General features: G+C 39.3%; 2 protein-coding genes across 2 annotated transcripts; both read right to left on the bottom strand.

The window, feature by feature from the left end:
- Positions 1-27,193: 27,193 nt before the first annotated feature.
- Positions 27,194-30,674, bottom strand: LOC131968712 (keratin, type II cytoskeletal 8-like). The gene is made up of 9 exons (XM_059329710.1): positions 30,258-30,674; positions 29,123-29,331; positions 28,958-29,018; positions 28,768-28,863; positions 28,469-28,633; positions 28,239-28,364; positions 27,931-28,151; positions 27,794-27,846; positions 27,194-27,683 (listed from the first exon to the last, which is right to left on the bottom strand). The coding sequence occupies exons 1-9, from the start codon at positions 30,630-30,632 to the stop codon at positions 27,556-27,558; spliced, it is 1,434 nt and encodes a 477-aa protein (XP_059185693.1). The 5' UTR covers positions 30,633-30,674; the 3' UTR covers positions 27,194-27,555.
- A 5,620-nt stretch (positions 30,675-36,294) lies between these two features.
- On the bottom strand, positions 36,295-40,925 carry LOC131968711 (intermediate filament protein ON3-like). The gene is made up of 10 exons (XM_059329709.1): positions 40,471-40,925; positions 38,690-38,898; positions 38,525-38,585; positions 38,335-38,430; positions 38,036-38,200; positions 37,806-37,931; positions 37,498-37,718; positions 37,361-37,413; positions 37,227-37,250; positions 36,295-37,122 (listed from the first exon to the last, which is right to left on the bottom strand). Exons 1-10 carry the CDS (start codon positions 40,852-40,854, stop codon positions 36,998-37,000), a joined length of 1,464 nt encoding a protein of 487 aa, XP_059185692.1. The 5' UTR covers positions 40,855-40,925; the 3' UTR covers positions 36,295-36,997.
- Between the last annotated feature and the right edge of the window lie 21,183 nt (positions 40,926-62,108).

Here is a 62,108-nt window from a genome sequence, read left to right as displayed (position 1 = left end):
AGCTCTCGATTTACCGGTCCATCTACGTTCCAACCCTCACCTATGGTCATGAACTTCGGGTAGTGACCGAAAGAGCAAGATCGCGGATACAATCGGCTGAAATGAGCTTCCTCCGTAGGGTGGCTGGGCTCAGCCTTAGAGATAGGGTGAGGAGCTCAGACATCCGGAGGGAGCTCCGAGTAGAGCTGCTGCTCCTTCACGTCAAAAGGAGCCCGCTGATGTGGTTTGGGCATCTGGTAAGGATCCTCCTGGACGCCTCCCGTTAGAGGTGTTCCGGGCACATCCAACAGGTAGGAGGCCCCGGGGAAGACCCAGAACACGGTGGAGGGATTATATCTCTCACCTGGCCTGGGAACGCCTCGGGGTCCCCCAGGAGGAGCTGGAAGTTGTGGCTGGGGAGAGGGACGTCTGGAATGCCCTGCTTAGCCTGCTGCCCCCGCAACCCGGCCCCGGATAGTCGGAGAAAAAATTAATGGATGGATGAATACTCGAGGGTGGTACCACAATGTCTAAGGAGCAGGAGAGAAAAATAATAAAAAAGGGCTCAAGCTGCATGCAGTGGGGCACCAGCATCCAGAAAGATTTGTAGAGGGCACTGCATCATGTTTTCTCAAACAACCAACAACTTTCATTCACTTCGATTCCATATCGAGAAAGTCATTTAGGGTTAAAATTGAGTTATTACCACGTTATTTTAAAAATCTACACTTTAATACTCTGAAATAGGCAGAATCAGGCAAATATATATATACAGTACAGGCCAAAAGTTTGGACACACCTTCTCATTCAATGCATTTCCTTTATTTTCATGACTATTGACATTGTAAATTCATCAAAACTATTAATGAACACATGTGGAATTATGTACTTAACAAAAAAGTGTGAAATAACTGAAAACATGTCTTATATTCTAGTAAGCAAAGGGTGGCTACTTTGAGGAATCTAAAATACAAGACATGTTTTCAGTTATTTCACACTTTTTTGTTAAGTACATAATTCCATATGTGTTCATTCATAGTTTTGATGCGTTCAGTGAGAATCTACAATGTAAATAGTCATGAAAATAAAGAAAAACACATTGAATGAGAAGGTGTGTCCAAACTTTTGGCCTGTACTGTATATATATATTTTTTTTTAAATAAGCACAAGCTAAATGTGCTTATTTGCAGTGATGGGGGGTTAAGGTTAGGCTTGGGTTAAAAGAAGATGTCTGAATTACAAAATAGATTATTGCTGCATTTGGTCTTTTACAAATTGAGGACACAACCTGATGATTGCAGTCACATTTTTATTAATTGTAAATGTAAATTTAATGACGTAACATCAACTAGCCATTAAAGGAACCATCTCTTTCCCTGGAACACAAGGAATCTGCTCTTTGTTTTCAGATAAACTTGTGCCTGCTTCCAGCTAAGGTGGGAACGTTTTCAAGGTGCATCATTCAAATTACACCTAATTGGCAGGCCGGTCAAGTCCTCTGTGGAAATCCAATACCAAATCTCATTCAGCTGCACTCTTGTACATCTCCGTTTCAATCAGCAAATGAAGTAGCCTAAATAAGATGTGATAAAACTCATACATTTTAACAAGTCCACTCAGGCTACCTCTCTCCTAAACTGGCCCTGTTTTCAGACCTTCCCCTGTCCGGCCCCATCAAGCGGTGAGCAGCCAGACACCGTGGGGTTAATCAGTGTCACTAATGGAGGCTGGGCTGCCTGGAGACATGGCCATTACCACTAGAAGAAGGGATCACGGGGATCATGGGATTGTACAGTCAGGAGGAATTTAAATCGGGTATCCTTCATGCTTGAAGGAAGTGGGAACACCAAGAGAATGAAGTTACAAACTGAACAACTTTCACTGGAGTGGCTGATCTAAAAGATATGTTAACACATTCAGCATGTGCTGATTTAATAATAATTTGTTATATATTTGCCTTAATATATACAAAGTGTAGACAAAGATAGTGATGTGATTAAAACAGAGCTTTAATCTTCAAAAAAAGAGCTTCAGTGAAAAAAGAATCATAACAACGCACTAATGATAACATAGCACATACTATTTGTATTCAAGAACACACCTGTCAGTAAGGACACCAATCCTCCTGCAATTAAAATGTTGTCTTTTTCAGTTAAGGGTTATTCATAAGTCATACTGTATGCTCTGGGCGTTCTGTATTGCGCCTATTAATAAGCCACTGAGGTGAGTCCCCACGAGCTGTAGCAATCGGATAATACTGAATGAGCTCTCCAGCTGTCATTGAGATGCAAAATGGCAGTGAGTGGAACCAGTAACGCAGCGGTCCACTGTGTGCAGCTGTTGTGCAGAGAGCGCAGCGTTAATCTAAATCAGTCAAGGTCAATTTACCTTTACCAAGGCTTGCTGGGATAATAAGGTTAGACAGAGGACAGTGATTTGGTAAAAAAAAAAGTGTACCTGCATTTGGATTCATGATGGAGTTCAAACAATACCTATTACCCCATCTACTTTAAGAGTAAAATGAAACCACTGATATCATTATGAATTTCATATTGAGCCTACCTGATCTGAGCCTTGTATGTAAGCAAACTTCAGTTCGGCCTGAGAGGGTGTGAGTGAGCTTAGAGTTCGATCAGGATTCCTCCAAGCTGTCAGATACAACTGTGGTATAAGCATGAGGGCTAATTAAAATGAATTGACCAATAAAAGACATCTCCTTCATCAGCCAGTGGCAAGAAAGATCAAGCGGAGAGGGAGAGAAGGAGATTGATCTATTGACTTAACTGGAAATCAATTATTTTGTGGTTAATTTGTCATTATACGTCAGCATGTTGTGTTGTGACTGATAAATACATGGCTATCCTTTATCATCTGTGTGCCTATAAGAACAATGATGGTTCCCTGAAGAGACGAAACAAAACACTGAATTTATCTGCAATAACTGTTATCTGTGCACTAAAAACTTAATATATAATTAGATCTCTGCGACTGCATGTTTTATCTCTGCAGAAGCTTTTATGTGTTTACTTGCAATAAATTCATTGGTTAGTTCTTCATGGGAATTGTTGATGGTAAAAGATAGAATAAGGATGATTTAAACTCAAGAGGCAAGTGTTCACACAGTGTGGAGCAGCATCCCAGGGAAGATTTAATGAAAACAAATGTGATATATGGATAAGATATGTATTTGAGAGGTGCTTTCCCCCTGCTAGTATTACATTAGGCTACCATTCACCCAGCTGCTCCCTTTCAGTTGAGGTTAATTTTGTCGCCGTACATCAATTTCTGTTCTCTATTTTCTAACACAACTCATGGCTAAAGTCAAGCGTACTCACACACTCATGGTACACGTGGAGAGAAAGTGCAATTACTTTTACACCTTTCATGACGTGAGAGACCTCAGTGAAAGTTGTCCAGAGGCTGGTGAACTCCTGGTGGACTGGGACTGTCTGTATAACTGATGTTCTGTGGTTGGAGGGGAACAAATGATTTTCTATATTTGAAGCTGATCATAAAGCAGCCTTCAGTCCCCTAAGGCACAGCAGTGTACAGCAGCTCGGTGAGCAAATTGTGTTGAGGAACAGCGTGTTGACGGAGAGGCTGTGCATCTAAATGACCTTTAAATCCGTCCCGTTTTCTTTTATTGCATGTGTTTCTTAATATAGAGCAGCTAGCAATGAGCTTTTAACTGCTTGTATTATGGGCTTGTTACAGAGAAAGGGTCAGTTTAACAGACAGCTTGGATTAGATTAAATCATAATAGTGTGGCAGTATTCTTTGGGCATTACACCACATTATCTGTGTCTACCGAGCAGTTAAAGACCAGTGATGGATGGTGCAGCTGTGTAGCAATCATAAGTAACTGACAACACCTCAGATGGTGAGAGCAAAAGATGTCTCATTTTACTAAATATGTGTTCACGCAGTGGCTACTTTCTTCAATCTGTTCCTTGTGTCTTAAGGAGTTTCTTGTAGTGAGGTCGTATGACATATTTATCCATAAGCCTTGTATTACTGCAGTAGACTGGCATACTGCCAGTTTAGAGAAGCTGGTGGAGCTACTGAGACATAATCCAGGCAATGTACTGCTGTGGACAGGGCTGCAGCAAAACTAATTTCAGCCACGTTAAGGCCTACCAAAATAAAAAAATATCAATATAAGTTTAAGTGTACACTATATTTAGATACATATACTCACTGGCCACTTTATTAGCTAGCAAGGTGTATCTAATAAAGTGTCATAAAAGTGGTGGTGTGGTCTTCTGCTGCTGAAGCCCATTTGCGTTCTTCTGTTGGTTATTTAAGTAACTGTTGCCTTTCTATCATCTCCAACCAGTCTGGCCATTCTCCTCTGACTTTAAGCATTAACAAGGCATTTTGTCCCAGAGAACTGCCCTCACTGGATATTTTCTTTCTCTGTAAACCCTAGAGATTATTGCATGTGAAAATCCTAGTAGATCAGCACTTTGCCCTTGTGGCACCAACAACAATGCCAGTTGGTGTACAGGTGTACATAATAAAGTAGCTGATGTGTGTGTGTGTGTGTGTGTATATATATATATATATATATATATATATATATACACACACACATATATATATTGCCGACTGCCAACAACTAAAAGGAAAAGGGAAGACATTTAGCAAACTGTAACCTACTGTGCCCCAATTTCATATTTCTCAGCAGGTTTTGAATATGTAATGTTTTTACACTGGAAAAAGAAAAAAATAAAGCATGCAGAGAAAATGTATTTGGTAGTAGTATTATATAAGACGCCGTTACTTTAACAGATATGATACTGTGTGCAGTTTTTATGTAATATTAAGATTAAGATTCCCTTATTAGTCCTATAATGGGGAAATTCAACCTCTGCATTTAAACCTATCCTTTTTTTTTAACACTACTTAGGAGCAGTGAGCAGTGTAATTGGGACATTAATCTCCATGTTTGGTTGTACCACACCTGTCCACTAGGTGTCCTCTGTGCTTTTCTTGACTGTCTAGATCACCTGAGTGTCCTTGTGATCCTCCTGCCTCTTCAAAGCTGCTGCAGCTGATTTTGTCCCTGCCTCTTATTGACTGACCAATGACCAATCAATCACCTTCTAGCCTGTATAATGTGTCTAATTCTGGGTCTAAATGTTCCATACTATGATGATGAATTGCATGATGAGTTGTATTTGTAACAGGAAAGAAAGTTGCTGGTCTTAATTTTAGACTTAATTTTAGAAACTGTGCCTGTACTTTATCTCAAAAGGTGGATCAGCATGAATAGCCAAGTTTTAAGCTGTGTGTGTTAATCTGCCCTCCCATCCCCTCCCTTCTGTTTTCTCTTAACCGAGGTAATCATTTCTCCCAACACATTGGCCTGTCGCTGCCTCTTTACGGTCCCCTCGCTGCTGGAACCTCCCAGCCTGTGACACACTATCATTTTCCCCTCCAGCAGTTTTCAATTTAGATTGTTAAAACCAGCATGTTCTTTATAGACAGCGGGGAAGCTGCTGCGAAAGCACAGTGACAGTTTTTCCTGTAAAGCTTTTTGGGTCGACCCAGGGTCATGAGCCAGGCTGATCTGATAGAAGTCCACATCCCATTAGTCTTGCATATAGCTTTTTTGTGCCATGCTATCCTCAAACACTGCAAAGTTTTGGTCGGACCATACATGTATCTGAATTCACTTATTGAATATTCTATGAAACAGTCATGAGGATTGTGAGACAATGGGCGCTGCTGGAAGAGGAGTTTAGGAGAGTGCGTCAAGTTCTACTGATGTCGACCCCTACTAACGCAAAGCCTGCAACAAAAAAAATCGATTGGACGAAAAATCGTCCAATCAGCGAGAAGGCAATTTCTGGGCTTTCAAAAAGACCCAGCCTCAGACCAGTACTTAACTCTCCCAGATAAATCGCCATAGGGGTGGATTCTGGGCGTGTCCTCTCTCCCTAACCACACCCAATCAGATGAATTACCCGGGTAATGGGTGAAATGGAAACGGGGCTTATGTAATTGTTTTGGTCTTATTGCAGCTCTACTCTATCTTTGGTCATTTTGAATTTTGTGTGTCTTAATTGACAATCAATCAATCAATCAATCAATCAATCAATCAAATTTTATTCAAGACTCAGGGTCCATAGGAGACAGATATTAAAAACAGGAACAATACAAATAAATAAATAACACAGCAGACAAAAATATGACAGAAACCAAAAAATACAAAAAGATGATCTTCAGACCGACCAAAATAAACTGTTACGCCAGTGTCTCCAATATACTGAGGAGAGGCGGGTGGAGCTAACCTGAGGATTAGTAAGAGCAACGATCACACTATTTTCGGACAGTACAAGGCGACTCAGAAATTTATACATCAGATTACGTAAAAGCGCTTCACAAGTGGGCACACCCAGGCTAACAAATAGCTGGCTTGCACTGTGCCATCTTGGCATATTTAACAGTAATCGCAAAGCATCATTATAAGCCACCTTCAGTTTGTGCATGCTCTTCACCTTTTAGTTGCACCACAAATGTGCAGTATGCATGGGTGTGCAAAATGCTTTGAACAGTGTAACTTTGACTTTGTAAGAGCAGTGATGGAATTTACGAATCAAAGTATTAGCCTGTGCATATAACTTGCGTCGTTGTCTAAAAATATCGTGATCATCAGTGAGATCCTCTGTAACAACATGACCAAGATATTTAATCTCACTGCTCACGTTCAATGTGTTGTCACACAGTGTAAACTTGGGAAAAACTGACTTCCTGTCATCCTTGCTACGCACAATCATGATGGCACTCTTCTTGGCATTATACTGAAAATCAAAATCAACACCATACTGGGAGCAAATCATAAATAGCTCTTGCAGACCAGCACTGTAAGGAGACAGGATGACTAAGTCATCTGCATACATGAGGTGATTGACAAGAGTGTCACCGAGTACACAACCAGTCTTACATTGGTTCAATTGTCTGCTCAGATCATCCATATAAACATTAAATAAAAATGGGGATAAAATTACACCTTGTTTAACTCCATTACTGGCGTGAAAATTAGCAGAAATACTGTTTCCCCACTTTACCTTCATTGTCTGTTCAGTGTACCAAAATAATAAAATCCTGAGAATGTACCTAGGCACACCCCTTTGGCTTAATTTATTAAATAATTTATAGTGATTTATACGGTCGAAGGCTTTAGAGCCATCAATAAAACACTAAAACACAGTGGACCCTCTACTTCTATAGCTTGACACCATTTCCTTTAAAGCAAATATACACATATCTGTGCCATGCTTTTGCTTAAAGCCAAACTGGTTATCAGCAGACTGTATATACATTTCCAGTCTGTTTAAGAGGATCCTCTCTAGCAGCTTAGACATTGCACTCGCCAGTGCTATGGGTCTATAGTTATCCTTGCTGCTAATTTTTCCTGCTTTATCTTTAATAACAGGTACTAAAAGGATAGACAGCATGGACGCAGGCAATATTCCGTGGGAAAAACACCCAGTAAGGCATACTGAAAGAAGAGGAGCAATCCTAGGGCTGGCATATTTTAAATGTTCAGCTGTAATGTGATCCAGACCACATGTTTTGTTGTTCTCCAGACCCATGACTGTACTGTGAATCTCCGCAGGAGTGATGAAATTATCCTCCGAGAATTCAACTCCATCTACTTGAAAAGTGTCACTTTTTATACAGTTAAATAGATCATGGTAATGTTGCCACCAAAGTTCAGCAATGTCGTCCGAGCCACACACTCCGTCAATTGAAGACGGTAATGGGGCTTTACTGTTGTTCATTACTTTGATCTCCTGCCAGAAGTCAGTACTACTGTATTCATACAACTTCCTAGCAAGTGCATCAGCCCTCATTGTGTCTTCGTTCTTTTTAATAAAACGGACAGCATATTTAAATTTCGCATTGGAAGCCATTTTCTGTGCAAAAAGTGGCCCATGTTTCGGCCTTCCAGCTTGTGACCACATTTTAAAGGCGTCTCTAGCAGCCATGTGAAGCTCTGACACATGCTTGTTCCAGCCCGGTTTAAGATTATGCACCTTATTTTTGTTGGAGTAAAAAAACTTACTAGATTCATTTAGCACTTCAATAATAAAATCATACATGCCGCATAGAGCTGACCTGTGCTGCTCGTTTCTACAGTTAGGATCCCTGCATAGCAGGGAGTCCATTGGTAATTTGATTATCTGAAGTAATTCATCTGTACGCGATGAATATTGCTGTACATTTTCTTCAGTGAGCTTTGACCAGTCCAGTTTGGCAGTGAATGAATTGGAAACATTGTCAGATTGTGCTGGAATATTCTCTAGATTTAAAACCAGTTGAAATGGAATATGGTCAGAAGTGGCCATTTCATAACGTATTCTTATGTTGCTCACAGACCCATGTGCGTCTGCAGTGCATATACAGTGGTCCAGCCATGATGTGGTATGCCATGCTTCACTGATATAAGTATAGCTGTTCTCAGGTAGCAGGCATTTGGTGGATAACACAAAATGATTGTCGTCACAAAAAGTAGTAAGACATTTGGCAAACAGTGATCTTTCATCAGAAATATCTGCATTAAAATCACCCACTACAAATACACTTGTTGTGGCATTGTCCCTAATGAAGGCATTAATAAAAGATAATCTATTGCAGTAGACTTCTTCATTCTGATAAGATTCATAGGGAGTGTAAATATTCAGTATGATAAAGGACCTATTGTCACACTTGATCTTTATACCAATTGCCCAGTCAACATCTAGACGTACCACTGAAATACAATTATCATATTTATTGTTCCATATGATAGCCACACCTCCCGGTATTCTACCACGATGTAATTTATCGCAGTAGTCAGTCGTAGATTCACCAGCACCCAAGAAGTTGGTATGAATTGAGTTCAGATGCATCAACTCCTGCTTGGGTAACCAAGTCTCTTGTAGGCACAAAATGTCACATTCTTCCAATAGTTTGTCAACAACAAATCTCCGCGCCTCGTCCCCAGCACTGTGCCCTACACGCAGGCCACGCGAGTTGTACGACACGACACGGATCATGTTGGTGTTTATGATGCGACGGCATTACCCTCGGCATGAGGATGTTTGGGCTGCCTGGGCTCATAGTATCGCCGATCATATATCCCGGCTGGCCACAGTTCGGGTAGGTACATTTCAGTCACTTCCTTACATTCAGCAGTTATTTGGAATGAGCTGAATCTATTGTGCGCGCTCTGAATCTTGCGACATGTGACCTCTCAGCAAAGTTTGTCACGTAAATATTCGGTTAGTGTGTTTTCTTCCATGTCCGGGGCAAAGCGTGTGGCAAAAACACTCACCAACACAACACTTCGTGTTGATAACTTGAATGGAGCTTGTGCTGCCAGTTCCAACTATGACACTTTGCAGTAGAAGGTCAGTAGGTCCCCTGACACTTGTGTCCGGTAGGCCCCTTCAGTAATCTATCCAAAGGAACATTATCAGAATCTGGCAGGAATGTATTACAAGTAAATACATATTATTGATATGAGTTAATATGATTATTTAATTTTAACATAAAAGGCAAGTTTTCAAAAGGTAAAAAGAATATTGAGCTACCTGTTGTGTCATGCACTCTAAATGAAAACAACACAAGGGTCTACACTGGTAGTGTTGCCTTGTCTCGGGTTATGGTGAAATGATGAAATACAATCCAGAAGGTCCAGTGTTAAAGGTGTTTCAGGGGCCAAAACACTACACAATGGGATTTAAAAAAGATGAAACAATAAGGCAAAATATGTTGAAACTATAAAAAGTTATGGCAGCGACAATCATTTTGTCTTTCCTTTCTTTCCTTCTGGATGATGTTGCATTGTGTTGTGACAAAACCCACCCATTCAGCCTGATCTTCTCCCTATGCAGTCTGTGGAGCTCTATAATAACACCACCTGACGTCCTCCTTTACTCCTGTGATGATTACACCAGCCACTAGAAGGTTTTGTGAATTGATCGTAATCACATAGCGTTTTGGTGCACTGGCTGGAAGGACAGTCTCGTCCTTCATGCACTGTTGAGTTTGTCTGAAAATGGCTTACTGCTTTTTTCTTCTCCAGGAAGTATAACAGGGAGCTTCACCAAGTCTCTTTGGGATTACCGCATATACAATCTATAGGACACAAATTTGTCTCTTTCAAATCAAAGAGAAGCCTGGTGAAATTCCCTCCTTGTTTGTCCCTAGTGGGCGTATATGAAGTGATGACCAGTGGGGATTTTTTTCCCCTCTGTTGCCATTAAAAAGCTCTACAGGAAAGAGGGCAAAATGAAAACCCAGAACAATTACCCATTCTTCCACTACGGGACATCTATTACCTGATAAGGTCAGTGCCCATTCGTCTCCTTAAACACCCGTCAGCTGTTGGTCGAGCAGGCGAGCAGGGAGGTTGTGCTGTGGTGATCAGACACAGAGAGTCACTGGACAGAATGCGATCACAGGGGCGCCTTAATGAACAGTGGGACTGTTTTTTATCAGCACATGCCAGGAAAAATCCTCCATCACCACGACAGACTGGACTCACCTGGGGCTTGATGGTGAAACATTTTCTTCCAATCGAGCTAGCAAGCACACTGAGGAGACTCTTCTTGTTTTGTTGTTCAGAATTGTTGTTGGTTCGTATTACCTGGAAGGATAATTCATTATTTGAATTTAGGCCAAGGCTGTGAAATTCATCTCTACTAACAGACCTGTATCCAGGAAAGTTTCACTGCAGTAGCTTAGCAGTTCCTATATGATTGAGAGGAGTTACTTATCATTCATACATATACGTTAGGGTGACCATATTTTGATTTCCAAAAAAGAGGACAATCGGCACGGCCTTGAGACACAAATTCAGACAGGCTTCTCGGAGGTTGATGAACATGCTTTATTATGCTTAAATGGTGCAAAATTAACTTCTATAATAAAATAATATGAAATCTGTAAAAACTTGTAACAAAATAATAGCTCTCGTAGACTCTTTTCAAATAAATGAATAAATAATATGAAATAATTTTCTAAATATGAACTCTTCTGTTAGAAAATCTAGCTTCAATAATATATCTCTTAATAACTGCAATAAGATAAATAATAGAAGAGTCTCACAAAGATACTAACTTAACAAACAAAAAGGATCTATACTTTTCATCTTTAGTTGTCTTTGAGCTTTGAGATCTCCAGCACCTTTATTAGACACTGAGACATATGTGCCAGCATTGCACACGGTGCACTCCGCCTCCCACCTGTCCCGACCGGGACGGTACGTCGGAAAATTTTTTTGCAGTTCATCTGTGAAGCTGCATTTACGCTTCGGCATTTCCCGTGCAATGCTGCTCCGCTGTTCGATCTGCCCTCTGTCTGCCCTGCTCTCTGTCTCTCTGTGTGTGTGCGCGGCGCTGACCCGCCCACAAGGCAGCCTCTTGGTAATTACGTCTCGCAAAATTGTGTGCAAAGCGCCGGTCAATTTACGTGCACGTGTACTGGTCCTATGAAAAACAGTGAACACCGGACATTTTCGTGAATTTATAAAACCCGGCCGGACGCCCCGGACAGGACGTAAAAAGTGGACATGTCCAGGCAAAAGAGGACGCTTAGTCGCCCTAATATACGTATAGCTATAAATGGTTGAGAGATGCGATACACCCTGGACAGGTCGCCAGACTATCGCAGGGCAGCTACATAGAGATGGACAATCACACTCTCATTCACACCTACGGGCAATTCAGAGTCACCAATTAAACCTAAGTGCATGTTTTTGGACTGTGGGAGGAAGCCGGAGTAGCCAGTGAGAACCTGCGATCCTCTTGCTGTGAGGCCAGAATGCTAACCACAAACCGCTGTAGACCGAGTTACTTATCGATCATCAAAATAAATATACACATGTGAGCTACATTTGTTGCTGAGCCAAAATGCATGGGGCCCTAGCACAAGTAGCCTTGTATAGATATGGTGTAAAAATAAAAATAAAAAGTATTCAGATCTCTTTCTTAAGTAAAAGTACTAATACCACAATGTGAAATTACTCCACTACAAGAACAATTCTGCATCCAAAACCTACTTCAGTAAAAGTACAAAAGTATCAGTATCAAAATGTACTTAAAGTATCAAAAGTAAAAGCACTCATTATGCAGAATGAATCCACTCAGATTCTTCTTAATATATTCTTAATATATTATTAGTTTATTTGTATTGATTCATTTATACAAGCAGCATTTTAATTCTGTAAAGTAAATATAATAGTGTTATGAGATAAAATATAAAAAACAAATGTGTAATCACTTTAAATTACTCATGTTTTATGTTTAATCTGGACCTGAAAAGTACCTGAAGCTGGCAGCTAAATGTAGTGGACTAACAGGTATCAATTACACCAATTGAGGCACTTTAATTACTTTAAAATTGGTTTGCTGATTATACTTACATGCTGATGGCATTAGAAGCTAAACACATAGTCCTTGCTCAGTGAATGCTCAAGCAACGTATGTAGTTTGTATTGTTTCGTCGCATGGGTGTCCTGGTCCTTCCCTTACTAGGTCACAGACATAAGTACACTGCAAAAAAGCCAACTTGTATTTTTTGGCCTAAAACAGTGATTTAATTTGGTTTAACTTGGAAATATAAATTACTGACATTTAGGGCAATAATGTCAGTTAGCACAACAAAGGAAGCCAGTTGTCTGCTCAAAAACAAGTTGGTGAGTTGTTGTTACTTATATCTTTAAGTTGGGGTTCACAACAAGGGACAATAGTTCTGCTAACTCTTATTTCTTTGTTGTGAAATTAGGTCATTAGCGAAAGCTAGCGGCTAACTGATGCTAGCGGCTAACTGATGCTAGCGGCTAACTGATGCTAGCGACACTGCTTGTTACAGCTACAAGAGTAGCCATTAGCGTATCAATGCTAACTCAAAATTGTGGTCACAACATTAGCTGACATTTCATAGCGGCGTTACAATCGTGCCAGAGAAATTCAGAGTTGAGCAAACTCAAAAACAAAACTTAAAATATTTAGTTTAATTGTCCAACTTAAAATTTTATCGAAGTTTGTTGCCTTGAAATTTTGAGTTCATCCAACTTTTCTTTTTTTGCAGTGCAGTAAGTGACCGGCTGATGTGGATCTTCATCCTCCAAACACCCAGCGGTCACTCGGGCAAAGTTGTTCGTCAGCTCTGCTGCTCTGTGTCACTGGAGAGAGCAGGGCTGTCCGTTGCTGTTGATAGTTTGCGCTTTAACGCGAGGAACTTCTCCATTTTCAAGCTGCTAATGTTAATTGTTTTGTGTTGGTTAGCTTGCTACATTAGCAGAGTTCATGAACCCTGATCCTGACCTGTTCTCGCGAGACTCCCAAATTAGTTTGAGAAAATATATTTATTTTTATTACAGCAAACGTAAAATCTATCTTTAAAAGTGTAAAAAAGAGTTGTATATTTTAAGTGTGTATTTAATATACAGTCATGGAAAAAATCATGAGACCACCAATTTTTTGTTAAATTTATTGTTCATTTTATTGCCTGATATAACTAAAAGGTACATTTGTTACGACAAATATAATGATAACATACAACAAATAGCTCATAAGAGTTTAATTTAAGAGCTGATATCTAGGCATTTTCCATAGTTTTCTTGATAATGATTTTGGTTATTATCAAGAAAACCATGGAAAATGGCTAGATACTAGCTCTTAAATTAAACTTGTATGAGCTATTTTTGTTGTTATCATTATCATTATATTTGTCGAAACAAATGTAACTTTAATTGTACTAGGCATTAAAATGAACAAGAAATTGAAGAAAACAAATGGTCTCAATTTTTCCATGACTGTATAGTATTTGTCCTGTTGATGGATTTAAAATGTCGAATTAAATTAAAGGATTGATGTCATCTTTTTTTTCTCTCAAGCTGGCTGTAGCTAATGGATTTTTGTTGTTTTTGTTTTAAAAGATAAAGCATAATTAACCCAATTTTAGGTCTCAAACTGGAAGGAATACACACATGCCAAATTGACACAAAAGTCACATACACTGTTACCTTTATACATTTTTGTCCAGTAATCACGAGGTCAGTGGTCGATCCCTGTGGCCACAGTCGTCTGCATGTGGAAGTATCCTTGGGCAAGATACTGAACCCCAAATCGCTCCCGATGCTGTGCCATCGGTGAATAAATGTGTGTGAGTGGCTATTACTGATGCACAGGTGGCACCTTGTAGATCTGTCGTGTGAAAGCGTTCTGAGTGGTCTCTGTGACTGGAAAAGTGCAAAATAAGTGCAGCCCATTTACCATTTATACTTTTACACTTCAAAGAGTGTTTTCATGTGTTTTGCAGGATTTAACAAAAGGGATTTGGTGCTTTGTCCTGTGTCTCTGAGTTCTTAAACCTTCACCAAAAAAGAAACAAGAAAAGCAAAACAAAGGCCTCATTAAAAGTTAACATATAGAATATGCTTTACTATTGTTGTCTGCCCACTCAGATTGCCATGCACGGTCTGTTACCGCTGTTGCTCCAGGTGTCAATAGATGTTTTCATGCAATAGATTGCAAAGTCAAAGACACCAATCAACATCAGCAAGACCATTGATTTGTCTGATAATGAGTCCAGATAGCCACTTTCCACAGGGTCCCAAGGCATAATACATCAATACACACAGCATTTTAAAAAACTTTTTTTTAATGCAAACTTCTATTAGGGAAATCCTTGATGGCAGTCAAATCTAATGCTGATGGCAATACACACAATTTAAAGGCTCAAACTTTATCAGTTCCTTAAAATAAAATTTAATTTTGTGCTTTTCAAACTGAACATGATACAATATACAGTAAGTTCACAAATGTCTAATATTTAAAATTGTATCCATTTGTTACATCTTTAATGAAAGATCTGCTGATGTTGCTGAGATGATGCAATAGTTAAAAAAGTCTCTTTTCAAGCTAACAGCTAGTGATCAAGACTTTTGATGATTTGAAGGGTACACACTGAGAGAAAATTAACCTGTTAATCACAGTTGTAAATTAATTCAATGAGCTTAAACGTTAAGCCAAGTAACTTTACAATTATGAAAACAAAACAAGAAAGAAGAATATTACGAAATTGTTTTACACCACAATAAACATGTAGTGGGCTGTTGGTGTGCATGATACTCTGCAGCTTCATTAGTAAGAAGATAAGGTGTAAGGGTGCAGGCCAGAGCCAAATACAGTGTCAGCACTATAAAATGCAATTGGCTGATGTCCACTATAGTGGCCGCAGCAGTAAAGCAGCTTTATCCCTCCCGAACATCTTTGCTTGCGTGTGATCCAATTAAATGAATTTGTCTTGGTAGGAGGTTCTTGAACAAAGAGTTGCAGTGCAGTGTGCTGAGGTGTTACACTGTCGGGGTGCAGTCAGAGAGTCAAAGGTAAAGGCCAGACTGTGGCACCACTCGGACTCAGATAACAAGAGTCTCTTTCACAAACTTTAAAGCTGCACTATCCAACAGTTTTATTAAATAGTTTTATTAAATAGTTTTATCCAACCACCTTATTGATTTGTTTAAACACTTTGGGCAGAGTTAATCCTTTCTAGTGAAAGCCATTAGATTTGTTCAAAATAAATTCCTGATGACACAAAGAGAAGACTTTCTGGTTAACATTGTTCAACAAAAATTGCTCAACGAAAAAGTTATTATACTGGTTATTTTTTCTCCTGTTTAACAAAACACAATTTCCTGACATCCTACAGTCAAACTTGCAGCTCTGTGAGATTGAACTTAATGCTAATGCCAACATGTTCCCAATGATAATGTTAGCAGGTATAATGTTTACAATGTTCACCATCATTTGATGCTGCCTGGCTATGCTGGTTCCCCCCTTCCCATGTGGCATGTCAAAAGCCTGTTCATGTTGTTGTGAAAATGTATTATTATGCTCATGTGCTGAGGTTTTTTTCATGCTTTTTTCCTCCTTTCCTCTCCTCACGTGTGCTGTATTTCTCTCTCTTCTCACCCTGTCGTCCTGTCCTGTTTACCTTCTTCATATTGATTGTTTGTGTGTGTTGTATACGTTTTGGATAGGATGATGGCCAATTTCGTTGTAATGGTACTTGTTACTTGATCAATGACAATAAAGGGACTACTACTATTTTTCTTTCCATCAACACAGGCTGTTTTGTTGTGCCTCGTACCGGACATACACTAAAGGGAGCATTGTGCGTCAGTTTCACACGCTGAGGGTCGTTGGGAGTGAGAACGGCCTGTGTGTCATCTCTCTCTCTCTCATCAGGGCCAACCTGTACTCGCCACTGTCTCACTGAGAGGAGGATGCTGAGGAAACTGCTCAGCATCATTGACAACACAAGAGCACCCTCAGCCGTAGTCTTTTCTACCTGTGGCCATCAAACTGTATAAGTCCTCTCCTTTCTGCAGGGAGGAAAGCTAATGCATCGGACTGATTAATTAACATCATGTGCAAGACCAATTTCAACACCACAGACTATATTATCATCATTATCATGTGCAATTTATCTGTATTTATTACATGTCATCTGCACTCTACCCACTTTACTCCTCTGACACTTCAATTTTTGTTTTTATATTCATATTTATATTATATATTGTTATTGTTACCTATTTTGTTCATTGTTTTTCTTATATTATCCTATGTTGTGTTTGTTTTTGTAATTGTTTTTTTTAACTTGGAGCAATCTGGAACCAGAATTTACTTCAGGATTAATAAAGTTCTGTCTGATCTGATCTGATCTTGTCTTATCTTACTTGCCTTATTTGAAAAATGTAACACTATACAATTCCTGCCCTGTCAGCTGCTAATATAGTTTACCTTATTCTAAAATATTTGATTGATAGAAACACCTATACAAAACCAGTAAACCCAAGAATGCATTTGCTGTTATTATTTATTATTTCTGCGATATTCACTCGGCCTAATAGACAAGCAGCTGTTTCGACCATGTGACTTTGAAGAGTGTGGAAGCTAACCAAACCAAATTAACTAATGCAAAAGTGTTGTAACTGCATCCCCAAACACAACAGAAACTGCCGAACTATAGGTGTAAAAACGTCCTGAGTAACGTCACTATAAAATGTTTCTGAAAAATCACCCTCCTACACACACAACACCCCTCCTCCGCTCCCTCCACTGGCTACCTGTGGCTGCGCGGATACGCTTCAAGACTCTAGCTCTGGCGTACTCTGCTGCTAACGGTTCAGGTCCTACTTACATCCAGGACCTTGTCAAACTCTACACCCCTGCCCGTCCTCTACGCTCTGCATCAGCCAAACAGCTGGCGACTCCCACCCTGCGTGGGTCAACTCGCCTCAAAACCACTTCCAGACTTTTCTCTGTCTTGGCTCCCAAATGGTGGAACGAGCTCCCTACCGACATCAGGACCTCAGACAGCCTGTACATCTTCCGCCGCAGGCTGAAGACCTTCCTCTTCCAACAATACCTCGGTTAAGTCATGGTCACCTAACAGATATATATAAAAAAAAAAAAATTCTTCTTCTTTTCTCTTCTTTTTCTTCTTTAACATATAGCGCTCCTTTAGCGATGACAGTTAGCTCGTAAAGTTATGTACTTACTTGATTCCTGTGGTCTATGTCTAGTACCACCAGGTTGAATGCACTTATTGTAAGTCGCTTTGGACAAAAGCGTCTGCTAAATGACATGTAATGTAATGTAATGTAAAAAATAAATAAAACAAAGTTTGTGTGAAATCGCTTGGTGTAGTCTCATTTAATATTACTTGTGCTATCCTGCTGCTGGACATAACATCTGTCCCTCCTTTAAGTAATCTGTACTGCCACCCAACCACAACATCACAAGCACCTATACCCCCAGCACCTCTTCAGTCCCATCAATCATTAGCACCCTGTCGTTATTAAACATTTAGCAGCATGGGGAAGTTGAAAGGCCAGGGAAGGAGTGGAGACACAGGTGAGTGTAGGTCTTATCTAGACCCTCCAGCTGTGCCCCAGTTACCCATCACTGCCTCTGGTAACAGGAATTTAGTTCACAGAGTTTAAAATTAGCCCGGGCATTTATCATTTCCCACCGGCTGAATAGGTTGGTGTCGGAGCCCTGGCATAGGCAATCTGTCTCCTCACGTCTGTCTGTCCCGCCTCGGAGCACCATCACTCAAACACAACGCCTTGTCACTGAGGACAGAGCGAGTGCCTGCAGAGCAGAGAAATATTGCTGTAGGACACATAAGCAAACATAAAGAGTTCGTTTAACGCACGCTCTCTGGAGAGCGTCGACAATGGCAAAGGAAGTATCAATCTGCATGCAACAAAACTGAATTGAAAAGGCAAGGAGAATGCTTTTAATGTCACTTTTTTAGATGTGGACAAAATATTACTACCAAAATCAAGACATACTTTACATATTTTAAAATAATTCCGGAAAATATAACTCTGCTGAACTTAAATCTACGTTGAAAAGTCTCCTGTGGAGGATCAAATATTACATTTACACAAAAGAATGAATCTGAAAATTTTCTTCCACTGAGGCCAAAGCTGCAAGAGCACGGCTGACATTGCGATAAATCTCCCCCTTTTTAAGAGCTGGAGTGTCTGAACACTGGACAAGAACTACAACACATCAGCTGGAGGGCACACAGCGGCAGCGTGAACACAAGGCAGCCTATCACTCAGCTGCCATCTATGTGGGTTAATATACTGTGACATTACACACTTTGCAGTGCCAGTAGACAATAAAATAAAAGCATGTCTAAGATTTGTAAATGCAGCCCAAAAGCATTTCTTTTGAAATCACATATCTGCCAAAGTGGCTTTTGTTATATGAGGGTTTACTAAATGTGCACATTTGAAGGTTCTTGCTGTTTTTTCCTTTGAATAGCTTACCCAAACCTATTCATTTATATCACAATGTAGAATATCTTGAGAAACCTTTTTCGTTTTTACTGACTGCACTTCGACAGATTTGGATTTTATATTTAATTCTGTGCCTAATAATTAACCTTTACAGCAAAGATTATGCAGCAAAATGACAAAAAGATCATTGATTTAATTATATAACACTGATCAAATGTCAAGACTGGAGAATGACCTTGATTACCACAAGCAAGCAAATTCAGATTTACATGCGCACTCTTATTTGCATAGTGAAGGTCATAATGAACACTCACAGAAACACTAATACTAATACTAATATACTGTGTTGCACATGCACATAAAACAAAACTCTGTCATTATGTGTTTGCTTTTAACATCACACTGGATTTCCAGCTCAGGACACAAAATGCACATATAAACACATGCATGTACAATTTGTTGCATGTAAACTGGAAGAATGGAAACATGTCTGTGAGCTGTGCTGGGATTCACTTGACCAAACTTTGTGAAAGAAAGTTTAGTCCAGTAACAATGCTGCTGATATAAGAGCGAGATTTTAGACAGAAATCAATTCATTTCAAAAGAAAGATTTCAATTTGTGCAAATGAATGTCTTTGTTCCACTTGAATGACTGAGCATTATAATAAGTTGTTCCACCCTAATGGGAGAGATGATAATCAAGCTCAGACTGTTCCAGCCTGCACAGAGAAGAGGTCTAATCAGTGGGCACAGTACGTGAAAGCACCTGTGTGGGTGTGCAGGAGTGTATAGGAAGGTGTGTGTCAAGTCCCCTCTGTAAGTTGACATGATTTAATTTATTTTATTTCAAACTTTTTACATTTAAAGGAGATATAATCAATATTTTATAATAAAATGATTAACAGTCACCTGTAGTGATGACCCTAAACTGTAAAAAATGTTTGTAGAAATAACAGTAAAACACTGTCAAATACATCAGAAATGGGGCGTAATATTAAAAATTGTACATCACCGTATTAGACACCATTAATTACCATAAATCAAAGAATAGCACAAACCTTTTACTTTTTCTGTCATAAACTGGAAGAAACACACAGTTTTGCTGTAAAAATATAACATTTTCACACAAATTTATGGAGAAACACCATGATGTGTGAAAAAATGACACAATTACCCTAAAAATAATAATCATTATTCAGTCTAAATTCGTTTTTGCTGATATTTACATTTAAATTTAGAATAGACAATCCACTCACTGTATTTTTTACGGTGAAATTCTGACAACCACAGCTGCCGGTATTTTTCCGTAAATTAAACAGATTTTGTTTTACAGTGTACACAGACTTGTCATCTTTACACTGGATTGTTTACATGTCATCTTTACACTGGACTCTCGCTGCTCTAAACGTGTTGTTGTCGGCCACAGCATGAAACTCTTTTAAGCGAAAAAGCTCTTATAACCCACTCTACATAATCTGCTTAGCACCAAATAACTAACGGCTATGACGAACTTAGCAAATAGCTTGTGAACATATTGTAGCATTACATCGCTAGAGAGCCAGATATTTCCCTTAGGGTTCGGCAGAGACCAAAAAAGAGCTAAAAGAGAGTAAATATTGGACTTACATTTCCCAGGGGGTGTTTTAACAGGACTTGAAATGCAGGACAACCATTCGGAATTGTGGACATTGGCCAAAATTGACCAAATTTGGCCCCTCATCCACATCAATTCCAGCACCACCACCCGGCAATTTCAAATAAACTCTTTCCCTATCAAGGCCATGCTCTTTGCATACTAATACTCAATATGATTTTAAACCACAGAAGGTTGTGTCAGTTATTTCAAAAGTCTTTCAAATTTGACTGTGACAGTTGCATAATTATTTTACCTTAAAACAAAACGAGGGGAGAAAAAATGCCCTCCAATGAATAATTAGAAAAAATAGTAAAAATCAAACATTGAAGAAATTAGCTTGTCAGAATGCTGTTTGCTTTACATCTCTTGATTTGCAGCACGTGGGGTTTCCACATGATAACAACATGTTTATTAATCATGTAAACACAGTCATGGAAAATATTATTGGACCACCCTTGTTTTCTTCAATGTATTGTTCATTTTAATGGCTGGTACCACTAAAGGTGCATTTGTTTGGGCAAATTTAATGATAACAACAAATGTAGCTTTTTTTATATAGCATTTTCCATTGTTTTCTTGATAATGATTTTGGTTATTATCAAAAAAAAAACATGGAAAATGGATATCAGCTCTCAAATTAAACTCTTATGAGCTATTTTTGTTATCAATATATTTATCCAAACAAATGTACCTTTAGTTTTTCATTAAAATGAACAAGAAATTGAAGAAAAAGCGTTTAAAAATTTTTTTCCATGACTGTACATAGAACTTCCATTGCCAGTGATACAAGTCACCCCCCAATCAGTACTCTTTGACTCGACTCATCCTGACAGCGAGTGTGCCTAATGATGCCTGTTTCTGCTGGAAGAGAAGCTAAACAAGCAACTGTTTGCTGACATAGTCACCATATCAACTTAAAAGGTATATGCTCACATTTTTCACAACTTGTTTCTGCTGTCCCCAAGTGGTAAAAACAGTTATTGCAGCTTTAAGGTCACAGTATTACATTCCGTTTGCAATTGTTGTTTGATTAATAATTATAAAGAAGCTCAGTCAGGGTAAGAGTGCCTCACGTTAACACCACAGTTAAAGTACATCCCTCCCTATCTGACATTCAATGTTGGGATTATGCATACTCACTCAGCACAGGATAACTTGATGTTTACAGGTAGCCTAATAAAGTAATTCTAGGATTACCAAGTCATGGGGTGAGCTGGATAATCATCTCATGTTTACAGTAGCAGCAGGGGTGTCCTGTAGAAAGAACAATAGCAAACATTTGTTTTCTTTGCCAAAAGTTTGCTCATGGCGGGGTGTTTTTTTTTTACGACACGAAAAAGCCATATGTTTTGAAAGTATGTAAACAGAGCTCTATCTTGTGAGTACTTTTCTTGGGATTGAGTTTTTCTTCAATGTGACAGTTACCATCACATGAGGGCCAGCGACTCTCACTTTTAGAAGTTATGATTTGTCACACACACACACACGCACGCACGCACACACACACACACACACACACCATTGCTACCTGAAGAAGACACTAAGTGGTTTGACCCTTACCCACTCCACATTCAGTACACCCCTCATCAGTGTTCCCAATCGTGGCTGCAAATATTCACCAGTATTGATTGCGGTGTCGGGGTTTGTGGAAGGTGTAATGTTTATTGATCTTTGTGCTGGGCTCTGGTTAAGGGTAAGGTCAATCTTTTCAATCACTCCTGAGGATTCTTCCAGTCCTGTAGAAGAGCCCCTCTTCAATCAATAGCTCATTATTGTGCTTCTTCACGCAGCAGTAAGGGCAAAGAAAACAAAGGTCATTTTTGACGGAAGCAATAGCCTCCTAATGAACTTTGCTCCGCTGTGCAGTGTTTTACATCACATGTTCACAGCTGTATTTTCTTAAAACCCGATTCATAATGGAAAAAAAAAGAAGACAGGTGTTTTTTAAAGTGCCAGGATAAGTAGTCTTGACACTTAAAGATGGAGTGCAACACTTGTACATACAAATGAACGGCATTGAAGTGCATTAAAGTCCTTGACAAATGAGTTCACTCAATTCTGATTAAGCCTATTGATGTCAGGGAAAACTCTCTGTACCACCAGCATTGTGGTGTCTGCCATCCACACTTTCCTACACTGGCACACACCTACTACTCTTGAATTTGTAAAATACTAGTGCAGTACCTGTTCAAAACATGCATGTATAGAATTACTTGCACAGACGAAACCTGAAGAGAATAATCCTGGGGGCAGGGGGAGATGAGGCAAACTCACCTGCAGGTATTTGTTATAAGCACACGTCAACAGTGTTTGTGTAATTATCCTAATTGACAGAAAGGAGAGACAAAATTGTCTTACCGCAGGTTTAATTTAAATAACATTTCATCATTTAACTGATCATCCTCCTCTTAGATTACATTGTATGTACAGCCTTAAAGAAGTATGCAGAGAGATGTATAGGTGGATAAAAAGATTTGTTAAAAAAATGCTGGATACCTTGTAGTACAAATTTAATTTTACTTTAAAGTACTTTAACTTTGATACTGAGTATACTGTGTTCTTTTTGAAAGTGAAAATCATCATCATATCAACTTATAACTGTGATCAGTTGTTGTTGTTTTACCTCGACTTATTTTTGCATAAAGTAGCTGCCTTTCATCCTCAATATTATATTCACACTGAACATGGAAATAGTTTGTAATATATAGAATTATATGTAAATTGTCCTTTTTACACTGAAGTTTTATCATATGATGTTTTATTTTAAAACTAAATCCTGCTTTAGTTTTAGTATTTCGGCCATTTTATGGACTTTGTGCTGCAACAGCTGGACACGTTATTGCTAATTCATGTGGAATGTATACAGTAATGTCAAGTTACCAGTTCAGAGGCAGCAGCTAGTCCCTCTACTTAGAAAAACATAATGCATAATGCAACTTTCTTGAGCTGCATGTCATTAAGAAATTAAAGTATTATATGAAAAATGTAAAATTACATTATAAACATAAAACCAGATGTCTCGGAATAAAACAGAACATATTAAAGTTACAGAGATGCAGCACTTTGCATGTGGTAGCACGATAAGAAAAACAAACCATATATATTTAAGTATACAAGTGACTGAATTGAATGCAAAGAAAAATTGCACAAACGTGGCTTCTGTTCCCTCCAATAAGTGTCTATTTGTCCACTTTTATGGTTTATTTGTTTTGTACTTGACACTACACACACATCAAACCATTGTTTATGAGCGCTCGTAAAATTCAATATGTGTTTTTGTGGCATTGTTGGTACTTTTGCACAGACCATTTCCTTTGTTTCCCACTACATCTTTCAGATTATCCCCTAAATCACAAACTGCAGGTTTGTGTCCAGCTGGAACATGTTGGAGGAATGGCCTTTAGGGGAGCAAGCAGCACCACACGTGCAATTGACAGCCTGTCTTGCTTGTTCCTTCTTTGTGTCTTTGCTTGAAAGGAATCCAAATATTCTTGATCATCAGGAAACAACAAGTCACCAAAGATGAAATTGAATAAACCAGTCCATCAACTTTTCTGACTGGGAGCTGAAGCTCCACTTCCTATGTGTTAATACTGTCCTGTTCTCTGAGATATATGATCTGGTCTCTGCTGACACAGAGAAATGGTTAAATGTTTCACAATAAGACCAGCGATCCTTCTCAAGGACAACCTGCTTATAGAGCATACAATCAGGGTGGTATGTAATGGTCAGTGCTTCTGCTACTTGCTTTATGCTTTAACGCATGTTACAGATGTTGCCATCCTCACTTACAGACACATATTAATTACTGCTTCTTAATCGGTTTTAATTGTCTTGATTGTTACAATCATCAAAGGTTACTGACAGCAATACTCAACATGTCTTTTCCAAGTGATAAAAGCTTGGAGTTTGAGACTGCTGGTTTATCGGTGAGGATTAATGGTGGATTTGTAACAACAGGAAGAGTAATTTCCTCTCTCAGGGAGAAAATGCATCACCCGTAATTGCTCTAATGGTGATGTAACTGCTTTTGTGGAAACATGAATGGTTACAACTTCAGAATTTGACGTGAGCCTTCTATCAACATTATGACTCAACTTTAATTTCCCTTGGAACAAGTTCAACAATTAAATGCCATCACTGCCAGCTCTCTCAGCCTTATGAGAAAGGATATTTTATAGAGACTTTAAGTGCACAGGGGAAATTTAAAAATATGCCGTTGTGTTTGCAGAAAATAATGTGGTTCAATCAAGACAGTAGCCCACATTTTTTTTTCCACTAAGCACAGAGCAGGGTGGTGTAGCAGGTTACACAGCATTTACATGTTATGCAATACAAACACTGGGTTAAAAGCAACAGAATGAAGGTAAAGTTGAACTGCAACTGTGACTGACAGAAACAGTTCATTTTCAGGCAAAAGCAAAGCTAATTTATTTCTTGTCTTATTGTTATCTATTTGCAGGGCAAGCAATTTCATTTTTTGTTTGTAAATGTGTATTTGTACTGGTCACTAATAAGTGAGTAACATGCCTAAAAACCAAAACGAATGCAGGTGATGCATCGTTCATAATGGATCGTTGTATGTGTGTGTGGGTTAATAATGCGTTGATCTGTTGGTAATGCCTCAGGCTTGCATTAACGGCTCGCGCTCAGGAGGCAAAACGCCAGTTTGGGGTCTTCGTCCCTCTTCCTTACTCTACCACCTGTTTAAGGTAATTCGCCACTTTCCACAATGCACTATAAACTCGCAAACACATGTTATTTATGCTTTTTTTGTTCTTTGTGAGAGAATGGTGCGCTTTTTGTACTTTTTTGTACTACTAACTTTCAGCATTTAAGCTAGCTGCAGAAACGTCACAGTCCTGATCAGTGGTGGAATGTAACTAAGTACATAGTTACTTAATGACTTAGTTACATACGGTACTTAAGTACAAAGTTGTCGGCTTCTTGTACATTATTTGAGTATTTTATTTTTTATTTTATACAATACGCGGTATTTCCACGTATATAACTTTATACTTCTACTTCACTACATTTTTGGGGCTAATGTTGTACTTTTTACTCCACTCCATTAAGATGACAGCTTCAGTTACTTTTCAGGTCAAAATTTAACATGAGAAAATATTTAAATTTAAAAAGATTATGCATGTTAACAGTATATTAAGTGGTAAAAAGTAGCCCTACACTACAACACCAAAAAACTGCAGACTGATCAATAAAAATAATCTATTATATTTGGAATACATATAAAACAATGGTGTGAGTTTATATTCTGCTACAAGTACTTTTACTTTTGATACTTTAAGTACATTTTAATACTAATACTTTTAATGAATATGTTATACAGCCAACACTGGTCCTGTCATAGAGTCAGATTGTCTACTCTTGGTTAACCTAGATGCTGTTTAGTCATATGTACTGTAAGGTTTATGTTTACTTTAATAATGCTAAGAACCTAGTTCTTTTCATAGCAAAAATGCAGTAGCTAAAAAGTTAAACTATTTTTAACAGTAACCTATTAAAAAGAAGTTAGAAAAAGTTAAAAGGATACATTAGTCATACTAACTGGTCCATCTTGGGCGGTCGGGGGGCATGCCCCCTGAGATAATTTTTTTTTAAAGTTAAATGCATCGGTCAATTTTATGCACTTTGATAGCTGAACATGATCAAACACCTCACATAACATTTCTCACAGTCAGGAGAAACTAATATAGAATCAAAATGACTTTATATTATGAATTGTGTAAATACATTTGACATAAGCGCGGCGAATTAGACTATGACTGGAGAGATTAGACTGTGGCGGGCAGTCACAGTCTAGGTTATAAATGGGAAACCCTGATGACTGCAGTTATATCCTACATATTCATGAATTCTGGTAAATTTTACAAGGTGTTATTGTCTACCGGTGTGCCCCTCTGTGTAGCTGGCGGGCTCGGCTCTACAGAGCTTCATGTCACTAAAATACCACTGACATTACGTGCCGAAACACAAAATTTACTCTAAGTGGTTTCTATGATACGGAAAATACTTTAAAAATACAAAAACAAAAAATCCATAAAGGGCTGTAGCTCCACCAAGTGGAAAAGTCATGCCACACCACAGATTGCCACGCTAACATAAAGTATATCCCACAAGGACTGGTAGAGGTGGCGTGTCCATGTGGGTGCAGGCCTCTAATTCAGAAAAAAATAATTCCTTCTGGTGGATGGTTGATTTACGCGTATATGATGATTCCAATGATGTCAGAGGACCTCTACTCTACGTGTATCTGATGGACTGGGAAACCACGCAGGAAGCTAGAAGAAAACCTTCTCCATGTTAAACGTCAGTGTGAGATTACATTTTACTTAAGTAAAACTGTTGTAAACATGTATCAGCCAGCAGTGTTCTCCATTTCCTTTCAACATTAATGAAAGTCAGAGGCAACCATTTTAGTTCTCAGATTCATTTTATTCAGATTCATGTTATGATATTTACTGCAACTTAACATTTATCAGACATTTTGGATTTTACAAAATAAATCTGGTTTCATCATCTTAAAGCCATGTAAAGGTAAAACTAAACATGGAAACATTTAACAGAAATGTAAGAACAAGTCAATACGTTAACTGTAAATGTAAACATTTTTTTTCTCCAGTGATGAATTGAAGCCATTGAATATCCTCCTTGCTAATAAAGACATCAACTCATGAATATATATATATATATATATATATTCATGAGTTGATGTCTTATATATGTCTTATATATATGTATATATGTATATATATATATATGTTGTTATGATTGAGTACAGCTTTTTGGATGTTTTCCTTGTTTAGTTTTAACACTACACCTTGTTTGATCTTTTTTTCTTATTTCTTTGTCTCATTTTCTTGTCATACAGAAAGAACTGACAAGGCGATGTTTGCCTTCAGAAACTCTATCATTGTTAAATGATGTAAACAGAAGAGAGTAAGTAAAGCAGCCAGTGAAGAACAACTGGTTGCAATGTGTAACACAATTTTATTCAGCTCTCTTGTTGAACATGCTTGACAGTATTGCATAGTATCATGACTGAGTACAGATTAAGATCAAATCAAGAGTTTCTGAAGGGTAAGAGGGACGGCTCTCCTTTTTAATACAATCTCCTGCTGGAGCTGACTGATGAGACTGTGGACTTGGTAACAGCGCCACCGCCATAACCACCAGACAAGCTGCTGCCACTAAAGCCAAATCCACCACCAGAGTTGGAGCTGGAAAATCCTGGAGCAGGGGGAAAAATCATGTTAGTGTCGTCATTTAGCCATCTTTCAGTGTGGTCTGATATTTCAAGTATCACTTATAAAAATGATGTTAACAAATCTTAAACCCACCTCCAGAGGACTGCTGCACGTGGATGGTTGCACTTGGACCTCCGCTGGTCATCCTAATAGTGGAATCATGACAAATTAGTGTTTAATTCAGATAATGTAATGCTCCAGACTTAAGTAAGTATTCAGGTTCATCCCACCTGTCCTCCTCTCCTTCCAGCAGTTTCCTGTAGGTGGCGATTTCAATGTCCAGGGCCAGCTTGACGTTCATCAGCTCCTGGTATTCGCGCACCTGGCGGGCCATGTCCTGCTTGGCTCTCTGCAGAGCATCCTCCAGGTCCTTGATGCGGAGCTTGGCATCCTTCACTGCCAGCTCACCACGCTCCTCAGCCTCTGCGATCTGAGCCTCAAGGCTGGCCCTCTGTGGAAAGAAATGTCAAACATGGCTTAATAACTACAAATCATCTTTACAACAATGCATCATCCAGCAGAAGGTCTTAAAATGTACCTGTCCCTTGACAGCCTCAATCTCATTCTGAAGACGGGCGATCATGCGGTTCAGCTCAGAAATCTCAGCCTTGGTTGTGCGCAGGTCATCACCATACTGTCCGGCAGTGCTCTGCATCTCCTCGTACTGTTGTGAAAAATACAACAAGTGTATCAAGAACATGATCCACAAGTTTGGAAGCGGTTTTGAGTGTATAAAAAAACAAAGAATAACCCCAAACTTTGCTTTACCTTCTGTTTGTACCAGGTCTCTGCTTCAGCCTTGCTCTTGTTGGCGATGTCCTCATACTGAGCACGCACTTCAGCCACAATAGAATCCATGTCCAGGTTACGGCTGTTGTCCATCTGTACGATGACCGAGGTATCCTTGATCTGGCCCTGCAGCTCAGTAAGCTCCTACAAAACCAAGGAATGTTGCACACAAGTCAATTCTTTGCCCTTTTGATTCTTCTTTTCGCTGATTGGATTATCATCAGCCTAATCTCAAATAGCTGTTGTATTATGAAGTATTAGGTATTATAGATACATACAGCCTCATAGACAGCCCTGAGGAAGTTGATCTCATCCTGAAGAGCATCAGCCCTGGCTTCCAGCTCCACCTTGTTCATGTAGGCAGCATCAACATCCTGAAGAGAAAATCATGTGGAAAAGTGTTAAGCAAAACAAAATGAATCCCCAGTATTGAATTTTAAAAAATGGACATCTTGATGTTTGTCGCACCTTCTTCAGGAGCACAAACTCGTTCTCTGCAGCTGCACGTTTGTTGATTTCATCTTCATACCTGTTGGAGCACAAGGAATGCTTTAGTATCTGCTCCATCTTGAATATCTGCTCTCTATCAAGCTAAAATGTTCCAACAATTGGCCATGTCATGCGAGCACTCACTTCCTCTTGAAGTCCTCAACCATGCCCTGCATGTTCCTCAGCTCTCCCTCCAGCTTGACCTTCTCATTGCCCAGCCCATCGAGCTGTCTGCGCAGGTTGGAAATGTAGGCCTCGAACATACCCTCGATGTTGGAGCGGGTGGTGGTCTGGTCCTGCAGGAGGCTCCATTTGGTCTCCAGCATCTTGTTCTGCTGCTCCAGGAAACGGACCTATGGAGTCACAAAACCAGGGAAGATTGTTAGATATTGTTTTATAAAAACATCTTCTGTATATAATAGTTTTGTTTTTTTATTTGCTGGTGCTTTAATTGACTCTTTAATGCTCCCCCTGAATTGTTAATCATTGTAATAATTTAAAAAATGTCTATACTTTCATAAATGGGAGTGACCAGTGCAAAAAGAATTTGCTGGGCGTGTCATTGTGTTATCAGATTTAAGAGGTCCGGGTGTTTTGTTTTGTGAGTTTTAGTCCAACCCTGTGTGAGAGACTCTCACTCTACATAAAGCATGACTCCCCACATAAAGTTTGCATGCAAATATTAACACATACGTGTGATTGTGACAGGAAAGTCTAGTGAAAGTGGATTTACTGCTCTGCACTTAGCATTCTTGTCACCCATAACAACCAGGTGATAGGTGCAATGTGCAAAAGACAGACTTTGAACTTTGGTGCAGTCTCTCAGGTAAGTCACTGCAATATAATCCCCACCCATGTTTAGATAGTGGGCAGAGAGGCTGCCACAAGCTGTTACCCTTGGTAGATTTTTGATGGAGTTGTCATTCTAAAATGGGTCACAATTATCACCATAGACAAATAGACTTTGGGGTTTTTATAAGATTTCCTAATCCCAGAGTCTGTAACTCATTGATGGATACATCACAGATATAAGATTCACAGCTTTCTTGCTTTGTCATCTTTGCACATAGTTGTAGTAGTTGTTACTATAACATATACTGAAGTGTTAACTTTCTACTTATTCTTTTTCAATGACAGGTTGAAGGAGAAAGTGTAGATAATTCAATTTTGACAGCTGCTATAAGAGAATGTAGCGCAGAGAGAGTATGCAGATTGGCAGAACTAAGATGATGAGGCCTACAGTAAATTCTGCACACAACAGTCACACAGAGGAACCTACCTTGTCGATGAAGGAGGCGAAGCGGTTGTTGAGGGTCTTGATCTGATCCTTCTCCTGGGTGCGGACAGCCTGGATGGTGGGGTCAATATCCAGGTTCAGAGGGGCCAGCAGGCTCCGGTTGACCTGGACAGCTGTGATCTGAGGAGGGATGAAGGCGCCTCCTCCTTGGCTAGAAGAAAAGCCATAACTACCACCACCCATTGAAGATGAACTAAAACCTCCAGCTGTAGAACCGAAACCTCCAGCTGCAGAACCAACACCACCATAACTGGATCTTTGTATGGAGTAAGAGCTAACTGCTGGTGCATTGGACCTCCTGATGCTGCCTCCTGAGGAAGAGCCTGCGACGGAGTATGACTTCCTTGACATCATCATGTTTGCTTCGGTAAAGGTTGTGGAGTCTCTGAGAAGAGAAGAAGAGAAGATGAGCAGTCTTCAAAAGGAGAGCCAAGTCCCTCTGAGTGTCTGACTGTTGACTCTGTCGGCTTTTATGTCTGTGCTGAGCGAGGGGGAGGATCCTTTTCAGCCGCTTCAAGCTGGACTCTCACTTTTGCTGTCCGGCCTCCCCTCCACCTCAGGCTACACGCCTCTGGCTCTGAATGACAGGAGTGGCCACTCCTGTTAAACAGGTAGAAAAGGATTGTTGTGAGATAAGGTGTGACACACCCTGCATCGGGGCAGGCTGAGGGGGAAGAGAGCTCTTGAGAGATAAAGAAGTGGAGTGAATGTTTGGTTATGTAAGGGAAAGAGCACCTGAAGCCTGTTTCGTGGTCACAGGAAAGTGAAATAATGATTGGAATTTCCTTTCTTCTTTGGTATTTTCAGGTTTCTTCTACTGGTAGTTCAAGTCATTCTGGGTCAGTTTTAGTTCTGGATTTAACAAAAAAAGAAAAAAACAAGGGGCTTTTTAAGCTTGTCTAAAACCATGCGTTACACACTTTCCATTTCCATAATGAATCATTTAGGTCCCTTGGCACACATTTTTAACACTGGAACTCCATAAACACAACCGCCAAGGTTCTGTGCATAGATGTTATTTTAACATGATTCTGCAATAATGCTCAGGCCACGATTTGCAGCATAATGAAAAGCAAGTTGCAGCAATTTACATGTCATACTTTTTTCATGTATAGTAAACCGTATGGGCGATTTCAGCACTTTATTATCTAATATCAGTGAGATATGACAGTTGTAACTCACACAATTCAGCATTGAAAAAATACTTTCTCCAGAGTTCCACAACTGCAGCTGCATTTATTTGACTGCAGCATTAGTAACTAGTTACTTTTCAGTGTTTTTCATTCAAGCTTGACAGACCAATAAATTGTTTATTATTAGACTACCTCCCAATATACAAAGAAGTTGTCCACACCTTAACCGGCCACAACGTTAAAACTCTGCTAACATGTTTCTTACTGATACTTATGATAAGCCGTTTTTAAATTATTTTTCAAGTCATCAATGTGTATCTTTCTCGTCCTTAGAACAATGTATACTAATAAATGTTATATCCTGTTCTATATTTAACCCTACTTGTACTTTGACTCCATATTCCATTAATGTAAGTAGAACCTGTGAAACAGTATTTGTCTCTAGCTTTTACATCATATTTTCATGCCTGTATACCTTTCAGCATTAAATTTGATCACAAAATCAGTATTATATCTGAAGAATATAGTATTTAGCGCATGTTGAAGACCAGCACTGCTTAGGAAATCATCTGCATATGTTGAATGATTAGTCAAGTGATTAAAACAAACTGCTCTGCAAAAATGTAACTGCCCAATCAAGTCTACCATATACAGGTTGGTCAAGAGTGGATAATGTTACCCATTCTGCAGCATTACTTTACTAATAACCCTAACCCTATCTAACCTGTATGGTCTCAAAGCAATAAAAATACACAGGAATCCTGCGGTCCTGAGGAGTTTCTCTCTTTAGGGTCTAACTCTGCTTGCATTTAGCTGAAATTGTTGCCCGTCCACCAGAGGTCTCTCAGGCATCTCAGAAAAGATACTTAGAGGGCTAAAGGTGCTCATTAACCACTATTTAATTAACACGTTTTTTATCCCTCTTGAGCAAAGTTCATAGTTGGTTAGAAATGTCCAACCCTCTGAATAAGCCTTTAGTAAGTATTATTTCCATCTTGTGTTGTATTCCAACAAACAAACTACAGTATTTTGTCCTGTCATTTGTTTTGACTGGTGTTCCTCAAAGTCATGATGATTATGAGTTCAAGCTCACTGAACATGCAAATAATTTGTGTAAACCACAATTATATATAAGTTGTCAAATTACACTTCTTCATTTGACTTTACCTTGACACTAAAGTTCTGTCATATTATGTCTCTTTGAAATTAACGCTGCTTAAGTAATATTTTGCCTTTTGTTCAGACTTTGTGCTTCAGCAACTGGACGCAGACTTAAGTCCATGTGTTATTTATACAGAAATAGCAAGTTATCATTCCGGTGCAATCACTGTGACCCAGAAGAATCAGTTGCCCCCCCCCCCCCCCCCCCCCCCCCCCCCCAGTCTATCTGTATAATGGTTTATTTTTTTATGTGCTTGACACTTCCTACTTATCAAACCATTGTTTATTAGGGCAAAATTAATTGCATGTTTTTTTTTCAATTGTGACATTGTTGGTACTTTTGCACATACCATGTCTCTTCTTTCTGTCTTTAAGATCATCCTCTAAATCGCTGCAGCTTCATGTCTGGCTGCAGTATGTTGTAGGAATGGCCTTTATGGGGGCAAGCATGACATGTGCAATTCACTGCCCAATGTGATCAATATGATGCCAACATTCAGGATCATTTAGATCCCACCTTAGAGGTTGAGTTGACGTAGGTTGGCAAATAGCATAGGCTTCACTTCTTCCAGATGTTGTTACCCAAAATGTTAACCACGTGTTAACTCTCAGCTGAAACTGCCTTTGAAATGTGAAAGTGTTTAATTCTAACAGAACAAAGTAATTTAAGTTTCTTAAAGCACTGCAAAATATGGTGAAAAAAGTTTAATGTCACCTAAACATTTTAACAACAATGTTTATCAAAGCATCCATGATATGTTTTTGTGGTAATTCTTCAGATGACAGCCTGCAACGTACAGTGTAATAGTAGTAGTGTCTGAGTTATGGTGTTATCTTTTGTACTGACTGTGTATTATACAGTACATACCAATACTTGTATGTAGGTACTGGGAAACAAGATGTGATGTTTTGGAATAAGGGGGTAATAATTTATGATCTTCCAAAGAACTGAACTGTAGTAATTTGTTAACTACTGGGGACCTATTCTGTTACTACAGGAGGTAGTACTTTCCCCTTGCTATATTAAGGTACATAGTAGGTTAGCAGAGGCAAGGGGAATGAGGGGTCCAAACAATGTTTTAATTGTGCTTTGACCTTAGCAACAAAGCCAACATAGAATGTTGTAGAATTACAATAATAGCTCCTTGGCAAGGAAGATTTGTTTCGCTGCCCTCTCAGTCTCCATTTTCAGCAGCTTTTTATAGTCATTGTCAGCATGCTGCTTCCATCTCTGTTGCACAGAATCTAGCCCACGCACCTCTCCCAGACTTAGGGCTGTCATGATGCTTGCATGTGTCTCAGCCTCCAAAGGATCAACCACCACAGGTGTGAGGAGCAAAGATTTATCACCCGAGACTCTTGATCGTTTGCCTCATCGATTAGTTTTCCAGCAAAATCGGGCAAAACCTCTTTAGTGATATCAGGGACCGCATCTGATAACTCAACCCTCTTAAAGGGGTCGATCCTCTGCTTTCTTCTCTGTTCTTTCTTCTGGTGTTTCAGGGGGTTCCACTGAAGTCAAACCTGTTCAGTTGTTATTTGTTGGCTGCTGCCAGTGGCACTTCTCTGCTATGTCAGTCTAAATGTCATTTTTGAAATGTTGCCCTGGCCAGGTCCACTCAAAATCTAAATTAGTCCTGATAATTAAGACATACAAACTTCAGTAGCATATTCTTCTGAGCACTGCTGTGAGGAGAGGAGAAAGATTATAAACAGCTGTAAACCCTCCTTAATTAAGCAGCTTGCGACGCACATACAAAATCACAAGTAGCCTAGGTTGGGTCAATGATGGAAAAAGATTGGGCAGCCCAAAAGGAGTGTAGGGCTTAAGTCAACAGCAAGAAAAAGTAGGACCAGAGACTCAGAGATGGAAGACTCTTAAAATATAGCTTTAGCTGAAGTTAAACATCCGTGTCTTTTGTTCCGATGGAAGCTTGATGCTGAACAGCCCATGGCAGCAGCTGGCTGGCAGACCAGGTGAAAAGATGGTTATAGATGAGGAATGGACCTTTGTGTTGGCTGATGGGAAATCACAAACAGGCATGGTGAAGTTGGGGTCAGTAGCAAACCATGATAATCAGAGGTGAGCCACACACATGCACACTAAATAGGCAGTTTTGGGATAATTTCCAGCTGTATCCTTGTTCTAAAGCTTCACTAAAGCTTCTTTAGCTGCCTTGGCAGGTGGATGTCTTTGGTGATTGGTTAGAAGATTTGTTAGAGTGGAGGCATTATCAGACTGAAGATGGAAATGGTGTGTAGCAAGTTGACAATTTTGTCTGATATCAGTGAAACTGTTGACACAGTGACTAAACATAGACTGTATAAAATAGAGTGTTACAGACATAACCATGCTCAGTAACAGCAACATATTCATTAATTATTCCGTATCTAGGGCATCTTAATTGTTCAGAAAGCTACATGCATCAACAATTACTGACTTACTGGTGCACATAAGAAAACAAAAAAATGTCCACATGCTTTTCACAGCTGGTAAAAGCTTGGAGTTTGAGACTGCTGATTTGTCAGTGAGGAATAATGCTGGATTTGTAACAACAGGAAAAGTAATTTCCTTTCTCAGGGAGAAAAGACATATCCCTCAAAATTGCTCTAATGGTGATGTAACTGCTTTTGTGGAAACATGAATAGTTACAACTTCAAAATTTGGCTTGTGCCTTCTATTTATATTATGACTCAACTTTCATTCCTCTGGCAGCAAGTTAAGCAATTAAATGCATGATCACTGCCAGTGCTCTTAGCCTTAGGTGAAGATAAAGGAAATGTCTCGCTTGATGAGCTCCCAATGATGTTGAATGGCACAGGGCATATTTAAAAATACACCATTGGGTGTGCACAACATAATGTAGTTCAATCAACATTGTACATTTTTTTGCCACACGTGATAGGTCTGAGCACAAAAACATGCATTGTGCTTTTTTTAGACAGTATAAGGCTCCTACTAGTTCAAAAAAGTCTGTCGATATTCCAAGGTTTCTTTCACAATATTGTGACTGGCACAGGGTGGGGCCTACAAATCCTATTTATGATTTAACACTTTGATCTTTATGTTTGGTTGTCAGATGATTCGCTGACTGACTCGGAAGTTTCTGTCAGGTGAACTCTGTTTGCCTTCAACCAATGTCCCTCCCTCTTCCAAGTCATTCTCTATGTGAGCCATGTGATGACTAATCCAGTCATACCTCCCCAGGCCAACAGCGGCTTGATTTGTGAAGAGCTTGGGCTTTGTTTTTTGTTTAACAAAGAAATCTTTATATATGCAGGTTTAGATGTATAAAGACAAACTATTAAAAGCATGAACTAGCAGGTTACAGAGCATTCGCATTGTTGTGTGACAAAAACAACTCTGGGATCTGGTCAAACTGAGTGTCTTCAAGTTTGCAAAAGCTATTAAATAAGGGAACTGATAAGTTTTCCAGTTTCTGTGTGATCTTACTGGGGCGTAATGAGGACAGCTTTGTGGATTTAAAACCATTACAAATCATGGCTTTCATATATTCATGAGAAAAAGCAGTGTAGTTTACATGCTTATCTGGCAAACTGCAAGGCCAAGTAGAGTGAATAGTAGAAAAGTAGCACAGCACTGCCCGTGTGAAATCTAAATGTGGAAATTACATCTTGCTGTTTAGACAAAATCCCCCAAACCTTTTGTTTTTATATATCAAAACAATAACGAGATTGAGATAATTTTAGTTCTCAGATTTATTTTATTCAGATTCATTAGCTGCAACTCATCAGACATTTTGCTTGGAAGGCTTTTACAAAATAAATCCGGTTTCAACATGCGGTCATCTTGAAGGCAAGTAAAGGTAAAACTAAACATGGAAACAGTTGACAAAACTGAAATAAAAAAACAAGCCAGCAGCCAATCAGTTCAAAGGGAAACTGTAAACATGGAAAACCACACAAATTAAAAAATTTTTGTATTTCTCCAGTGATCAGATTCCACCAGTGACTTGCTCTCCTTACTAATATCATCACTCAAATGTAGGAATGAAGACATCATCTGATATCTGGAACATTAGAATATAGTCACCCTACACAAATCACTGAAGGCCCATAGTAAAGAGCAGTTCATCAGATTGAGTACAGATGTTCAACTGTTTCCTTATTTAATTTTAACACTCTTTTTTTTTAATGTTTTTTTTTCTTATTTCTTGGATGTCAGTGCTGATGGAACTGACTTGGCCATTGTTTGTTTAAGGCCATGTTTGCCTTCAGAAACTCTTGTTAAATGATGTTAAACAGAAGAGAGTAAGAAAAGCTCCCAGTGAAGCTGGTTGCAGTGTAACACAATATAGTCGGCTCTCTTGTTGAACATGCTGAACAGTATTGCATAGCACCATGACTGAATACAGATTAAGATCAAATTCAAGAGTTTCTGAAGGGTAAGAGGGACGGCTCTCCTTTTTAATACAATCTCCTGCCGGAGCTGACTGATGTGACTGTGGACTTGGTAACAGCGCCACCGCCATAACCTCTACCACTGCTGCTGCCACCACCGTAGCCGAATCCACCGGCTGAATTGCTAAATGCTGAAAAAGAAAAAAGAAAGCTGTCATTTATCCATTTATCGATGTAGTCTTATGTTTTAGGTATCACCTTTGATGATGATGATGTTTACAAATCTTAAACCCACCTCCAGAGTTGGAGCTGGAAAATCCTGGAGCAGGGGGAAAAATCATGTTAGTGTTGTCATTTAGCCATCTTTCAGTGTGGTCTGATATTTCAAGTATCACTTATAAAAATGATGTTTACAAATCTTAAACCCACCTCCAGAGGACTGCTGCACGTGGATGGTTGTACTTGGACCTCCGCTGGTCATCCTAATAGTGGAATCATGACAAATTAGTGTTTAATTCAGATAATGTAATGCTCCAGACTTAAGTAAGTATTCAGGTTCATCCCACCTGTCCTCCTCTCCTTCCAGCAGTTTCCTGTAGGTGGCGATTTCAATGTCCAGGGCCAGCTTGACGTTCATCAGCTCCTGGTATTCGCGCACCTGGCGGGCCATGTCCTGCTTGGCTCTCTGCAGAGCATCCTCCAGGTCCTTGATGCGGAGCTTGGCATCCTTCACTGCCAGCTCACCACGCTCCTCAGCCTCTGCGATCTGAGCCTCAAGGCTGGCCCTCTGTGGAAAGAAATGTCAAACATGGCTTAATAACTACAAATCATCTTTACAACAATGCATCATCCAGCAGAAGGTCTTAAAATGTACCTGTCCCTTGACAGCCTCAATCTCATTCTGAAGACGGGCGATCATGCGGTTCAGCTCAGAAATCTCAGCCTTGGTTGTGCGCAGGTCATCACCATACTGTCCGGCAGTGCTCTGCATCTCCTCGTACTGTTGTGAAAAATACAACAAGTGTATCAAGAACATGATCCACAAGTTTGGAAGCGGTTTTGAGTGTATAAAAAAACAAAGAATAACCCCAAACTTTGCTTTACCTTCTGTTTGTACCAGGACTCTGCGTCCTCCTTGCTCCTTTTGGCGATGTCCTCATACTGAGCACGCACTTCAGCCACAATAGAATCCATGTCCAGGTTACGGCTGTTGTCCATCTGTACGATGACCGAGGTATCCTTGATCTGGCCCTGCAGCTCAGTAAGCTCCTACAAAACCAAGGAATGTTGCACACAAGTAAATTCTTTGCCCTTTTGATTCTTCTTTTCGCTGATTGGATTATCATCAGCCTAATCTCAAATAGCTGTTGTATTATGAAGTATTAGGTATTATAGATACATACAGCCTCATAGACAGCCCTGAGGAAGTTGATCTCATCCTGAAGAGCATCAGCCCTGGCTTCCAGCTCCACCTTGTTCATGTAGGCAGCATCAACATCCTGAAGAGAAAATCATGTGGAAAAGTGTTAAGCAAAACAAAATGAATCTCCAGTATTGAATTTTAAAAAATGGACATCTTGATGTTTGTCGCACCTTCTTCAGGAGCACAAACTCGTTCTCTGCAGCTGCACGTTTGTTGATTTCATCTTCATACCTGTTGGAGCACAAGGAATGCTTTAGTATCTGCTCCATCTTGAATATCTGCTCTCTATCAAGCCAAAATGTTCCAACAATTGGCCATGTCATGCGAGCACTCACTTCCTCTTGAAGTCCTCAACCATGCCCTGCATGTTCTTCAGCTCTCCCTCCAGCTTGACCTTCTCATTGCCCAGCCCATCGAGCTGTCTGCGCAGGTTGGAAATGTAGGCCTCGAACATACCCTCGATGTTGGAGCGGGTGGTGGTCTGGTCCTGCAGGAGGCTCCATTTGGTCTCCAGCATCTTGTTCTGCTGCTCCAGGAAACGGACCTATGGAGTCACAAAACCAGGGAAGATTGTTAGATATTGTTTTAAAAAATAAAATAAATTGTATACACAATAGTATGTACATTTGGTTTGTTATTCCTTGGGTTGACCCCTTCTGATTTTTTTACATTTACATTTAGTCATTTAGCAGACGCTTTTATCCAAAGCGACTTACAGGAAGAGTAAAAGCAAACAATCAAAGTATAGTGCAATAAGAGCTATTAGTGCATCAATAAGTGCTAGTGACAATTCTTTAAGGACTAGAATTATCATGTGGTCTAGGAGAGACGATGCTCTCTGAAGAACTGGGTCTTCAGGAGTTTTTTAAAGGTAGATAGGGACGCCCCTGCTCTGGTTGGAACTGGTAGTGTGTTCCACCAGCCTACCAGTTCCAACCAGAGCAGGGGCGTTCTGAATAGAGATTTACAATTTTTTTCAAATATTTTTTATTGGGCACTATCATTACAAAAATGGGTGTGTTGTTGTGGTATCAGATTTTAAAAGGGCTCACCTTTATCTAGAGACTGTGGATAGATACATGTCTGAATTGCCACACCCTAGTCACAACAATTGTAACTCGTGGCTGCATATCTTTGCCTGCTTCCTGTTTAAGCAATTGTAATAATCGAAGGTATAAAAGGGAACACTTGAGCCTTTTAATGCTCACAGAATATATTTAATTCTGTAATCATTTTGGTATTTTCTACCCAGATGTGTAGATGGCTTTAAGTGTTTCACCTATTGTATCTCTTCTTTGCGTATGAGTCATCCTGTACACTCTATTAAGCTATGAAGGCCACACAGTCACTCTGGCCATAAAGAAAACCTAGGTGTGGCAGATAAAGAAGACAAAGCATTGCAGTATTGTGTGATGCATGCTTTGTTTTGTGAGTTTTTGTCCAAATGCCAACTTATAGTGTTTTAGAGAGTCTCACTCTCCATAAAATATGACTCCCCACATACAGCTTGCATGCAGTTATTAACACATACATGTGATTGTGGCATTAAAGTCCAGTGAAGTGCTCTACACTTAGCATTCTTGTCTCCCGTAACAACCAGACTTTGGACTTTGGTGCAGATAGATCCCTATTTTCTCTGCCAGTCTCACAGGTTAGTCACTGCAATTTAATCCCCACCCATGTTTAGATAGTGGGCAGAGAGGCAGCTACAAGCTTAGACATGGCTACAGGCCAACTGTTAGCCTACGTAGATTTTGGATGGAGTTGCCATTCTAAAATGGGTTACAAAATATTAAAAAGACTTTGAGATTCTTCAAAGCTTTCCTAAACCCAGAGTCTGTAACTCATTGATGGATACATCACAGATATAAGATTCACAGCTCTCTTGCTTTGTCATCTTTGCACATAGTTGTAGTAGTTGTTACTATAACATATACTGAAGTGTTAACTTTCTACTTATTCTTTTTCAATGACAGGTTGAAGGAGAAAGTGTAGATAATTCACTTTTGACAGCTGCTATAGGAGAATGTAGCACAGAGAGAGTATGCAGATTGGCAGAACTAAGATGATGAGTCCTACAGTAAATTCTACACACAACAGTCACACAGGAACCTACCTTGTCGATGAAGGAGGCGAAGCGGTTGTTGAGGGTCTTGATCTGATCCTTCTCCTGGGTGCGGACAGCCTGGATGGTGGGGTCAATATCCAGGTTCAGAGGGGCCAGCAGGCTCTGGTTGACTTGGACAGCTGTGATCGGAGGAGGGATGAAGGCGCCTCCTCCTTGGCTAGAAGAAAAGCCATAACTACCAGAACCACCACCACCCATTGACCCACGACTAAAACCTCCAGATGTAGAACCGAAACCTCCAGCTGCAGAACCAACACCACCATAACTGGATCTTTGTATGGAGTAAGAGCTAACTGCTGGTGCATTGGACCTCCTGAAGCTGCCTCCTGAGGAAGAGCCTGCAATGGAAAATGACTTCCTGTAATTACTCATGTTTTCTGCTGTAAAGGTTGTGGAGTCTCTGAGAAGAGAAGAAGAGAAGATGAGCAGTCTTCAAAAGGAGAGCCAAGTCCCTCTGAGTGTCTGACTGTTGACTCTGTCGGCTTTTATGTCTGTGCTGAGCGAGGGGGAGGATCTTTTTCAGCCGCTTCAAGCTGGACTCTCACTTTTGCTGTTCCTCCACCGCAGGCTACACGCCTCTGGCTCTGAATGACAGGAGTGGCCACTCCTGTTAAACAGGTAGAGAGGGATTGTCAGGAGATACGGTGTGACACACCCTGCACTGGGGCAGGCTGAGGGGAAGAGACCTCGAGAGGTAAAAAAGTGGAGTGAAATGTGATTATGTAAGGAAATAGAGCCCCTGAAGCCTGCTTAGTGACAGTGAAATAATTTTTAAATGCTACTAGGGAAGATATTGCAACCTAAGCCAGCGTTTGTACCTTTCAATAACAGAGTGAATGGCTTATTTGGTGCACTCGTAGTTTCCCCGTAAACTTGAACCTCAACCAAATTCATTCACAATGTGCAGATGTTTACAACATACTGTATTATTAGTGTGACGCCTTATAGGTTCAGTTCTTCTTTGGTCTGTTCGAGTTTCCTCAGCTGTTAGTATAAGTCTTTCTGGTTTTAGCTATGGAAACACTTAAACTTTTAACTTAAATCAACAAATTTATTTAGATTTAAAACATTTCTTGCACACCTCACATAAAATAATGCATTCAGGTGCTTCTTGTTCTCTCCCTTTGCACACGTTTTTAGTGTTGGCTAGGGATGCAAACAATTAATCGATTATCGATTAATTGTCGATAAGAAATTACTCGATTAAAATAAATTACTTGCAATTAATTGCGCTAGTCCGTGTGAGGGCGCACTTGACGCTAGACGTACTTGTCAGCAGTCCTACTCACAGAAAGCATGTCAGTGAGGCTGCGGCTAACAATTTAGCTGAGAAGTTAAAACAGGCTGTGGAAACATGGGGTCTCACCGGGCGTGTGGTTGCTTGTGTACACGACAATGCATGGAACATCTTCTCGGCAAACAGTCCGACGCGAGTCAACTGGCACTCAGTTCCATGTTTCGCCCACACACTGCAGCTGGCCATTAACGACGGCTTCGTTACCTACATTAACCGTGTCATTGTAGCTGCTAGCAGACTCGTACAACACTTCAATCACAGCAATCCAGCAAACAAAGCGCTCGCAGCAAAACAGTTACAAATGCAGCTGCTGTCTCATAAACTCATCCAATCCTGTAAAACCAGGTGGAATTCAGTCAGTGACATGTTTAACTGACTGACGGAGCAGCGGTGGGCCGCGTCTGCCGTACTCTCAGACCGCACAGTGACCAAACTCACAGACGCGAGGACGCTGGAGCTGCGAGATGAATATTGGCAATTGATGGAGGATGTGGCGCCAGTTAAATAGAGCTACGACAATCCAGTCCTGGTCTACTAATGTTATTGTGATATTGTCACATTTCCCAGTTTAAGGGGGATTATAAATGCTGCTAATCGTCCACATGTGACACTGTATTTACTTTTCTGATATTGATGATTCTGATATTTTCTATTCAGAATATGTTTGATATTCTATCAAAATCTTATTCCCTGCCCTCAAGTGAGCCCAGAATAAATCTTTGATTAAGGAATATGATTTGCATTTTTTATTTATATCATAAGGAAGATAGCATTTTATGTCATGTATATAGTAAGGAAATTCAGGTTCTCAGAAAAATTGCCGCTTATCAATTAATCGATCATCGATCGATAAAATGAAACAACTATCGATTAATGAATTACTCGATAATTTGCATCCCTAGTGTTGGCATTACATAATCAGAACAGCCAGGGTGCTGTGCATACCATTCTGCAATTGTGCAGTAGTGCTTAGTTAGCAACACATTTAAAAGAAGAAAGAAAGAAAGAAAGAGTTGATATATTTTTTAAATTCAGTGTAAACAATGCAGACAATCTCCGTGCTAAAATATCCCAGCAGTAAAGTTTAACTGCTGGTATGTAGCCCAAACATTTTAACGTGACTTGTAGCCCTCACCTCACCAGCTTTTTACTTTTTTTGTAATGCATTTTTCATCCCTAATTGGACAAGCCTTCCCCAATAAACTGGTTGAAAGTCTGAAATGTGTCTGGGAAGGTAACCTCAGGAACACAGGTTCCTTCATTGCCTTGGTCACTTCATCTGTTTTGTTGTCTATCAACTAAATATATTTTCATATATTTCCATATGACTGTTGGTTGAAAGTTACCAAGTGCTTTTACTGCTATTGCACATTGTTACATTGTACTCTTTTCCCTATATCACTATATCTTACAAGTATTGTTCTGTTTACAACTACAATTATTTAACAGTAGTTACTCGTGACTTTCAGTTTTTTTTCAGTAGAGCTTGACAGACAGAAGTCAAAGAAAATTATTCGTTGTACTATCTAACTGTAGTATTTTAAGATGCCCACACCTTCACCAGGTACAACAGTAAAATGCTTACATGTTAATGCATGCGTAATAACAATACAGATATTTTCATCTGTTTAATGTCTCCAGAATTAAATCTGCTTGTTTCTAACAATGCAAGTCCATCTTGACTCAGTGTCTTTATATCGTACTAGAAAGTCTTCGACAATCATCATGCCACCTGCATTTCTGTACTTTCAGAACTTTTTAATCTATGCATGATCTCTGGGTGCCCTCACCTTTTGGGCTGTTAGTGGGACGTGGCTTGAAGCCAGGACCAGCACTCTGCTCAGCTGGCGAGCTAACCAGTCAATCCACACTACAGCCAACAAAATGCTTGTCCAAACTTGAGAGAAGAACAGCCCTTTATTAGCCCCCAAAAAGGGGCCGATACTTGGAAAAAAAACTACAAAACAGATTCAGTGGAGCTTGTTCATGTTGAAGACAACCAACACCAACATCACAGCATAAAAACTAGAAACAGTGAAACTACACTGTTAAAAATCTTTGTAGAAATAACAGTAAAACACTGTCAAATACATCAGAAATAGGGCGTAAAATAAAAAACTGTATATCACCATATTAGACACTTTTAATTAATCAAAATCAAATCAAAGAATAGCACAAAACTTTTACTTTTTTCTGCCATAAAGTGGAAGAAACACAGTTTTGCTGAAAAATATAACATTTTCATGCAAAATTTATGGAGAAATACCATGATGTGTGAATGAATGACACAATTACCCTAAAAATATCAGGAATACTCAGTCTAAATTACAGTTTTTGCTGATATTTACATTTAAATTTAGAATAGAAAATCCACTCACTGTAATTTTTACGGTGAAGTTCTGGCAACCACAGCTGCCGGTTTTTTACCGTAAATTAAACAGATTTTTTTTACAGTGTACTAAAGTACTCTGTACTCAGAGTATAAACTATTATTAAAGTTTATCCTACTTAATGCCATGGGCGAAGTTAGGTCCTTGATGGAACAAAGAGCAAAAAAAATGTCTTTAAGGCTGCCAGAAAGTTGCCATAGTTGCTACATACTTCAGGCTTACAGTATGATGGGTTTTATTTTGTTTTGTGTACTCATTCTGATGAAAACAGTCTTGCACATGAGTCAGTGATGTGCATTAGAGATTTAGTGGTTGCTTTCTTACTTGACTCACCATCCCGAGTTGTTCCATACTCAAACACTGCTGCTCTTGTTTCTCTACTCTGCACCTTTGGTGTAGGTGAGGCCTACATTCTTTTTCATTCTTCCCCAAGTTTTCACATGCACATGCCTTTAATTTCTACCATGGTGTGGAACTTTACTCTAAAGCTCAAATCTCTGCTGTCCAGCAACTATTTGAAGAAAATTGATGTGCTGGTTTTGTTGCTTACTAACTTTGAAGATATGCACAAAACTCGATGAGAAGCTGAGAATAGTTTGACAGTTTACTCATCACTAACCACCCGTGCATCCACATACAGATTCCTGCACTGCTTTCTCATGCTGTGCCAGATTTTAACACCAGTGCTCAATGCACATATTTGAGTGCCAATAAATCACAACCACACAATAGCGATGGGCATGCAGGGTGAGGCCCAAAAGCTGTCCCGAACAGTCTCATTACTGAGAAGTTCGATAACCTAGATTAAGAGTGATGAGATTTCACTGGAGCAGCAAAGATGAAAATCCAGAGAAAATCTTATTGCTGATGTAACCTGAAGAAAAGGTCGACACACACCACAGTCGTTACAGGCTTTGTCTGTGCTTGTCTGAAGAGTCATCGGTCACGGTTGTCATAGATAAAGAACTCAAGCCCGGTCAAGTCAGGATTATATGAAGAAACTCACCATGCAGAGCCACATTCACCAAGTTAAAATATTTTTTTACCAGGTGTGTGAGAGGATGGTGTGCATGTTTTTGCATAGGTTATGAATCTTGAGTAACAAATTAAAATGTGTGTCGGTCGCTGGAGCAGAGTTCATTAGTTCATGCAGTCTGTAACAATGCTGCGTCCACCTGTTAATGTGTTTGCATTATTTCTTATGGGCCTGTGAATTGTCTTCAAGCATTTTGTCTGGCATGTAAAAACTCCCAAGAAAAGAAGTTATTTGCCTCATCGTGGGTTTATTTTATGCAACACATATGTGCACAAATACGAATGTGTATAAACACATGCAAAGAAAAGAAAGTCAACCGAAAACTTCTGTTTGAAAACTTAAGTTTCTGTCAACCTTTTCAGTCAGTTCTTCTGATTGAGTGAAAAGTAACTGAATTAACTGATTTGCATTCTCTGTGGAGTGATAAAATATCAGAACATAGTTTCAGTCCATATTTCTACTGAAAATTCAGTATGGTTGTCATTGCATTGCTGTAAACATTAGTTAATGAATAAAAACTGCTTGCACCTAAAAGCAGCAAAGAATTTATGTTTAACTAAAATGTGTTATTTAATTTCTTATCTCAGCTTAACAAACAAAACTAAAGGCTGATTTCCACCGGGCGCGTTACTGCAGCGTAACGTCAGCGTCGCGTATGACGTTGCAAATAGGTAACACTCTAATCAATGAGAGCATTTCCACCGGGCGCGTAACGTTACAGCAGCGTCACGTCAGCGTCTCTACGCGAGCATTAGGTAGGACTTCTATTTCTCCGCGAGACGCTGCCAAATCGCGTGAATCTCAACAGAGCAGATCGCACCAGACAGGAAGTCCGACTCAGAATCAGCGTAAAACACTTACGCCCCTTTCAAAATAAAACACAATACGCAGTTCATGCAGCCTAAAACTACTTCACATCAACATTATGTTATGACCGGGGCACCAGATCAGCAATCAATCAATCAATCAATCAATCAATCAAAGGGTCTCAGAGGATCGGCGATACGGACGACAAGAGACTAATTGTTGAAGTGAAACATCATACAATCATTTATGACAAAACATATTGTTTTTATAAGGATAGATGGTCAGATCAACATATCTTTCACCTCAGAGAAGCAAAGTAAGTTGGTTGTTGTTGTTGTTGTTTACTTTATACACACAGTTTATCCATAGACTGTATAAATAGAGTTTAAAGTTTATCACGGGATCTTGCGGTCTCCCGTATGGTCAGGATTATCGCGTGATCGCGTGATCTTGTTATCTCGCGTGTATACGGCCGGCTCGCTAAGCTGACGTGCTGCTGCTGTAACGCGTCCGGTGTGAATTGACAGATGCAGCAAAAACGCTGTGGAGACGTGCTGCTGCTGTAACGCGTCCGGTGGAAATCCCCAGATAGAAGTCCTACCTAATGCTCGCGTAGAGACGCTGACGTGACGCTGCTGTAACGTTACGCTACGCGCCCGGTGGAAATGCTCTCATTGATTAGAGTGTTACCTATTTGCAACGGCATACGCGACGCTGACGTGACGCTGCAGTAACGCGCCCGGTGGAAATCAGGCTTTACACTCGTTGCCATCTTTCTTTTTGTCTTTTGTCATATTGGGTTCGGAAACTGGGAGCAGACCATATTTGGACTGGGGAGCAGCGAGAGGCGGATCTATGTGTGGATCTGACTGACGACAGAGGACACTGCACTAGACGCCTCTCTACACCAGCAACCTGACTGCACTTGGCTGCGAAGACACTGCTAATTCATGTTAGCATTAACTTCGATGTTAATTTTGGCTGGCAAAGAAACAAAAACAAAATGTACTAAATGAACAGCGACTCCTTGGAGTGTCTCTTTGTACAACCAAATGCTGAACAAGACATTTTTTGAATGAGCAAGATGATCAAATTAACTATCATAAAGTCAAAATACAGTGTGAAAGGGTCAAAGTTATGAGACGTAACCGGACAAAAACATGGACAACAACAAATAAGCTACAGTAGTGTTCAAAATAATAGCAATCCAATGTGACTAACTAGATTAATCCAGGTTTTTAGTATATTTTGTATTGCTACATGGCAAACAAGGTACCAGTAGGTGAAGTAGATTCGCAGAAAACCAACAAGACCCAGCATTCGTGATATGCAGCTCTTAAGGCTGTGCAATTGAGCAATTAGTTGAAAGGGGTGTGTTCAAAAATATAGCAGTGTCTGCCGTTGCCTTTACAAACACAAAACTATTTTGTACAAACTTTTTTGTTTCTAGGATTAATCAATCCTGTGAATCACTAAACTAATATTTAGTTGTATGACCACAGTTTTTTATAACTGCTTCACATCTGTGTGGCATGGAGTCAACCAACTTGTGGCTCCTTTCAGCTGTTATTCCACTCCAAGATTCTTTAACAACATTCCACAATTCATTTACATTTCTTGGTTTTGCTTCAGAAACAGCATTTTTGATGTCACCCCACAAGTTCTCAATTGGATTAAGGCCTGGGGATTGGGCTGGCCACTCCATAACATCAATGTTGTTGGTTTGGAACCAAGATTTTGCTTGTTTAATAGTGTGTTTGGGGTCATTGTCTGGTTGAAACACCAATTTCAAGGGCATGTCCTCTTCAGCATAAGGCATCATGACCTCTTCAAGTATTTTGACATATGCAAACTGATCCATGATCCCTGGTATGTGATAAATAGGCCCAACACCATAGTAGGAGAAACAAGCCCATATCATGATGCTTCACTGTCTTCACTGTGTACTGTGGCTTGAATTCAGAGTTTGGGGGTCATCTCACACACTGTCTGCGGCCCTTGGACCCAAAAATAACAATTTTACTCTCATCAGTCCACAAATGTTCCTCCATTTCTCTTTAGGCCAGTTGATGTGTTCTTTGGCAAATTGTAACCTCTTGTGCACATGCCTTTTTTTTTAACAGAGGGACTTTGCGGGGGATTCTTGTAAATAGATTAGCTTCACACAGACGTCTTCTAACTGTCACAGCACTTCCAGGTAACTCCAGACTGTCTTTATCATCCTGGAGCTGATCATTGGCTGAGCCTTTACCATTCTGCTTATTCTTCCATCCATTTTGACGGTTGTCTTCCGTTTTCTGCCACGTGTCTCTGGTTTTGCTCTCCATTTTAAAGCATTGGAGATAATTTTAGCTGAACAGCCTATAATTGTTTGCACCTCTTTATAAGTTTTCCCCTCTCCAATCAACTTTTTAATCAAAGTACGCTGTTCTTCTGAACAATGTCTTGAACGACCCATTTTCCTTTCAAAGAGAAATGCATGTTCAACAAGTGCTGGCTTCATCCTTAAATAGAGGCCACCTGATTCACACCTGTTTTTTCACAAAATTGATGACCTCACTGATTGAATGCCACACTGCTATTTTTTTTAACACACCACTTTCAACTAATTTCCCAATTGCACAGCCTTAAGAGCTGCATATCACGGATGCTGGGTCTTGTTGGTTTTCTGAGAATCTACTGCACCTACTGGTACCTTGTTTGCCATGTAGCAATAAAAAATATACTAAAAACCTGGATTAATCTGGTTAGTCACATTGGACTGCTATTATTTTGCACACTACTGTAAGTAAACAGTGCCATGGATATGCATTGCTTTCCTTCTCTCCTGATGACAGCTTGCCATGTTGGTGACCTGTCAATCAAATGTAGCCCGACCTTAATCATACAATTATTCATCATCTATTTTCTTCTAAATGGGACCATTATTTACACAATTAACATCATATTGGCTCAAAGTAGATTATCACTAGCGATTGAGACCATAGTGTTGTCATGAGATTTTTCTGAGGTAATAAATCAAGTCAGAAGTTGACTCATTTTGTATTGAGAGAGGCCAAAAGCGACCCGTTGGAATTTGTTGTAAGCTGCCCACGCGTCTTTAGACTAACTTAATCTCGGCAGCAAGACAGTTTGCAGTGCAATGACTACAGTATACTACTGTTTACAGCAAAATGCTTTTTTTACGGGACGCAGATGAAGTGAGGGTTTTGTCATCCAGTGAACACTGTGTATTACAGTAAATGGAGGTATTGAGGAACATGCACTCATCTTTCACCATGTAGCTCTGGGCACATTCTCACTTTCAACTTGTCAGATACCTTCGCTTGGAAGTGTCTTGTACGGCGTGTCAGTTTCAGTTGGTAACATGAATTATGGCTTTTCATACTACAACGTAAACCTCCAAGGCTTCAGAACTCTTTAAATAAAGTTAAAGAAAAAAGTTCAGGATTGGGCTTAAAAACAACTTCCACTCATAACTACTGGATGCAGTTATGCTACAAACCCTTAACGGACCTTAACACTCTTTATATTGTGTAGGATTCTCAGACCGTCTTATAATGATGCAAACCGGGTTACATTGGATTCAATGTAAAACCAGTGCGTCTCATATAGTTGCATTGTGCATCAGTATCTGCCGCAGAGTGCATTGACAAAGCACTGGTGTTGGATGAGTTTGGAGTGACACCGTGCTGTCCACTGCTCTTGCACATCTTGTCCAGTGTACTTGATGGGCTTTGTATCAGCACTAGAATGGATCCACATTAGCAGCTGAACTTATGCAATTCTGTTTGTTTTTTCTTTAAACCTGAAATGCAGGCTGTGAAAGAATCTTTGTAAGAATTTGTTGTAGTAAAAGTGGACAATGCAGGTGTGGTTTTATGGTTTGCATTTCCTTCCTTTGCACTTAAAGACAACTTTCACGATCTTTCTGTCTGGATGCTGAAACCTGTTGAACAGCTCTGACCTCCCATGTCTCAGGGCAATTTACTTTTCTTTTCTGTTTGTTTGAATTCAGTTGTTTAGTTAACACACTGTAAAACATCCCCCTTAGTTGTTTTTATAGCAGTCTGGTTACACAGGACTAGCCGTGGATCATAATCTGTAGCTAATTGAAATGATACCATTTATATTATACTAGTTTGTGCTACGTGTTTATAAGCACAAGTGCAGCACCACGTATCTGTCCATCATTTGAAATTTCCTGTGAGTCTTTGTAAATCCTCTTGTTGATCCAGTCACCTTCATATCTGATGTGCATCGTCTTTGGGTGGAGCACATTCTTGTCAAAATAAGCCACGGGTTGTGAAAGTCTGAAAGTCATGAATCTTTGCAATCATTATGGGACAGTAGCTCCCTCTTCTGAAATACAAACAGTTGAGTAATAGTTCAAACTGATAAATGAGTTCACCCATGAAAAAAAAAATGCTAAAAAAAAATGTTAAAGTTTCGGGCTTACAGTAACATATTTTTCATGAAGGCATGTAGCTCTCAAAATCATTGTGTAAAAATCCTATTTTCTTCTCAAAAGTTAATTTCAAAGAGCATTACTTTTTAAATAAAAAGTGTATGAAAATGTATGGTGCTTTGCCAGTGAGGACATTTTTTCAATGCACAACTGTGATATGACAGTCATGTACAGATGTAGTATATTATTTAAGGCATTGTTTCTCTGTTACACACATGCATGGACACTTTAACTCTGCAGTGAGATTTAGATCTGGACGAGGAGTTCTGTAACATCACAGACAGGGCACACAATCCTTTATAGAGTTCAGAAAGTCAAAAGTACTATCAGATATGAATGAGTATAATCAAACTATTGACTGTATGAAGAATAATCAACTATCACAAAAGAGAAAATCTGAAGCCTTTGGACACACAACCACACCCTGCTGTGCTTGTTTTGGCGACCTCGTAAGGTTGTGGGTGTGTTCATCATGAGGGAGTGTTGTTGGATTGGATTTTAATCTAGGCCTCACCGTTTCACCACCTGCAGAAAGGTACACACCCTTTCAACACAGTGGCCACAAGTCATGCATGGAATTATCTTGTGGAAGCCAAGTGAAGAGAATGTGGTAAAGCTGCAATGAATGTGTAAAGTAAAAGGTAACAATGAAGGTGTCATCGAAGTCTCTCTGAGAATGTCTCTAACAAGCTCTGCTGCATTGCAGAGTTGTCAGCATTTTGATTTTACACAGAGTTGTAAAGTCAACAGTTTGTTGGCATGCAGACACCTTTCGAAACACTTTGACACTATTTGCTCAAAAATCGCCATGAGATATTACTTTATCATTCTGGACTTTAACACCTTGCTTATAGCCCGAACTCACCGCCTCACTATAATTGTGGGCAGAAGTCGGGAATGGGAACTCTGGCACAAACTGCTGTCTGGCTGTATGACTCATTCTCTGTCAGACAGGGAAGATCATGTTGGTTGTCTAGCCAAATAAAAACCTAGCAACAGAATCAAATGCTTGTTTGTGTGAATGGCCATTTGACAACAGCTGCTCTTGCATGAAGTCATACACAATATCTCAGGTTGTACAATGTTTTTTCTGGTTTGTGTTTCTTGTAAAGACAGTTGTGTGACATTGCTCATCACCAATTTAGTCGATGATGCAAAGGATGAAGTCAGCGATGCAAATGGTGAAGAAACAACCAGTCCGCTTCACAGATCAGCTTCCGATATCAAACAGATCTCTTAACAGTTTAAGAAAAAAACCTGCTTGTTTGTCAGTTTTTATTTATAATAGCAGTGTGGCTCTATGTATTATCGGTCTACAACTTTTGTCCGGACTGAAATATCTTTTAAATTGTTGGATGGATCGCCATGTTCCAAGTACACATATTAAATGTCCCTAGAGAAGACATTCAACGTAATCAGGTTGAAGTTTTAGTTTGTCCAATACTGTGCTTCATGACCAAATACCTGCAAAACTGATGACACTCCCAGCTGCCTCAACTGTGTTTTGAATTCAGTGCTAATTAGCAAATGTTAGCAAGCTAACCGGTTAAACTAAAATGGGGAACCTGCTAAATATTCCGTGATAACCATCAGCATGTTAGTATCTGTGTTGACCAATAATATAAGCACACATTCTTGCTTGACCACTTTGTAACTTGATCGTTATGCCGAGTTGTAAAATCTAGTCTCTTACTATTAACAGCTTTAGAGCGTTTGGCCATCTGATAATCCTTTAAACTTAGTGCAGGCCTCTGCTGCTACTTGCAGCTGTCTCTAGATTGGCATATCTAGACAACTTCACACTCAACACTGCGCTTTGTTGGGTCCTCAGAAAAATACCTGTCAAATGTGAAGTGGATTAGGTTAAAAAATTAAAAAAACAGTCTGACAGCCAGCCTGTTTCTTGTCTTAATGCATTTTTTCGTCTTTTGGGAACAAAAGTTTCGCACAAACTCCCTCTAAACACAATATTCTTTTATTTTTTAGATTACTGTGTCATTATGATTTCCATTCTTTGAGTGGGCTGTAGCGCCTGGCAGGCTGTAAAACACACAGACGACTTGTCGGAGCAGGTCCGTTCTGCCTGCAGTAAACATTCACCACCCACTGTCCCTGGCCTCACAGTGACTCAATACAGCGTGCAGAAGAAGCCATGTCTTGCTTTAGTCCACAAACCAAACAGCACTCTCAATAGAAATTATTAGAATGTATTACTCATACATACACTGAAACCTATAGGGCCTGTCTACACATCAGGTTGTAAATGGGTGTGGCTACTCAGTAGATGCTCTGTCAACACAGTCATGGGTTGATGGCCCCTATAGCGTGTGAAACCTGTTTGGTGTGGCAACTGGCCCTCCCATTCATGAGATCTCAGAGAGTTATAAACATGAAATGATGATTTGTCACTGAGCATTTTTCACACCTTACACTTTACTGTGTCATAGCTTTCACTTAGCTATAGTACAGGCCAAAAGTTTGGACACACCTTCTCATTCAATGCGTTTACTTTATTTTCATGACTATTTACATTGTAGATTCTCACTGAAGGCATCAAAACTATGAATGAACACTTATGGAATTATGTACTTAACAAAAAAAGTGTGAAATAACTGAAAACATGTCTTGTATTTTAGATTCCTCAAAGTAACCACCCTTTGCTTACTAGAATATAAGACATGTTTTCAGTTATTTCACACTTTTTTGTTAAGTACATAATTCCACATGTGTTCATTAATAGTTTTGATGAATCTACAATGTAAATAGTCATGAAAATAAAGGAAACGCATTGAATGAGAAGGTGTGTCCAAACTTTTGGCCTGTACTGTATGTGTTGTCTGATATAACAAGAGTTTTATCTTTCATTCAAACAGGCCTTTGGGGGTTAATTATAAACTTTCTGAATATTCTTAAACAGTTGTGTATTTAGAGACAATAACTCAAGAATCTGTTCCCTGCATTCAGATTGCAGTCTCTTCCCACTATTCACTATCAAAGATGTATAGTCATCTTTTGTTATTGTTCCTGCAGTGCCTAGCAACCACTGTGTGTCATCACATCCTCATTATATTTAGGGCTTGGGAATGCATTATGTCGATGAAGGGCCCTCACAAAGATAGTAGTACAAGGATAACTATTATAATTGTTTTATAATTACTATAATTACTACTTATAGTTTCCTCATTTTAACTGTTATAAATGATAGTATAAAAAGGGGGAAACAATAGAGGTGTTCAGCCTCTAACAGCAGACACGTTGGCACATACCTGAATACTTGCAAGTTGGAACAGGTGAAAGAAAATTAAGGAAGCCCCACCCATTCAGCCTCCAGTACTCCACTTTTCATAGTAGGAAATTATTAACTTATGCTTATAAACCACACTGCCAAGAGGAAGCCAGAACTTTGCAGCTGGAAAACTTATCAGCACTCAAGCTATGATATTGTTATACTTGATTCAAAGAGTGTTAAGATAGTCAAAGAGTGTTTGAAGGAACAAAGTGCGATATCTTTTAAAATTTGACCGATAAAGCAGCACAGTTGTTTGAAGTTGGAGTGAAGAAATTTCAGTATACTTGGGGGCAGAAGAGACATTTTTATGCTGTTCTAAAGTTTCTCCCCAAAATAAAGACTTGACTCTGACGAGGCCTGACATCACCAATATTTAGTTTAACATGGATCTGTTTAGGTAGGCATGAACCGAGTGTAAGGCACAATGAAATAATGAAAAAAGCCCAATAAGCTCATCTTCAATTCCCTTTATAATAAGAAAGTTTTGAATAGATTGCCCAAAAAATTAAGACCCTAGGTATAACTGACAACATCCAGCATCATTTTAGTAAGCTGCCATCAACACGCAACTTGTTATATGATATAAGCTTTTCTGCATTTGTGCATAAAATATCATTGCTTTGCACATTTTAAATAACTCCAATAAAGTTGATCTTGTAGGAAACAAGCAGTTATTTTGATTCCAACCAGTGTTTGTCAAAGTTTATTTGGGACCAGGAGAATTCAGTCTGACACACCCGTGCATTCTTTAAAGTGAACGTGACAGTATGTGTTAGAGACGCAGACAAACAGAGTGTGTTTGTGCACACCCACAAGCATTTTTATCAGAGTCGGAAATCTGTGATTAAGACTTGAGGACAGCCCCACACCTCAAGTATGTCACAATGTGAGAAAAACAAGTGTGTAGCAGACAGATCATAAAATGAAACACACCTGTTCAGCCTATCGCACCCAGTGACCAGGAGTTACCCAATAACCATGATGATGATTGAACTCACAGTCACACAAAATCTTGTATTTTCTGTTGACTTAAAATGTAAAGATCTGAAAACTATGACATTTTAAACAGTGGTCACACATCGTGCTGCATCCAGAAAACTTGACAATGAAGTTTGAAAGATATAAAACAGAAAAATAAGCATTTGCACAGCAATAAAACTAAATTGTCTGCAAGAAAAACACATGATCTTTAGTTGTTGCTGAAGCTTTTCTTTTAAAATGCAGAACTAGGACAGAACAAACAGGATTATGCAACCTACTACTGTACTGTTATCACATCTGTGCAGTACAATGACTGATAATTAAACTATTTGTTAATGGCACACTGTTGAGTTGTGATTCTAACTAACTCTGGCAGCGTCTCCTGAGGCTGGATACCATCTACCACTTAGAGCTACACACCCAGACCCCACCCTCGGGCCAGGGCTGCTTATCCTGTCAGATCATAACTTAGATACTTTGTGGAAACCAGACCAGGCCAGTTGACAGGTCGGTCCTGCTGTCAGGTGCCCCAGAGTTATGCAGTCTTTTAATCCAAAGTGCTTTTCCACAGAAGTGCTGCCCTGCAGGGACTGCACAACCTGTCAATCATTTTCAGTGGAAGATGACAGGTGATAGTAGTCTCAAACCAGCTAGCTTCTCAGATGAATCATAGAAACCAAACAATACATGGTTGAAATGGTTGAAAGGGGTGTAGCCATGAAAGTGTGAATACCATACAGGGAAGGTTTGACTTTGAGACATTCTTTTGTTCAAATAACTTTTACTAACCACTATGTACAAATGAGTGACAAATCAGAGTTAAAGAAACCTGGGTAACACTTTCTATGAAGACTACATCTATAGTGCATTATGAGCGCATTCATAGTGAATTATAATGCTCATTATAATCAATCATAATGCATTATGACTGCACTCATAAACACATATAAAGCTTCATGATGCACTATATCAACAGTTATAAATATAGCTTATAATGACTTATAAATCCAAGTGTCTTATGAGTGCTCTTGACTGGTTATAAACTACAGGCTGACTGATGAGGCTTATAATACATTACAACTAATCAACTACAACTAACATCTATAATGCAGTATAGCTAATCATGATGAATCATGAAACATCATGATTAGCTATACTGCATTATAGATGCGTCTATATGAACCTCACTTTACTTAAAGCATACATTGATCATTTATTTATACTTATGGCATCCTATGAGTCCTTATAACAATTGATTGTTGAGGTGTGTGTATAGAGGGGTATGAGTAGTTGTAATGTATTATAAGCCTCATCAGTCAGCCTGTAGTTTATAACCAGTCAAGAGCACTCATAAGACACTTGGATTTATCATTATAAGCTATATTTATAACTGTTGATATAGTGCATCATGAAGCTTTATATGTGTTTATGAATGCAGTCATAATGCATTATGATTGATTATAATGAGCATTATAATTCACTATGAATGCGCTCATAATGCACTATAGATGTAGTCTTCATAGAAAGTGTTAAAGAAACCTGAAGTGTCAGAGTATGTTGTCAGGCCACCACGAGCCTCCAGGACACCTTCAGTGCTCCTTGCAAAGTCTGTGGAACTGGAGAGGGATGAACACCACTCCTTAACAAGATGCTCCCTCACATATACATATTAACTTTTATTTAATCAGGTGATCTCACTTAATTAAGAGAGATTAAGAGAGACCTGAGTAAAAAATGATGTAATTTGGTTTTAAGTGTTAGAGTAATATATTATGTTAAGCAGTAATTAAGTAATATAATGCATTCCGAATAGAGTTAATATTATTACAGTAATTTTGCTCTACAGTGTCATTTTTTATAAGTCTTCAGACTACTCTGCCTCCACTATTTGCATAGTTTCCTAGTAAAGCTAACTGCTATCTGTGCTGCCAGGACTGGGAGCTTCGAGCAACGGGCAACTGTTAATGTTAATGTTAATGTAAACATCGCTGACACAGTGGCTTTGGACCGCTGGGAGGAGGAGGTTTTCCGGTCCGGGGCAATGTTGTACGGATGAATCCTGCCAGAGGAAAAATTATATAGACAAACACCCTCTGGATTTGTGATTCAATTACTTACCCTCTTTCATTTTATAATAAGTCCTATTTCTGCATTATTTTGTTAGAAATTAATGCAAAAGTAGTGTGAGGCATTACTCTACACAGACAGTAATATTGTATCCAAACCATTCTCTACTCTTTTATTGACGTTTTATTTTTTCTCTCTTTCTTTATTTGTCTGCTTTCTGTAATATTGCGTAAGCATTCTTGCACCTGCAAGTTGAGCACAGTGCCCAGACCAGTATCATCACCAACCAGTACTCCTTTGATAAAACAAATGGCTTGTGATAATTTGAATGTAACCAAATGATTTGGAGCCGGCACCACGCCCAGGCAGACAGCTCAAGTTGCACTGCTGCATTCACATGTGACATTATCAAATGCAGCTCAACAACCTGGCAGTCTAGTCACACTGCTGCTGCTTTCTTTGTTCTGTAGGCATCTTCACAACCATCATCGCTGCTTCTTAATCAACTCTAACATCGTTCCTGCCTCCACCTGTATAACCTGACGCTTACTGAACTGCTTTACTGTTTTCATGTTAATATACTTTTCCTAATTTAACCATATGCACCATGTGAACAGAATATTAACTAAACAGAAAAAGGTCTAACTCAAAAGTTGACACAGAGGGTATTGCACGGGGCCTAGGGATTAAGTAGCTAGACAGGACCTGTTTGACTTGATTTGGTGCTTCAGTGTGGCAGATACTTTTAACACATTTGCATTTCATTGCCCTTGCAAACAGATGAATGACATGATTACTGCATGGTTTTTGTGATAGTAGAAGTTTTTTTGCTGTTTTTTTTATTAACATTTTAATGCTTTTATAAGATGGCGACCAGCAATATTTATGTTGATGTTTGTGCATGGAACATAAACTGACAATGCTTGGTAAAGACAGACCAACAAAAGAATACCAATCAAAAGCTTACTCCGACTCTTAGAGATGCAGCGATACAGATGTCATACAATGGAAATAGAACTGTGCTTTGAATCCTTGTTTCCTCTAAAGTCGGAGCAGTAACTCTCAGTCTGTATGGCAGACCTGCCAGCCCTGCTAGTTGACCTAGATAATTATGCCACATATACAGTGGTGGCAGGGGGCCTTCCTTTCTGAAATAATGAGCCTACGCCCCAGCATCGAACCAGAGGTGATCGAGCTTTCCAGGCTGTTGCTCCCAAGCTTTGGAACAGTCTCCCTCCCTCACTGCGCTCAGTAGATTCTGTTGTCACTTTTAGAAGCCAACTGAAGACATTTTTATTTGTTCAGGCTTTTGATTAATTGTTTCGGGACTGCTATGGTTGTTTAAATTGCTGTTGTTTTGGTCTTTTAAAACTTGTATGTACATTTTTATATTATGTGTATGATTTCTATGTGAAGCACTTTGTGACTTCTGTCTTTGAAAGGTGCTATATAAATAAAGTTTACTTACTTACTTACTTACTTACATCAGTGCAGTCTGCACCTGTTCTGCATCAGGGGTTGGGAGACCGAAGCAATGGGTCCCCAAGGATATCTGGCAATGGCAGACTTGGGGACCAAGGCATGTTGTGTCTAATTTTGGCCATTTTACAGCTTTATTGATAGTGGAGAGACAGAGAGTGAAAGGTGACTGAGGGGAAGACATGCAAAAAAGGGCTCAGATCCAGATTAGAACCTGGGTCGCCTGCTTGCAGAGAAGGACAAAGCCTCTGTGATATGCGATTAACCAGGTGTGCCAATGGGATATAATCCAAAATTGTAGTTATTGGCACGAGCACCAGCCCAGCAAAAGACTAGGTTCATGTTTGAACATGTTTGTGCTTTAAAGATCCCCCTCATGTCAGTCCAAAGTCTCCAAAAAAATGTGTTTGAATTTAATCTCAATTTTATGCAACCTGTTTTTTAATTTATAACTTTGGATATACGCTTTATAAGGCGTACCTTTACAATATGATGCTATCCAATACAACACCTCCATTAATTCCACTTTCACAAAGCTTATCCATGTTTGTTTTTTGTTCATATTGTCAGAAGGTTGATAATTCAACTTTTAATTCTGCTGGTGGGATTTACCCTCCTATGTGCAGTAGGCAAGCAGAGTGGACAAAGTTGGGGTGACATATTTGGTCATTCTTTTTTGTAAATTTGCATTAAATAATGTATTTCTAAGTTTATGCACTTTTAAATTGTCTTCCTTTGTTGTTATTCAGAGACATTTTCACATTATTTGAATGAACTTTAATGCTCAGATCTTGCCATTCTTTATCTTATTACATCTGCAATGCAATGCAATTGCCCTGCAGCCTAAACTAAAAGTCTGACTTCTTCAGAAAACAATATCTGTTGTTGTTGCATGCTTTGGTTTTAACAAGTGTCACACCCCAACCAGGCATCCAGAGGGTTAAACACTCTTTTCCACAGAGTTTGATCGTATACCTGTCAGCAGCTCTGCCCCGAGCCTGCACGGAAATTCAGACCTGTTACTCCACCTGAGGACACACCTTTTTTTTTTTTTAAAGCTTAGAAACACTTGTCTCACTTGTATCTTTTATATCAAGTCCTGCACAGACAAATCTTGGATGAGACGAACTGACATAATGATTTAATACATTGCCGCTGGCAGTTAAAGTGTAATGAGACAATTATATCTGACAGTTTACTAAGACTCATTCATAAAATCCTGGAGAGATGTCAAACATTAATCGTTTTCGAACAAGTTAGTGGTTGTCTTTCTTTGTTAGTCTTTTGTATAAGTGAATCAGATCCATTTTAGTTGTATACAAAAGACAAATTAAGTTGATCCTTCTGGTAGCCATGCCAAAGTTTGCGTGAGCCATTTTAAGGCGTCTCATTGAGACAAAAGTTTGTCATTGATGAGCTCATGGATTGATTCATTGCCAAGTCATGTACTCAGTACTCTCCTGTTTGGTTCCTGTAATCGTACACTGTGTGATTGTTTGATGTTGGCCTGTAATCAAGATGTCGTGCAAGCCTGCTGACATGCAGGAAACACTGTACGTAGTTCCTAAATAATGCTGCCAAAGAGTGCAGTAGTTAACAAATTTCTGTTGAAAGACTGTCTATCAGTATTAGTATAAAGTTTGCAGATTCACTAAAAGTATTCTGATAAATAATACCAAAATGAAGGACAAAAGGCAATTGTAACACAGTGTTACAACAATTGCCTGCTTGCAGTTGGATGAATGAAAAAGAAACGATATTTTCTTTTCTGACAGAGGTGTGGACAGGCGTGTACTCCCTACAGCACTATAGCTGACAGAGGCTTATTGTATGGTTTATATAACATAAAGAGAAAACTGGAACCTGCAAGTACACGACATGCTGTTAACCCTAGGTTAGGCACAGGAATGTGGGCTGCTCATCAATCACAATAACTCAGCCAAGTTTCTTTCAATGTTCTCATTTTTCTCTTGTGCCTGGAGCCTCACCCCATACCTTACGGTTATATATCTGGAAAATCTATTGTAATTTGTTTCACTGTTTATTTATTGGGGCTTATTTTCAATCCCGTGCTTGCCACTACCACAAAGGTTTTATTCACAGGTGTAGATTTGGAAAGGGTGCAACAGCAAACATTAATGTGGGCCGTTGTCAGGTTTAGTTCAACACAGTGGCACTCATCACAGACACTTCTGCCAACAAAAACAGTGCACATTAGTTCAGCAGAACTGCAGAGAGGAGGAGGTTGTGTGATCCCAGTTCAGTGTGTCAACTGTACAGTAGAGTAGTATTATGCCTCCTAGAGGCAGATAACAACTGGTATTGAATGAATAATTGTTGAAACATTTATAATGATTTAATTCATGAATGAATTTTAATGATTGACATGAGAATCTGGATCATAAAGTGGTTTGTAACCTGCAGAGCTCCCTGCAAAACCGCCTACAGCTGCAGAAGTGTGCAGCAGTAGATTATGCCTGTGTTGCAGAGGCAGTCAGAGCTGATTCATCCTTAACAATCACAACGGCTGCCAAAAGACACTCAAAGGTTCACACCTCAAAAACTTATATAGTTGGAAGACAAATCAAGGAACAATGGACAATGATTAGATTACAAGTTAGATATAAAAGGGCAGTGTTGCTTGAAGCTACAGTAGGATTTGCAAGCTGCCAATCCCTTCACACTGGCAGGAGCAGGAGAGAAGTACAGCAATCTAGTTGGGTTAAGTAAAGCTACTTTGAAAAAAAAAATACTTGTTAAAATTTTTTTATCAAATTGGCAATATACGTGTTGTATGAAATAATAGTTTTGTTTTTGTTTTTTAAAAGCAACATGCAAAAACTAAATAAAATACCCCAACAACCAAAAAATTGGCATCCTTTAAGACCATTAGAGCACTGGTCTAAAAGAATGGGCCTGCTGACTTAATCATTATTTTTGTATATGATCAATCAGTGGTCAAATCGGGATCAATGACAGTAGTGAAGCAATGGTAAAATCAAACTAAAGAACATAACTTATTTTCTTTGATAGCTCAAAAGTGTTTGTAGATGTATTTAGATATGCACAAAAAAAAGGGAAAAAAAATACTCCTTGAATCACCATGCAATTATGACTTTAGTTGAATTACCAGAAAGTTACTGCAAAATGTAGCTAAACTACTAGTTTTTTACTAATAGAGTAGGGTAGATTTTAGTCTACACCTCATGTCACACGACGCATTTTCAAACCCAGAGCTGCATCATTGGGCTGGAGCCACACCCTGGACAAGCCTAGCTGCATCACATGAATGACTTTCTATTTTTACTGATTACTTTCAACTGTAATAAGATTCTGTGGACTCATATTTCAAATAATGTTATAGTAAAGGTAATATCTGAATCATGCAATGAGAACATTAACACTGAAACAAAACTTACAATGCATGTCCAAGTGAGTTAAACTGCTGTCATGCACTAATTTCCATCAAGCTCTGTGCGACTTCTGTATTTGCTGTTTTTTTTTAACACTGTGATATTTGCTTTTAGCTAAGTAAATAATAGGAGTCCTTCTTTCAGCTTTGATGCAAATACATTTGATGCAAATGCATACACTTATGTATTATACATAAGTATTATGTTAAATGTATTATACACTTATGTATTATACATAAGTAAAAGCAAACTCAGTTTGTATCTAAACTGCGTTTCATACAGGCACAGTTTCCGAGCAGATTATTTAAAGCATGATAAGTCAACAGGTTGTTACTGTAAACATGTTTGTGTGAGATATCATGTTCATGCAGTTAACTCTTTAAGCCTTGAAACCTGTGA

The sequence above is a fragment of the Centropristis striata genome, chromosome 3 (genome assembly GCF_030273125.1).
Source record: "Centropristis striata isolate RG_2023a ecotype Rhode Island chromosome 3, C.striata_1.0, whole genome shotgun sequence".
Taxonomy (NCBI): Eukaryota; Metazoa; Chordata; class Actinopteri; order Perciformes; family Serranidae; genus Centropristis; species Centropristis striata.
The sequence above is the reverse complement of the archived record's forward strand: the minus strand, read 5'-3'. Positions and strand labels throughout refer to the sequence as shown.

Bases quoted from the DNA above. Each gene is read 5' to 3' on its own strand.
- LOC131968712 (XM_059329710.1), bottom strand. From the start codon at position 30,632: ATGATGATGTCAAGGAAGTCATACTCCGTCGCAGGCTCTTCCTCAGGA. The intron at 29,332-30,257 runs GTAGGTTCCTCT...GTGACTCCATAG, and splicing joins TCGCCTCCTTCATCGACAAG to GTCCGTTTCCTGGAGCAGCA. The intron at 28,152-28,238 runs GTACATTTTAAG...TTCTTTCCACAG, and splicing joins TTGAGGCTGTCAAGGGACAG to AGGGCCAGCCTTGAGGCTCA.
- LOC131968711 (XM_059329709.1), bottom strand. From the start codon at position 40,854: ATGAGTAATTACAGGAAGTCATTTTCCATTGCAGGCTCTTCCTCAGGA. The intron at 38,431-38,524 runs GTGCGACAAACA...TTTTCTCTTCAG, and splicing joins AGTTTGTGCTCCTGAAGAAG to GATGTTGATGCTGCCTACAT. The intron at 37,932-38,035 runs GTAAAGCAAAGT...TTTTCACAACAG, and splicing joins AGTCCTGGTACAAACAGAAG to TACGAGGAGATGCAGAGCAC.